Source organism: Carassius auratus, unplaced genomic scaffold (genome assembly GCF_003368295.1).
Source record: "Carassius auratus strain Wakin unplaced genomic scaffold, ASM336829v1 scaf_tig00000295, whole genome shotgun sequence".
Classification (NCBI taxonomy): Eukaryota; Metazoa; Chordata; class Actinopteri; order Cypriniformes; family Cyprinidae; genus Carassius; species Carassius auratus.
The window spans coordinates 1,271-73,359 of record NW_020523291.1 but is presented as its reverse complement, the minus strand read 5'-3'; the positions used below and the strand labels follow the sequence as shown (position 1 = coordinate 73,359).

The following is a 72,089-nucleotide window of genomic DNA, read 5'->3' as shown; positions in this document are numbered from 1 at the left end:
CCAACATACCTCCTAACAGCTCCCGCGGTGAAGGAGCTTCAAGGAGAGCCAGGTCTGCAGTAATCATCGACTTATTCACTTAAATAAATGATGACTTTATTGGTTTCCTGTCAAGGGCCAGAGCCTTTGAGCTGGATTTATCTCTTTCTGAAGTAACCAGCAGATAAGATATCTGTGAAAGCACCATCTCTACATGACTAGTGATGTGTACACATGTCATTATGTTTTTGTGTGTTATGAGAGATTCTGAGCTTTTAATAGCACTTTGTGTCAGTGACAACTGTCCTGAGGTTAATCAACAGCAGGAATTGATCAGAAAGTTTTTAGGAGCACAAGAGACACAAGGAATGGCTCACTTTGACATGTTAACCTCTTGATGGTCAGAAGGGCTTTTCAAGAAAATAATGATACAATAGGTTATATGTTAAAAATGGAGCATGCATTAATAATGTATTCAATATAATATATCAGCTTTTGAAGAACATTTATTTGTACATCTCTCAATCATCATTGCATTTTATAGCATTATATGATTCGCCCCAGCACAATAAAATATTACAGAGCTTAGATAATAAAACTAAGCATGTAAATGTTTTAAGACTTACTATTCAGAATGACAACTGATATTTAAATCCACTTTATGTAAGTAGTCTGCTAAACTGATATTCATGATTTCCATTATCAGATCTCAGAATTTCATCTTACTTTTTGGACATACAAATAACAGCAACTACTTTAAATGGCATATTTCTGCTCAGTTTGGTAATCCGAATAAAACTGAGGTGTTTTTCCTCTTGAATATGAGCTCCACTTTCTCACTATATCATAGTATACAAACCATAATAGCCTGATGTAATAAATATAACACAGAAACACACACACGTATACACACACACACACATGTACTGTATACGGCATGCCAGTATACATGTGTGTATATATATATATATATATATATATATATATATATATATATATATATATATATATATATATATATATATATATATATATATACAGTATGTATATGTATATAGTATACATTATGTCAGGCATTACAGGGTTAAAGCAGCAAATCACTTTTAAAGCATTCTTAAATTTGGAAAGAGACTTAGAAAGTGCCAAATGAACATTTTTTTTTTTTTTTTTTTTTTTTTTTTGCAGCTTATAAACGTATTTTTGGACTAGGGAGGAAATTTTTAGTTACACAATATATTTGATCTCTTATAAATTTTATTTCTCATGATGTGACCACTTTATATCACAATGCATTTTTAGACCATTTTAGCCTTTTAACAAGGACTCTGTGAGGCCTATTGCAAGAGAAATAGGAATTTTAATCCTCTTTGTGCTTCTCTCAGCTATGATTAATCTTTTCAATATTAGGCGCAATCAGAAATAAATAATAAAAATCTTTTTTTGAGGTAGCTGTTGATGAAAGTCATACTTTAAGCTGAAGGGGACAAAGGTTTCGTGGACCTAGTAGAAGCAAATACCTCTTAGCATTTATTTTCATCTGTTTAAGAAAATCCAATAAGTTACTTAAATGAATATCTGGAAATGTTCACTGTCAACACACGGATAAACTGAGTGTCAAATCAATTGAAATGAAATAGCCTCTATTCCTGTAAGTGTTCAAAAAAGCATTGGCAAAATAATGTACTCTAACAAAGAACAAAGTCCGTGTTGATGAGTCCATGCCAGCATTCTGAAAGAGTCTCTATTTCCCGCTCACACAAGGTTATTGGATGGACACCTGTGCTGCCACTGAGCTGTTGAGATCCAAAGCTAAAGTCCCAGACACTTAGTGGATATGCAGTGCTGATGATTGTTCAAAGGCCACAGAGGACTGTGTTCTTAACCTCAGTGTTTCCTGGAATTTGGTTGGGAGCTGAAGGCATGCACGTTTTTTCCATGGCCCTGAAATCTCCCACTGCAACTGGTGAGAGCAGCTGAGCACAGTAAATGCAAACAAACCCATACACACAATTATATGTTTTTAAAGTCAGAACATTGTTACATGAGTACATATTGCAGTCCATCAAAAACAGAACAGCCCATGATGGCATTCATAAGGCTGGTCACCTCTAGCTATCTCAGCCCTCACCTGATTACAGTATACTGACATGAAGGAGGTGGGTAACAGCACACCTCGGGGTCTTGAGAGGCTTTCAGACAATGTGTTGATTGACCGCTTCCAGTTCTGAGGGTGTAAATCCTTCTTGCAATGCATAAGTGTGACGGGGGAATCAGAGGGCTGTAGGTCATCTGAGGAAGTGTCATATGATTCTAAACCAAAAGGGAAGACTTGAGGAGACGGAAAGCAAATTTTCTGGGCCGGGTTTCCCAAAAGCTGCGATCGTACGACTGATCTTAATATTACGGTCTGTTTCCCAAAAGCATCGTAGCTTAAGTAGCACTTGAAAATCATCATGATCTACGAGTGCTCTGGAGTAATTAAGACCTAAGTGCATTGTAAGAAAACTGATTTATTCTGTCACCTGCAGGACAATCGGCAGATTACACCTTTAACTTGATTCAAGCGCACTGTGATTATAATATAAGGATTTGATTGTGCTTTATTGTACACTTTATGACTCGTTTTCTTATTTTTGTTTTATTAATTTATAAATGAAATAATTAAAAAAGGGCAGAAATATAGAAATATGGGTGGTTTTGGTGCAGTGGATCAGACACGTGCGTTTGGTGTGAGAGACCTGGGTTCGAACCCACTGTGAGACACCAATGTGTCCCTGAGCAAGACACTTAACCCCTAGTTGCTCCAGAGGCGTGCGACCTCTGACATATACAGCAATTGTAAGTTGCTTTGGATGACAGCGTCAGCTAAATGTAAATACACATTTAAATTAAATGACTGAAAAAAAAAAGAATAAAATAAATAATGTAGGAAATGTTTCAAAGACTGGGGGAAAAAATATGTCAATTACTTGCTGAAGTGCACGAAAACCAGCTATGTATTTGATCCGAAATAACGTCTCCCTCTCTCTCTCTATACTGTGTATAAACAAATTAATTTAAATAATTTTATGCACTTAGCAGACGCTTTAATCAAAAGCGACTTACAGTGCATTCAGGATAACATTTTTTACCTTACATAATATATAAATATATAAAGTATATTATATATTATTATGTAAAATATAATATTATAGACTATAATATAATATAATATTGTATTGTGTTATAGTTATTATATCCAAGTTGTCTGTCTGGAATGCAGCATTAGGTTAACATCAATAAATGATAGTGTACTACAATTAAAAGCCATTCTATAACGTGACATTTCAGCACTTGTGTGATGAGTGGGGCGGGGCCGAGAGACGTGGGAATGAGGAGGGAGGCCAGGTGTAGTGATTGGAGATGAGCTGCACCTGCGCCCCACCGCCGGTATCGAGTCCCACGTAGGAGATGGAAGGATATAAAACTGGAGCGACGACCGTGAAGGACGAGAGAGAACCAGGCCAGGACCTGGTTAATGCATTAAAGTTTCTTTATAAAAAAAAAAAAAAAAAAAAAAAATAAGAAGAAAAAAAAACAAGCTTTTGAAACTTCTTGCATCAGTGATTTTTTAGTATCACTGTGATTTTATTATCCTGTGAGGTTTTGGCTTGATGATTGTTCTCTCAAGTGAGAGCTGAGCAACTTTTATCTGAGAGTCTAGTATTACACCACAGGATGAAATAAGCTGAAAATAGCTATATATTGTAGTCTACAACAGAGCACACTGCACAGAATACTGGATCCCATAACGCATTCCACTTAACTTGAACTAAAATGTAATATGCTTTTTTTTCTGCTTTTTGTACTTATTTTTGAAATCCATATTCATCCATATCACTTTTGCTTCATTTCAAGTCACTAATTGCATAGCCATAATATCATTGATACCTATTTAAAAGCAAGAAAGAAACCAGGTGGCGTTTTTTCAATGATTTTTTAAAGAAATGTTTAACCATTCATGAAATGTTAAATGTTTCAATTGTTTCAATTGTTAAGAGTTTCAAATGGAAATGTGTGCACTGGTGCAATGCATCAGGATAGTTTGCAGAGAGCATTTTATTTTGGGTTTTTAATGGTTTGCATTCTGCTGGGTAACTGAAATGAACAATATTCACCCAATATTAATTCAGAGAAATATATTTGCATCTTTATATTTCAATGGATCCAATTTTACATTTCCATGGTAACATGTCTATGAAGTCAGCAAATCAACAATAACTCACTATGTGGTGGTTTCAGTGCCTTCAGCTGTCCAGCCCTCCTCTCCCCTCACATCTCTGGGTCCAGCTGGGAAAGTCATTAACTGCCTGCTGTATTGACCAGCATCTTCAGCACTTCAGAAAGGACCACAGTGACACCCCATACAAGAGCCCAAGAGGGTCAAATGCTAATTCACAGCACAGAATGATACACAGAACAAATCCACGGGCAGAGGATCTGTGCTCCTGAGAGATGTATACCGCAAGCCATTGTATTCTACATTTTAGACTATTATGTAAGTGCTAAAAGGTCTGCTGATCTGAATCACTGTGGCTGACCAGTTGTCATATATACCTGTTTTGTTTTTTAGCCAGTCCAAGGTGTAAGCGAGGTAAGTGGCTGCTTAGGGCCTCCGTGGTCACCAGGGGGCCCCAAAGAGTACATGAAATGACAGCTTGATTTTTTAAAAATGTTAATAAGCCAGTCTCTGAAATGGCTTGGGTATGCAGAGCATTCACAACTTATATGGACAGAGCTGCACATTTATAATGTGTGAATAATCAAGCATTGACAAATCAGTCATATTGTTGGCACCGAGGAGCCACCAAATAAAATTCCGGCCCTGTTATAATTTATTGTATTATATTTATCATTTTACAGTGACACTCTATGAACATTTAAGCCACAACAGATAAATTGCATTATTTGCATTGCTGCATTATGCATTGTACAAGTGTAACAAGTCCCTTTTTCATCACAATCTTTTTTTTATATATAAATATCTAATATTTTTTGCTAATTATAATAGAAATATAGTTCAAACCAATGTGATTACAGTATAACTGATCATTAAATTATATATTTTGGTTAATATTATGAATTAGATTTAATTTAGTACTATTTTATATTATCATATTCCATTTATGTACATACATAGTTATTATTATGTTTTACTTTTAATTTATTTAGTTACTATTTTACTTCAACTTAAACTAAACAAAATTAGAAATATTCCCTTGGCAACTAGTTTCATGTTTTGCATCTAATTACAGTGAAATTAAATTTTATCAAAATGTATTTAAAGTCTCCAAATACAGTAATATCTGGGGCCATTAAGTATTAGTTTTCTTATAAATTTTACATTTTATATTTGGACAACGAGTGGAGACTCTGCTTTATTCCTAGTGCGTCTTTAGCATAGCAGACCAGATCATAGTTTCAATGACAAGCATCAGTGTATTCAGACTCACTGGACACGTCCTGCTGCTGCCAGTTTCTCCGTCTGGCTCTGATCTCTGGAGAGCTCACGCTTCTGGTTGTGCGCAGATGGCATGCTGCAGTCAGCCCTGGAGACACACACATGTGCGGTCTAGTGTGAGTGAAGTTAGCCAGAACAGGCAGTGTTTAATCACAGGTGTTTTCACCTCATGTGCTCATGGCTGTTCATTCATTTCAAAGATCAAAATAGCAATGAATAGCCTACATATGGTTATTTAAAAAAAAGAACAATTACTATGAAAAGATGACAAAAAAGAAGCAGGTGGACTGTGGAATCTCCCTTCACGTGACGTAGAATAGGCTGGATTACCAAATGCGTTCATGCCATGTCGTAATTCTACACAGACTCAGATTTATGTGTTTCTATGGCAACACTATCAACGCCAAAGTGTTTGCGTTCTCGCAGACCTCTGAATTTATCATTTGTAAACTGAATGTTCTGAGAGCTATGGCTTGGATTTCACTGCTATAATAATATAGGGAAACGTTTTAGACACTTGTGACTTTAAAGCCCCCAAAGCGGGGCGAGGAAACGCAGACATTTTTCTTTTCATCCACTTTATTGAAAGCCATAAATCATTAGCTTACATATGACCCCCAAAGAGCCAATTCAAACACAGAAACCAGAGCAAGATTTACTGCTGGGTCATTAGAAAGACATGCAACACAAGGAAAAATTTCTCAGTGAAACAAGTGCTTAAAATGAGCTCCAAAAGAACAACTTGCAACCATCAAGAGAAAGATGGATGTTAAGAGTGAATTTGTCATTGGATGTTCATGTATTTGCATGTCGTTTGAGCGGTTTATCTTGTCGAATCATTCGATGCTGACTTTAAACTCATGGTTCAGAAAGAGAGAATTATGGGTACTGTGGACCATGTCCATGTGACTCTTATTGTTTTTATTGCTGGCTTTATTTTAGGGTTATTGATTTAAGAACACTATGAACATATATTATATTTCATATCAGCAATCCCAACACACACAAAATGTTCACTTAATGCTATACGTTTCCCTTTTAGTTATTTTTTGGAGCCAAATAAAAACATTTTAGAAACATTCTTTGTAGCTTTTGTAACCAAAAACTAACCATGCCAGATCAATGGTTGGAGATTGCTGACAATCTAAAGAGAACCTACAGAGCATTCTCTTATGGTTATTTTTTATTATTATTTTGTAAAAACAAACAAACAAAAAAGGAGAGATCTGAGGTCAACATTATAATTCGTTCAAGGCCTAAAGGGAACCTCATTGCCTGGGTCAAGTAAGCAGGACCAAATTGACTTTTTTAAAGGGGTGAGAGTGCAAAGTCCAGGCTTATCAAGGCCATTAACACTGAAGTCTGTGCTTTATAATTGACTTGGGGCTCGTTGGAAAAAATCTAAATCATACTTAGCCTGCCTGCTGCGACAACAAGGTCCAAATCCTATTGCTTTTATGTGGCTTCAGAGGGCTGTTGACTCCATCTAGGGCTTGTAGAACTGTGAGGGCCAAGCACATAGATCAAGCATGTAAGGACAGCACTGAGACGCTTTGCCACCTTACTAGAGTAATTATTTGGCTCATTCAACCTAATACTGGTCTTATCCTCAGAGCAGGGCCAGTGATGATTCAAACAGGGGGTGAAATGTATGGTGGAAGAGAAGGCCGACATATTCACTGCTAAAAAAACACAAAATACCTCACAGAAAGAGCTCTATTGTTGTGGAGGATGGAGAGCATGCAATATATACGTCACATAACGAGACTGCTGACAGCAAAGGCAGAAGAAATCAAAGAGTCCTGAAGGCGTTAAACTCATTGAGCAGTAAAGGGAGAAACAGAACTGAACAGGTGCTGAGCTGACTGTTGCTCTCGCTCTTAAGTGTCCTGAAAACAAACGGAATACAGATATTTTTGTTTGTCACTATATATACAGTATATATATATATATATATATATATATATATATATATATATATATATATATATATATATATTCAATTAAAGGCAAATTTATTTGTATAGTGGTTTTCACAATACACATCAATTCAAAGCAGCTTTGCCGAAAATGCATGTATACATTCCAATTTAGAGTGCTCTGTTATCAGAAATCGATGTGTCCAAGTAATGTTCATTTCACAAATGAACAGTTCAAGATAATAGAATCATACACTTAACTAGCATGAATTAATTTTGGGCAGAAGCTCATTAAAGTGATTATTACAAGTGTGATCATAATGATAACAATACAGAGAAAATTTGACAGTTTTGCATATTGATTCAAGTTGGCATCATCTGAAGTCCTTGCAGGTGACCCCAGATGACGATAGATGAATTAACTGAACTGAACTGAATTGAACTGAATGTACAGTTCATTGAACAATAATAAATTAAGTACCTGAAGCTGACAATGAAGTAAATGTATAATAATTAGCACAGATGATTAATTTAGCGCTGTAAACGCTAGGACCAAACACAGCAGAACGGTAGGAAACTTCACTCGTCTTATTATTTCTCTTTTACTATAGCGATTTATTTTTAGATACGTGATCTGATTCTTTCATAGAGTTGTTTTATAAATGCAACCTGAAAGTTCCTGTCAGTGTTTAAAAACGAATTATGATTTAATAACGTGTTTAATGAATTTGATAAGTAGCCTACGGTATTCAGTGTTTCCTTACATAGAGGTTATTAATATAGGCTGAAATATAGTGTTTTTTATAGTTTAAATGTGATCTTATGGAGCATTGTTCGTTAAAAGTTAGGCTGTTAATATAATATAGAGAAAGACCATTCTTAATTAATTTTACTATATTAAAATGCATTTATTTTTTTACATTCTTTGGTCGAAGTTTTCAAATCGGCACTTCGGAGCCTGTTCGCGACTCCTTTGATTCAGATCGGGACTTCGGAGCCTGTTGGCGACTCCGTTGATTCAGATCGGCACTTCGGAGCCTGTTCGCGACTCGGTTGATTCAGAACGGCACTTCGGAGCCTGTTCGCGACTCGGTTGATTCAGATCGGCACTTCGGAGCCTGTTCGCGACTCCGTTGATTCAGATCGGCACTTCGGAGCCTGTTCGCGACTCGCTTGATTCAGATCGGCACTTCGGAGCCTGTTCGCGACTCGGTTGATTCAGATCGGCACTTCGGAGCCTGTTCGCGACTCGGTTGATTCAGATCGGCACTTCGGAGCCTGTTCGCGACTCGGTTGATTCAGATCGGCACTTCGGAGCCTGTTCGCGACTCGGTTGATTCAGATCGGCACTTCGGAGCCTGTTCGCGACTCGGTTGATTCAGATCGGCACTTCGGAGCCTGTTCGCGACTCCGTTGATTCAGATCGGCACTTCGGAGCCTGTTCGCGACTCGGTTGATTCAGATCAAATGCATATATGCACATTGTACTACATCCCTGTACATCTTAATATTTAAGACTACAGTTTACATTCATGCACATTATTTTGCGTTCTATATTTAAATCTACAATATACATTTTTTATATATTTTATTCTTATATTTTTATTGTTTACTTTTATTTCATTCTTACATAGGCCTAGCTATATTTTTGTATATTTTCATCTGTGTTGTTTTCTTTTATAATTGCACTGTCCTTGGAGTGGACCTGACTCACATTTCACTGCTGGTTATATATGCTATATATACAGTGGCGCCCCCAGAAAATTTTAACAGGGGTGGCCAAATGAGGCCACAGTAAATTTTGGGGTGGCACATTAAAATAGGGTTTGCAATATAGACAAAAAGTTTTATCTCTGTGAGTTCTAGGATTTTATCGATAACGATAATTAGACTATTTTGCTGAGTGTTATTCTGCTGATATCTTATTTTTAATTGTGCTGACACCTGATTTTTTAAATTTTATTTTTACCTTTACACCATTGTTTCTAAAAGTGTGCACCATCTTTTAGGTCAAATACTTGCATTTGGGCTTTTACCAAGCAAATGCAATCATTATCAACAAAATTGATCTTTGCAATGCAGATAAAACAGAAGCTGCATCTGAAGAGCCATTCAGATGTATTTACACACTGTTTAATGCAGCTCTGTGCAACATGGAATACTTTAGCCTGCAGTTACAAATGAATAAAGAATGTTTTGATATTTTAAAGATAAAACATTGAAAACTGATGTTTGAAATTATTTAAAAAATGAAAAGGTTCCATAAAATGTGAAATTAAAACCGCCAATAGGTGGCAGCGAGTCACTGTTAATAAGTGAGTCATTGCGATTGAACCTGAATCATTTAAATGGTTGATTCATTCAGGAACGAAACACTTTAATGTTGCTCAGAGACTCAAAACTGTGGCTGCAGCAGGTGCTGCACTTTTTTTTCACTTCTTAAACTATTGTGAATTTACATTCTGCATTTAAATTAATAGTACCCACTGCAAATCATCCTAGGGGTGGCCACAGGGGTGGCCAGAGTTTATACAGGGGTGGCTGTGGCCCCTTGGCGGCGCCCCTGCATATAATTTTAAATGTGACGAATAAAAATCTTGAATCTTGAATCTTGAATCACATGATCTTCAAAATCATTCTAATATGATGATTTATTATCAGAGTTGTGCTGCTGAAACTGTGATACTTCTTTCAGGATTCTTTGATGAATGAAAAGTTAAAAAGAAGAGCATTTATTTAAAATAGAAGACTTTTCTAACAATAAACACTAGAGTTCAAAAGTTTGTGGTCAGTAAAATGTATTCTTTTTTTCTAAAAAATATAGAACTCTTTTAGGATGTAAAGAAAAATGTTTAAAATATTTGAAACATTATATTTTGAGTTAAAATACAACGTGATTGAAATTGAACAACTAAATAGTAATTTAATAATTAAACAAGCTTAATTCATACACTACTGCTCAAAAATTATTTGGGGTCGATAAGATCATTAGATAAAGTCAGAAACTGTTCACCAAGGCTGCATTTATTAAATCAAAAATACAGTGAAATCAGCAATATATTAAAATTTTAAATAGATGATTTCTATGTGAATATATGTTAAAATCTGATTTATTTATGTGATTTCAGCCTCAGTCTTCAGTGTCACATGATCTTCAGAAATCAGTATAATTTTATGATTTGCTACTCAAGAAACATTTCTGATTATTATCAATATTGAAAACAGCTGAACAATATTTTTGTGGAAACGGTTATATTACATTTTTTTCAGGATTCACAGATAAACAGAAACTTTGAACGACAAAAGAAGCTCAGCGAGTTTCTGTAAAGCTGAGCTCACGTGCGCTTGCGGAGGAATGTAAACACTCACCAGAATGAACGAGTGAAACTCCTGCGGCGAATAGAACGGCTTGCAGTTGACAAACTGCATTTCTAGATCAGGACAGCACATATTCTTTAACACAGTTACATCTGTACCCCACCGTTCACTGATGTAAAAGCATGTCCCACCACCTCGCGATTTCCCCGTTGATTCTGCTTCGCGGTCCGCTCTGAATAGCTGAAAGTCCAGCAGATGGAGCGCGCTGTCCGGTATGGAGTCATTCAGCCAAGTTTCCGTGAAACACAGAGCAGCAGAGTGTGAGAAATCCTTATTTGTTTAGAAGCAGTTCGTCCGCTTTCTTGGGTAGAGAGCGGAGATTTGCCAAAAGGATTCCAGGTAACGGCGTTCGAAAATCCAGCTCTTTTTCCCCGTCTGCGCGTCCTCTTGAAGTGTGTGATCAGCGCAGCCGCTCCACCGACAAGAATGTCAAGCAAAACATCAAAATAGTCGAAAACCGGTGATATATCCGGAGATGTGTGTTGCCGAATGTCCAGCAATTCGTCCCTGGTGAAACTGATTGCAGGAATATAACTAAAGACAGGACAAATTAACAAAAACACAAAAACAACTGCAGAGCACGTCACGGAGGCAGCTATCCTGTATCGGCGCCAATGACGATCGGCACTTCGGAGCCTGTTCGCGACTCGGTTGATTCAGATCGGGACTTCGGAGCCTGTGTCGACAGCAGGTGGCGCTGTTGATCTATAATCCCCTGCAGAGACACTGAAATACAACCTTTTTCTGTTTCAAACAGTTCATTGAACAATAATAAATGAATTAAATGTATAATAATTAGCACAGATTATTGATTTAGTGCTGTATACGCGCGTGTGAGGGGCGAATTCAGTAATTCAGATGTAGAGAGAGAAGCGATAGATGATGTACAAGAATTTGTTGGTGAACAAGATACAGGAGCCTCTGCAGGAGAGTTACCAGAAGGAGATGCAAGAGAAGAAAGCCAGTATGAAACTGCTAATGTAGATCAAGGGAATGTGATGGAGACAGGTGCAGGGGAATTACCTCCAGACGAAACAAGAGAAGAAAACCAATTGCTGCAAATAAAGGGAGGGGGGGGGTGCCCTTTTTCAGATTCAGCACATGCCCCTCAAAAGGTCTGTGCACGGCCCTGGTGTGCAGTACCACCTACTTGACCCGCTATGCATCCAACAAATGCACTGAGCATGGTTGTCATCAGATATCACCATTAACAGATGAAAGAATAGTACGACAAAGATATGTCTATCTTTATCGGACATTCAGACTAATGTTTTATTGAGAATATGAGATTAAGCTCAAAATAAAATTCTGAACTGACAGATGCAATTGTGTAAAATATAAAATCTAAATCACACAACAACAAAAAAAAAAATCTGCAATTTCATTGCAATTTGCATTGCTTTGGGAAACGTATCATTTATGCACTTTAATTTTCACATTTTCAATTAGCATTTAACATGGGCTCATTGTGCTAGGGATAGACATACACTCATTAATAATTAAAAATCTGCCTTTTAATGAAAATTATCCTGCAATATTGATATACAGTCTTGTCATACTTGGGGTCTGATCCAGACTGTAAAGAGTATTTTGTGGACTGTATTCTGATGTTTCCATCTATACTCCATCACTCAAAAACATTGAGGCATATTTGGACTATTAATTATTTATTTATTAATTTTTTCTGTAAGATAGACCATTAATATAGTCCAAAAAAGAGCTGTTGACCCAATCAACCCCAGAGGATTTGCTTCCCCAAACCTTGAATGCAGTTAAAGTCAAAGCCAAACACAGAAGTGTTGAGGCCACGTCACAACATCTATGCCTACATGGGCTTGCTAGCATGAGCAACAATTGATGCAACACTATAAAGAACCCTCATAAATGTCTGCGTCTTTTTCCAACCACAGAATAACACTTTATGATTTGTAAAACAAATCCTTTGCACAACTGGATGAAAAGCCAGGGGCAACAAACTGCATGCTTTTGCCCCCTTTTCATTAATTTGTTGTTTTATAGCCTGATTTTATTGAGAGTGCTTTTTGGGTCATTAGAAATGCTTGAAATGTTCCCAGAATCAATGCAGCAAAGTTTCAGAGACACAAAAATCAGTACTGTAGGTATATGAGGATTTCTAAAATGGAAAAGACGGCAGTCAAACGATGCACTCAAGAGAACCATAAAAGAACTGTAAAAATACACTTTCATTTCACCTTTAACTGTTCCACGGGTCCATTCTGAGGTCTGAACCACTGCTTCCAGATATATCGGCTCATAACTTTATCCTCCAGCAGCCCAGACTCTGATCATGGAAGAACTTGACCTTCAGTCAGGACAGCAGCAATTCTGTCTGAAACATGCAGATGCCTATCAACGAGACAAACTGAAACAAACTATTTGTTCCTAAAACATCCGAATACCAGATATGTTGTTATTTAATAATATTTCTTGGTACAGTAGATTAAATGGACTGGAATAACCAATATTCTCCAAACGACTGTATAGACTGCATTTCTAAAAAGTACTGATTATTGGATGGGATTTGAGTTGGGATATTTGGTAGAGGCCTGTTTCATGAACGGTGGAAATATTTGACTCACTTTAGCAGATCTAAAAAATATGTTTCATTTTAATGACAGAACCCAGTGGAATGCCAGACTGCTGCTCTGCCTCAGGATTTTTGCTCGCTTTTAATCAGGCATGTCAAAGATTAGTTTAATGCAAAGCTCTCTAGCTCCCCCCAGTGATTAGAAAATGTGACTGCTAATTTTGCCATTTGTAGCCATTGAAAAGTATAAAGTATCCATATATAAAAGTATTTAAGCATATATATATATATATATATATATATATATATATATATATATATATTTTTTTTTTTTTTTTTTTTTTTTTTTTTTTTTTTTTTTTTCTGAAACATTATATAGTGACAACTGAATTTTTAATGTATTTTAAGTAGTCTATTATACTGTTATAAAAATCTCACTGATTCACATTACAATCAATCAGAATTTCATCCTACTTTTTGGTTATATAAATATCAGCAAGATTTTGTTAGGTGCTAAAAAAAAAAAAAAATGTCCTTTCAATTTCCTTTTCTTAAACTGCTATTCTTCTCTTTTCCCCCACAAGTCACATACGAGGACAAGAGAGGGAAATGCAGAGATGCGTGAGTCTCAATGGTGTAATTTTACATGTCTTGTGGGGCTGGCCCATTTGAGCTGTTTTAGAGTCCCTCCTGAATAGGCTTGTCATTACACTGCAATAAATAAATAAATAAATAAATACATTAAAACCCCATTGACACTTAATATCAAATTGTATTATTTTATTATCAACATTACTTTAGCTGTATTTTGGTATTGCTGTATCTCTCCACTAGATGGAAGAAGACACCAGTGCTTACTGAGCTGCATTACAGACATCCAACACAGTGCTTTCATAAGTATCTGTCAGTCTCATATGTGCAGCTCAAAGTGCACTTAAAGTCAACACTGGCCTTGTTTACTCTATTAAATATTCCCTGTCTTATTATATACACAGTATGTCATAAAAATAAAATAATAATACAATACAATACAAAAAATAATAATAAAAAAAATGCCTAAATTGTATACAGTTATAAGTGTTTCAGTGCCCAATAAGGGTGGGATTCCAACCTGGGACTCCTTGCAAAGGCCTGAAACACCTATTTAGGGTCAGTAAAGTAGTTACTAGACAATACATGAATTTCAACTGAAAATGTATATTTCACATTAATGGGTGTAACTGGAATAGGATGGGATCACAAGACTTGCATTTGCATTACTGTGAGTTGAAATCGTGTTAATTTTCTCTCCTGTCCACATGTTTATCACTCAGTGTGAGGAAACAGAACTAAATGAATCAATTTTTTCTCTCTCTCTTTAAATGGGACTCGCATTTGATGAGGGCCTGAAGCTTGAATTACATATCAAGCTTCTTCAGTACAAACACAGACACACACATTCGCTCAGCACAGCATCGTATCTCAGAGCTCAGGTAGTTTATATGTAGACAGGTGATTGACAGGTCTCATTCCTCTATCAGGTGTCTGCTGGAGTGGGTCATTCTCCATGTGTGTTGCCAAGAGCTCTAAACCCAAACAGCTGATGGAGATTAATGCATTAGATTTATCACAGCTTTCGGTGACCACACTATGACAGACATTCAGTTTTGGACCAGAGGTGTCAAGAAGTACTAACATAAACCTCTCATATTTCAGTTTTACAGACAGATGAAAGTGTTGGCTGGTAATTGATATGTAATATCATCACCATCCCCTGTACACTCCAATTCAATAGCAGCCTCAGTGAATTTTCAATAGAAATAAGCGCTTAAGAAAATGCACATTTATTTATCATATTTTAGTTTGACAAGCACAGAAATCCACACTAAATAAAATAAAAAAAACAATAACAACTAAAATGACTAATAATGGTTAAAAATGGTGTTATCGTTTGTTATTTATGTTTTGTGTAAAACTGTTTCACTTTGATTATGCTTGTACAGCATTTTGGAAAACAATGGTTGTTTTATAAAAGTGCTCTATAAATAATCTTTGATTTGAGTTGAAAAAAACATACTTGCATGTGCAATTTTCAGTTAATTTTTTATAATATAAAGACTAACATAAAATGTAAATCTAAAAAAGTTATAATTTAATCTATCTAAACATAAACAGCTACAAGCTAAAAAAAAAAAAAAAAAAAAAACAGGCAGCTGCGCCAAACAAGCATCATGACATTAGTAACGTCAAGAGAGTTCATTGGATAAAACTGCTGAAAATGAAAATAGATCTCAGCATGCTGTCAAGTTCAAACACAGTTGATTAAAATAAGTTAATTAAATTATAAGCATTGCATTGCCCAGCATGCCCAGAATAAGTTGTGCAAATGACAAAAAAGCCAACTTTACTGCACTTGATGTTAGGTCAGGATTCGAAGCTCTGGTTAGGTTCAGTGAAGAAGTTAATAGACAATCACTTATTCTGACTGAACATTATTATAAGAATTAAGAAGAATTACTGAGTTATAAATTATTATTATTTTTTTAGTTACATGAAGACTGATACATGGTCTAAACTAATCTATAACAGCTACAGCCAACAAGCAAGAAGTTGCACCACACAAGCACTGAGATGTCAGTGCCACCAAGTGAGTTCATTTGCTAAAACTGCTAAAAATGAAAATAGATCTGTGTAATCGACAGTAGTGCGCTGCAGCCCTGCAGCTATTACACAGAGTCCATTAAGCACACTGGCTCACTGTTTTGTTTTTAGATGCCGAATGGGAGCGGATGAGAACTCCCTCTCTCTATCCTGCAGTCTAATGAGCTGTGCCTGGATGCTTGTCTTGTCAGATCTGAGGAACGTAAGGCGGGATACAAGCAACATGTAACGAGTCCTGTTTGACTTCGGCAGCGAGCCGGCTTTCGGCAGCACCTGCTCTCAGTAGCTGTCATCAGATTTCAGCCACTGTCCAGACAGACTGGCTTCCACCTCTGGCTCTGTCCTGCAGCATAGAGACCCACGGCCTCATCTCTGCTGATTCAGAGACACCAGGAGAGAAAGAGAGAGAGAGAGTAAACGCCAAGGATATTTCAGGGTGCAAACCAACATGCATGTGCACACTTACACTTGTAAAGAAATATAACACTTTAAAGCCAAACTGTATCATAAATATATTTCTCACGCTCAGGCCAACAATATGTAGATCATTTATTATTTTATCTTCAGAACATATTTAGAGAAATTTAGCATTACATTTCTTGCTCACCAATGGATCCTCTGCAGTGAATGGGTGCCATCAGAATGAGTTTCCAGACAGCTGATAAAAACATCACAATGATCCAGAAGTAATCCGCATGACTCCAGTCATTCCAGTCCAATGTCTGTGTCTAATGAAAAAGTCATCTTATTTGAATCAGGAGTGAATTATACAAAGATCAAGCTAACAAAAACAGTTCTAAACAAATATGTCAGTGGATTTTGATGTGAGAAGACAGGGGGTGAACTTCTTCACTGGTAGAGTTATTATTATGGTGAGACCATCCAAGTAAATTTGTTATTACATCATTTGCTCACCAATGGATGCTCTACAGTGAATGGCTGCCAAAAGAGTCCAAACAGCTGATAAAATCACATAGTATCCCATACAACTCCAGTTGATCAAGCATCGTCTTGTAAAGTGGCAAACAATCCATCAAACCAAATACCTGTATCACTACTAATGGCAATGGCATCACATCCATGTTTCAGGGACATTCCAGTTCCATGAAAACATAAAAAACATCTCCTAACTATTCTTTCTTTATCTCTCTTTTAACACTTTAACACTCTTTTAACAAGCCAACAAATAAGTCTTCAAGACCCCTTCCACTTAATTTCTTTCTTTTTACAACTTAATTTCAAGCATAAATCATCTCTGTCAAGATTTATTTTGCAATTATGACCAGGTGACAGTATTTTATATAGACTTTAAATACCACAGCTTATATGACTGACAACTTAGGACTTTTAATATAATATATACTCTCATAAAAACACATATTGTGTCTAGTCTTATGGCAGTTTGACATTATAATAAAAAGAGTCTGAGAGAGAGAGAATGTGCACAGTTCAACGTGAAATGTAACAAAACGAATAGCATCTGCTTGTGCCAGAATGTGGTCCTACATATGACACTTGAAACAAATGAACAGCGGCAATCACCGATTACCAGGCGCTCAGATGAACTGGCTCCCTCTGTCTTCTTTGCGTGTGCATTGGGATGGGATGGAAGTGTCTGGATGCTCCACAAAAGCAGCTGTCATATCTGCTGAGACACTATAATAGGACATTCATTTCTAATATTCAATGCAGTCTTTTGTGTCTAGGAAAAAAAACCGGCAATTCCACGAACAGATTTGTGTGATTAAACAGTGCTGTCTCAATATGGATTTAATAAACTGTGAAGACAGAAACACATTTAGGCCTCTATAATATGCTTCATTTAGAGGCAGACACACTTCTGATTTAGAGTCTGAAAGAGGGAAATACCTGTTTATTGGCATATACAAGATTATAATAGCTATACAGTATATAAATAACTGTGGGAATAGAATAGAATAGAATAGAATAGAATAGAATAGAACAGAACAGAACAGAACAGAACAGAACAGAATAGAATAGAATAGAATAGAATAGAATAGAATAGAATAGAATAGTTTTCAGGTGGCAGGGTGAGTTCAGGAAAGGGCATCTGGTAAAATGGGAGATGCCATAACAAGTGTTTCTGTGGAACATTTTTAAATATTAATCAAAATTTTGTAAGTAATGTGAGTGTGACATATAATGTGAATATGCTAATTGGGACTAAAAATTGTATTACTATGGTTTTACGCATCTGTATTCCTTGGAGCACCATGTACTGTAAATACAAAGGTTCACGAATACAAGTACCATGCGATGCATCTGGTATACCAAATGCTGCCATCACTGTACCATGATGGTACCGTCACGCAACAACAAACACCTCAAAAGTAACTCGTTACAGTCACTTCACAAGAAGGACAACCAGAATATCGCAAACCAGCTGTGAGAATGACACGAATAACGCGCGCGCGTCTAATCCATATCTCTGCTAGTAGTATCTCTGGGTTACTGACGTGTGTGCACGCGCTCTTATATCTGTGCGCTCTCGCTTTACGCGCAGTTTGATGGCGTTGCCGCGCACTCCTCTTTGTGTTCTTCGATAATCGCTTATCATCTGACGGTTTATGGACGGCGTGGACCAGATATTATGATAGCACGTTGTCAGGGTTGGTTCTACAACATCTAAGCCAAAGTGTTCTGTGGAAACTGTCACTGCGTGAGCTCCGAACCGAGCCGTGAGAGATAAGAGAAGAAGTTTGCCAGATACAGGTGCGATCTCTCTCTAACTCCAGCTAATGATCACAGACACGGATCTGGACGGCCGGATTCCAGTAGATCATATCAGATCTAGCGCAAGGTGAGCTCAGATACACACTAATATAATGAGCATGTTGGTGAGTTTTCTCAGTGAAGGACAACCCTGACAGCAACAGTGATGCTCTTTAGAGAAATAGAAGGCACTGGGAATAGTTACACTTTTTACTCAAGTAAATATTTCTCAGGATTTCGGAAGCACATTTTAAGTGTTGAACAACCAAAAGATGTCGAACAATTATTGCACAGGAAAAAACGCTCGTTGAAGCAGGTTCGCAGCGGGGCACGGTGTCACATTTACAGTAGATGCCACGATGGGAACATTCTGTTTATTGACACCGAATTAAGATGAATGCATCTTCTGAAATATGACATAATATTTCTATTAAAGAAGATATGGTATCTTCCCCAACATACTTAGTAGAAAAAATTTAAACAGCAAAACAATTATGTGACACAAAATTGACGAGAAACTAATTATTTGGCCAACAAACAGTTAAAATTTTCAGTTAAAATCTACCTTTGTTGAATTTAGTTTGTACAATGCACTGAAATATCCTTATTTACAACAGTTTTGAATTTGGTGTTTGAAACCAACATACAGTACTAAACCACTGTTAGAGAGAAAAAAAACAAAAACAGACTCTGTCCTAACTTGTAGCAAAAAGTTGTTGAGAAACCTGAGATTGTTAAAATGTAAGTTTCATTGATCTTTATCCATTAATACTCTTATAAGCACCTCCGCAGATTAGAGCTGCTTGTCAGTGTCATGTTACCACAAGAGTGCTGACAACATGTTCATTTAAACAAGATGCAAAACATATGTCGTAACTGTGAACATCAGCCGTCGATTGGTAAGAGCAGTGAGTGAACTTTACCATTTATCACAGGACACTGAATATTCAGGCAGATAGATACTGTTAGAGTGCTGTAAGGTCTGTTTTATGAGCATTTGAAATTAATTGAAAGAATAGAAGCGTGCTGACATCTTCAACCTCTGCCACGTTGATTCATAGTGTTTAGAGTGCACTCTCCTGCCAACATTACACGCACAAGTGTTATTTACAACACACTACATGCTCTCACTCTAACATCTCTGCTTTTAAATTAAATTTATTAGAAGCATGTCCAGTGTGGGTGTTTTGTTGAGTTCGGGTCAGAATTCTGTTACAGTCCTGTAGGACCTGCTGTCTGCTGCTTATACCTTCTGTGATCTATTTTCATCAACTTTCACACTGTCTTATGTGGTATTCAAAGATCAGAGGAGCTTTACAGCCAGGGGTGAACTGAGTTATATATGAATTTCATAGATGCTTAGATAGAATCCAACTGTACACTAACTGTATCATCTGCGAAAACACAAAAATGCACATCACAACACAAAATTCTGAGCGGTTCAGCCATGTTCAAAGCCCTTGGAGAGTACTGATAAACCCAAACCTATCAACACACATTCTATGTTAATATACTACTCTACCAATTTGGTATGTTGCTTTTAATCTGTATACAGGCATTCAGGAATGGTATGATTTATCATGTTTTGCTACTGTTTTATAAAAGTAGTATATTATGGAATGTGAACATCATCCAAAAGTGCAAGCAAGGTCAGTTTTTTTAATTATTATTATTATTACTTTTAGTATATTTTAAGCTGATAATAGACAGGGATATTAGCTGAAAATATTTCTGTCAAGGGCAGAAATGTTCAGTCCCTGGATTTGTATCACATTTAAAGGAATGCTCTGGGTCATATATAACTGAAGATGTATTGACTGCATGTGTGGAATGCTGTTGATTACCACAAAGTATTTAAGACTCGTCCCTGAGCAACCGTGTGAAAGATAAAACACTTACAATTGAACATTCTTTGTGTTCTCTTTAATCCAGTTGCTTCATAATTATGTAGGCTACTCCCTCTCTCGTTTCATTTTCCTGGGTCAGGGTTTCAGCTTTTCCTGAGACAAAAAAAAAAAAAAAAAAAAAAAAAAAACAGCAACCATAAAACAATAAGTCATATATACAGTGCAAGAAAATTCACACAAAAAAATTATTTCTGTCATTATTTACTCATCCACAATTTGTTCTAAACCTCTTTGCCATTTATTATTATTATTATTATTATTATTATTATTATTATTATTAAAACCACACAAAAAGAGAACTGGAGTACTTTTGAAGAAGTTTTACATGGCTCATCCAAAAATTAAAATTTGCTGAAAATATATATTTAGCCTCAGGTGAGTAAGACAATATGTAGATGAGTTTTTTTATTTGTCAGAACACATTTGGAGAAATTTAGCTTTGCATCACATGCTCACCAATGGGTCCTCTGAAGTGAATGGGTGCCGTCAGAATGAGAGACCAAACAGCTGACAAAAACATCAGTTATTCAGAAGAAATTCACATGACTCCAGTCCATCAATTAACATCTTGGGAAGTGAAAAGCTGTGTTTGTAATAAATCCCTCAAGACGTTTTTAACTTCAAATCATTGCTTTCAGGCTGAGTCATCTATCCATAATATTGCTTTTTCAGCTGTTTAGACTCTCATTCTGATGGCACCCATTAACTGCAGAAGATCCACTGGTGAGCAAGTTATGCACTGCTAAATTTCTCCAAATCTGTTCAGAACTGCCAATTTCTCTTTAAGAAAAAAAGATTAGAATATTTTGTTTTCCCAAAAAAATCTTAATTGTTATATTTAAAGCTGCAGTAGGTAACTTTTGTAAAAATATATTTTTTACATATTTGTTAAACCTGTCATTATGTCCTGACAGTAGAATATGACACAGATAATCTGTGAAAAAATCAAGCTCCTCTGGCTCCTCCCAGTGGTCCTATTGCCATTTGCAGAAAGTCATCCGCTCCCGGTAAAAAACAACCAATCAGAGCTGCGGTCCGTAACTTTGTTTGTGTTCAAAATGTAGAAAAATGTATATAATAAGTGAGTTCACCATGAATCCATTTTCCAAACCGTGTTTTTAGCTTGTCCTGAATCATTAGGGTACATCTATAATAAGTGTTTATATTCGGACTATTTTAGATTGCTTCGGGGGTACCACGGCGGAGTAACCCAGTACCTTTGTGATTCTTCATAGACATAAACAGAGAGAAGTAGTTCCGGCTACAATGTTCTTCCGCAAGACGCAAGCAGTTCTGTTTATTAACCGCTAGAGCATCAAAAGTTACCTACCGCAGCTTTAATCATTACAACAATAGCTACATATAATACATAGGAGGACTAGAGATGTGCACATGTTTTCTGAAGGGACAGCGATGACTGTTAATGTAAACAATGATCGCTCATCATTAGCCTATGTGTGACTCTGCTTTTGTTGACTTCAACACTCATTATCAACTCTAAAAGGAGTCAGAAGGGGAGCTTTAATTGAACGCTGTTCATTTTAGCTTATAAATACATAATCTTTGGCAGTATTCAGCACATATGAATGTGGTGGACGCATTTGCTGTAGAAGCGCGGACTCACATACCGTAAGCGTTAACACGGATGAGAGCGCAAAAACACGGCACAAAAATGAATGAAACATATCGCTGCAGCTTCAAACAGGCTACTTTAAAAGTAACTGTTCAAAAACAGGCCGCATTAAAAACGTGAAGCTGAATCTATGGTGCATTCTTATTATGATTATTAGGGTAATCTACCGGAAGCGCAAAAAGAATAGTGCGAGTTTAGCAGTGCGTCATGTATTCATTCAGATAACAGCTGTTATTTTCTTCTTAAGGATATATTTGAGAACTTATTAAGAATTTTTCAAGAATTGCACTTAACAACATTTTTACGAACTTCGTGGAATTTATCTTAAGAAATTTATATCTTAAGAAGATTTTTGTGAATCTGGTCCCTAATCTCTATGTTGTATGGAATGTACAGGTTCATCATATGCTCTGTTCAACAGTCCAGTCTTCTATAATCTGCTTAGTTTTTTTTTTTTTCTGGGTTCAGCTGTATTGTTTAATACTTTACACCTCAGGTGCATGGGGTTTTCTTTAAAGAAGATATATTTGTCCTGTGCTCGCTGTGCTTTATCTCTGGTGAGCAGGGATTCTCTTATAGCTGTGACACCCGTCAGCGCTGAATGATAGATTTGGTACTGGTGCACAGGGGAAGTTTATGGAGCAGATGATTTTGCTGAAATATCCAATACACGAGCCATTGACTCTCCTGTGTAGAGACTCAATAAAAAAAAAAAAAAAAAACAGACCTTTAATATGTGTGTGTGCATGTGTGCATGCAGAACCGCAACTTGTTAGTATGTGCAAAACAACATATTTTATTTATATCAACTAGAGGGTTAAAGGATAATTAGGTTAGATAGTTAGATTAGTTGGTTGTTTCACCACTTGTAAACTAGATCATCGTAACCCATCCCCGTGTGTGCTTAAATGAAGTTCAGATAGCAGCAAATGATTTTCCTTGTTTTTTGTTAATATAATAAGTGGAGTCAAAACCCATGTGGCCTCCTTTAAATATTATATTTTTGCCTAATCAACATAATTGCTCCGTCTCAGAGGGAATGATAATGATGTGCCTCTTCCTTTCTTTTCTTGTCTAAGACAGGCTGATCTTCTGACCATGCACTCTAGTTGTGTTTTTTTCTCAACACTGCTCCATGGCAACAGGCATGATGATCCATCAAGAAAAAAAAAAAAAACATGCATCTTTGATATATCTCCAGAACTGCATTAATTGCTTTTCACACTTTAAACATTTGCAACCCCCCACATTATCGTTATGAGATATGTTGTTGTAGATGTAGATGAAAAGCCTGTGTAAATGATAGATCTGATCTTTTCTCATTGAGTCTGCAATCCAAGCTTGCACATTAAACAACATCTATTTTAAAACTAATTCTCTCCTATCATGCTGAAAATCTATTCTGTGGCTTCTGACAGTGTGTTGGTGTGTAAAAAGGCTTTGGAGATGCTGTTAACCAGAGACATATAAGTGTTTGTCTCTGCTTCAGATGTAAGTTCCTTTAGTAACTAAGATGAACATACTGTTAGAGTACATTTGTGTGTGTGTGTGTGTGTGTGTGTGTGTGTGTGTGTGTGTGTGAGAGAGAGAGAGAGAGAGAGAGAGAGAGAGAGAGAGAGAGAGAGAGAGAGAGAGAGAGAGAGAATAGGTATTGTTAGGGAATTCTAGTTGGTTTCAAGGATGTTTTTGGGGGTTTAGTCGTTTTGGGGGGGTTAGTCGTTTTTTGTCTTTATTGTCTCTAATGTCCTTGCTTGTAGGCTAAATGAGATTTTTTGTTACCAATTTGGGCAGAATAATCTATTACAGTACAAGTGATTTTAGAAATATAACTATATATAATAATAATAATAATATATATAATAATTAGTAATGCAATAGTGAAGAATGTAGCTTTTTTTATCCACTAGGGGGAGTGTAACCAAAAGCTATTACATTGATTTTAGAACTTAATATATATATATATATATATATATATATATATATATATATATATATATATATATATATATATATATATATATATTATATATATATATATATATATATATATATATATATATATATATATATATATATATATATATATATATATATATATAATACAAATTATTAAGTTAATGTGACACTGAAGACAATTCAGCTTTGCCATCACAGGGATAAATAACATTTAAGCATATTCAAACAGGAAATAGCTATTTTAATTTGAAATTATATTTCATAATATTGCTGTTTTATTGTATTTTTGATCAAATATATGCAGTCCTGGTGATCATAAGAGACTTCTTTCAAAAACATGAAAGTGATCCCATAGTTTATTTTCCAACCCCATATTTTTTTATACATTACATTACCATGCATTAATGTCTATTAATCATAATCTAGTGACTTAGATGTTTGAATGAAAGAGACATGATCTTATATAATTGATCGTATATACCTCATTATAACTTAATGAATGCAAACCAAATAAAAAGATTATTCATATCAGATGAATAATAAGTTGGTAAATTAAAATTATTTCACTTTGAGACACATTTGAAGCCACTGTAAAATAGTCTGACCTTACACCAGTTGAATTTTATATCAGTTCATGTTATGTTAGCATGTTAGTGTTAATGAGATGTTGCTATGCAACCATAAACATCCTACAATCACAATGTACAGTTACAACGTAAAAACGAATTTCTCCTAATCAATGAAGCCATCTGTACTGTAAAAGACCTGTCATGTGTATGCCATATAAATTAAATTACACTATGATATAAATGATACAGAAGAATTTATCTTCAACATGTCACACAATAATATTCATTCATTATCTCCATTATGAAATGGTTCAGATTGAGTTTCACACTTAGTGGCATTAAACAAACCCCAAGTACAAGCAATATTGCAAGCTACTAAATTGCACACGTACGGACTATTCAGCTTCTCTGAATTTCATTTAGTTTCAGCAGCGCTTCAAACGTGTCTTTGTGTATTTGAGTTTGAGTCTACAGATACTTGTGCAGCAGTGATATCCACTGGGTTGACGGGTCTGTCTGCTATCTGACTTCTGTCACTTGCGTTTCAAATGTCCAATGAGAGCCAGAGCTCATAAGGCTGTGAGTCATAGAGCACATGCTCTGGTGTGAACCAACCAACAGGATAAAATGAATGTGGGTCTGCCTTTGTTACAGGATTTTGTTTGTTCTCTCTCCATCTCGCTCTCTCTCTAATGTTTTGTTTACGCTTTTAATGATATCACTTCAAGGTATGCCATACCATAGCTGCTGGCGTAAAAGGACATCTCTTTGTTCTTGTAGAAATGTGAGCAGCGAATGCTAAAAAGGTATAAAGGAATAAATGAATTGAAAGATTGTTAATTTTTACTCACCCTTATGTTGTTTCAGACTTGTATGGTGTTTTTCTCTGTAAAACTGTACAAATGTTACAGAATGTAATAGCAATGAACATCAAAAGTGCCATAAAAATATAATAAATTCAAACCATATACACACCAAAGAAAGGTTTCTTATTGGCATTTATGGTTCCATGAAGAACTTTTAACATCCGTTGAATATTCATTGCACCAAATATACTTTATAGTGGGAAAAGGTACTTCAGATTATTGAAATATTCTTCATATTAAGAAAAAAAAAGGTTCTTCTTTTGCGTCACTAGTAAAACCCTCTTCTGGAACATTTGCTTATAAGGGTATAAAAAAAATAATAAAAAAAAATTATATATATATATATATATATATATATATATATATATATATATATATATATATATATATATATATATATATATATATTAAAAATTTACTTACTCTTGAGCCATCCAAGTTGTAGATGAGTTTGTTTCTTAATTTGAATAGAAATTGAGAAATTTAGCCATATATCACTTGCTCACCATTAGAACCTATGCAGTGAATGGGTGCCATCAGAATGAGAATCCAAACAGCTGATAAAAAGATCACAATACTTCACAAGTAATCCACATGACTCCAGTCCATCTATTAACATATTGTGAAGTGAAACGCTGCAAGTTTGTAAGAAACAAATTAATCATTAAAACATTTTTAATTTCAAACTGTTGTTTGTGGCTAAAATACAAGTCCTCTAATAATTTATGGATATAGTGAAAAGGTCATCTCAATCGGAGTCAGAATCAGGAGAAAAGTTCACAGATCACGCACCCCTTTTCGAAAACAGTTGAAAACAGTTCTAAACAGATATGATGGTAGATGTAAGGACAACAGGCTGATGGACATTTTACCTCTAGAAAGTGTGATTACGGACTCTGTATTTTGGCCAGAAATACCTTGATACCTTGCTTTGATGGATTTTCTTTTTTCTTTTCTTTTTTCAAACACACTGCTTTTCACTTCACAAGACTGATGGACTGAAGTCGTGTAGATTATTATTATTATTGTGATGTTTTCATCAGCTGTTTGGTCTCTCATTCTGACGGCACCCATTCACTGCAGAGGATCCACTGGTGATGTCATCCTGAATTTCTCCAAATCTGTTACCATTAAGAAACAAACTCATCTACATCTTGGGTGGCCTAAGGGTTAATGTCTTTTCAGCAAATTGTCATTTTTTGGGTGAACTGTTGCTTTAAGAGTTTCTAACTTGTATTTTAGGAAAGAAAGTGATTTCTATGGGTTTGGAATGACATGAGGGTGAGTTAATGATAACAGAATAGTTATTTGTCTTTAACCCAGGTACAAGTAAGGGTAACCATGTAAGTGCTAAAACCAATGACATGAAGCTTCAGGTCCTCCCATAATTCTAGCACATGAGGAGCCCGATGCGCCAGTGCCCCAGCAGGAGACACAGTCTTTCTGCTCTCGCTACATCATGGAATGTGTCCTCATATGCTGGTATCCTGTAGGCATAGCTTGTTCATTCCCAAATGCCTTTCCAAGAATTACATAAAAGGGAAATGCAAATTCACAAAATGCCCCGCAGGAAGTGACGCACATGACTGTGGTTTTGCATTACAGGCATCTGGCAGTCATATATTTGGCTTTAAAGCATGAAATGAGGAGGGGAAAATGAAGAACTGTGATTGACAGGTTTGCAAACAAGGACAGGGTGCTTCAATGAAGAACAGAAAATGAAATTTTTACTGAAATGCATCTCTGCAGTTATTACTTCTCAGCTATTTTTGGTCTCATTGCATGCTGACTGATGCCATATTCTCATGATATTGAGTATTATAGCACGTTCAATAAAGACGTGTATAAGGTCATTAAAAAAAACAGACTGATGTAAAAGGACAGTACACAAGGAACAGTATGTGTGAAAATGAGTTTTGCTGTAATTTTTCTTTAATGATGGCTATAAAAAATAAAGCATGCTCTTGCTTTAATCCTAATTAGGATAAATCCCTAACAATAAATGACCATTCAAATAAAAGCCTGTACTAGGCAGATAATACAAAAAGTGACTAGTTTGCATTTCCTGAATGAAATACCAGTTCTTGCAAGGCAGCAAAAGTATAGTCTTAAAGGTTTTAGGCTTTGGTTCATAGATTAAATGCCACATCAGAGCTGCTTTGCTGCTGTCATGACAATCAGTGTGCATCTTGTTTTCTATCAGCTATGCATGTAAATCTATGCATGAAGCAGTTGCTGAGATGGTTAAATAGCTGTAAAATAACTGGCAAAGACCAAATTACAGCATGCAGTGTAAAGAAATGCAGTTTCTTAAAAAGTAAGGATAAAATATGTGAATTCGGTCAGTGTGTGGTACAGGTTTGAGATGCATAAAATTACACAACCACAAAGGCAAAGTTACTTCCTATACTGCATATCTCACTGAAACTATTATTGTTAATATATATACTGTATATGTGTGTGTATATATATATATATATATATTAAAAATAATTTAAAAGTATAAACTTGTTTGAAAGGACATCTCAGATTTAATACCTGTAAAAGCATGATTTAACCCAGTGACCAGAAAAAAACATTTAGCTGTCATTGTATATAAACTAAACCAAGCACTAGGAGGTATCACAGAATATGAACCGTATAATAACAGAGAAGGTTTTGAGGGGTGTAAACCGTGCTCCTGGAGTCTCATAGGGATAGGAGATTGCATATTCATAACGCATTTTATAACGATAAGAAGCATATTTAGTCAAGTATGCTGTGGTTTTCTTCTAGAATATCATGCAAAATGTGCAGAAATAGTTGTCTTCAGATATCTCACCTGCCTCTGACATCCCTCATCAGAAAAGAGACTGCAGGATGCGGTTGTTTAGCCAAACGGTCTCTATATATATCAGTCATTTTGTGCATTTAGTTTTGCTGACCTGTTCACAGAATGGAAATTTAAGGGAATGTGCTCTAATACAGTGGCCAAGTCAGTGGAAGTTAGCAAAATGGCTTACATCGACTTGCTCATATTTGAAGGTTCTATCTCAAGAGACGTGTGGTAGAGAAAGAGCGTGGCATTTTAGAGCGTCCGACTCTTGGTGAACAGAAGTCAGTGTTGATGTGAAAATCAATATTTGTATAATCTAGAGGTTTGAGATTTCATGACCCTCTCAGAAGCACCTGCCTCAGTTTTTCTCAGCTTGTTTCTCTGTCATTATTATACTATTATTATATAAGACTCTAATGAACATACCCTTCAGCTAAAGTGCAAGTAAATGTTTCCTTTTGGGAAATACATGAGTAAACAGGATTTCAGCATTATTGATTGAGAGCATGTATCTAATAAACAGCGGATGTGTGTGTCCCATCATTCCTAGAGAGGGTTTAGCAAGCAGGGCTAATCCTCTGTCATCTTGAAAGTGGGGTAAATAGGCATTTATTCAAAGGCTTTTCTTGGAAGATCCGATATCAGCTGCAGCCCACATTTAGCCCCAGACTGTATCCAGAGCCAGAGCATTGTGAAATGAAGCAGAAAACCCTGGAGAGCAGAGGTGCACAAACTGAATAATGGATCCACACACTAGTATCTGTGCTACACACTAACAGTCTGCACAAAACATTAAGTCGCAAGTTTAACAAAGCGGCATTAGCTCTTTTGGTGTCTCTTGCTGTTTGAAAGAGGGTTTCTCATGGCTCTGATTTCTATTTGGACTGACATGCTCCAGCTTTGCTGTTGGGGGTTGTTCATCCAGCTTGGAGGCTTTTGTTGCTGTGCCATCCTCATCTCTCATCTCTGCTAGAAATGGCCAATCTCACAGAGGGCTTCCACTGTGGGCTTAGATTTGGCAGGTATAAGGACAGTGGGATTCTCTTAAAGGTCAAAGACTGTTGACTGTCTGTAACAGTGATACGTGGGAGACTGGAAGAGAAATGAAGAGGCAAAGTCCCTCTCTGGGTTTGGGCTTTATTTCAGTCCAGTATGAACTCATGTTCCTGCTCCATTTGAAATGAGTGCATTTTTACAACAAAGTTGCTTTTTGTAGTTAACATTAGCCCTACTTCAGTCAATATGAACTAACAATGAGCAAAATGTTATTCTCAGCATTTACTAATACATTTTCAAGATTATTATTATTTATTTATTTTTTACTATGGAATACTATTTCCACCATGGGATAAAAAAAAAAAGGTAAAGAATTTTTTTTTTAAATACAATAATTTTTAAGTGTAAATTGTAAATTCGGGTCAGGGGGCAAGATTTACTGGGTCAGTACACTGCATCATTAAAACATATATGATTATTTTTTCTGTACATTTGTATTTTTGAGGTAATGAATGCAGATTATGTGTTTTGAGGACTTGATGATGTTTTTGTCCATCTGAGGCATTCTTCTGGGGCTGTCTGTAGTCTGTAAATGAGCTTGTGATGCTAATGTTCTGGTCCATTACCCTCTGAAATGGAAGCATACAGTAGATTACTGCTTGCTGGAGTCCTCAGTTAATACAGCACTGTATCTGACTATGCAAATAGTGAGATGGAATAATCTATATTAGCTCACTGGCTAGGTGGCATTTTCAAACATCTTAATGAGCAGGTGGGTCAGTGCATTGTATTTGTGGCTCTGCAAATGTCACTGCTTTTTGATAGAGTTAGCTGATTTCAATAAGAAAAAAAAATTGCATTTTATATTAACCTAGTGTCTCCTTGATAAGTTACACTAAAATTAAAGCATGCACAAGACTCTAAAAAAAATAATAAACTATAAATATGACAAAGAACATAATTTTACACATACTGCTCCAGGTTTATGAATGTCCCATGACGTATGTCTCATTTCACTGAAAAATATACAAACATTTTAAAACACAAATTAGACAGATTATATAAATTCTGAATTTGTGATAATAATATGACATCATGTTATCAATAAAAAGGAACTATTTAAAAATGTAATATAATCTAATTACAAGTAATAATTTTTTTTTAATTCAGTAAATGCTGTATGAAAATACAAAGAAAATGGAAATGTTTAATTTGACAATTTTATGCAATTAAAAATACATTATTAACATATAAATAAGGTATTTTTCTCTATAATTTCTTTGCCCTTAAAGGATTAGTATACGTAATGTGTTAATTTGTGGATGTGTATCACAGAGCTAGTTCAAGATGCAAATTTTTATTCTGGAAGTGAACTAATAATTTAAAAAGTCTCAGCCAATGACATTAATTTAGAGATCAAGCTGTATATGAACACTACCTGTGTTTCTGTCTCTCCTTGTTTATTCTGATGCGGCAGATAAAAACCTCAAATACCTGGACATGGCATTTTAGGGGAGCTGTTATTTTACCACACAGGAGTGATGGAAACAGGCCCACAGTGTTTGTAGCAATATGGGGGAAGATATCACAAAGGGAGAACCGAGGCCAAGATCTCTTTAAGTCTTTTAGCTGATGTATTTTTAATGCTTCCCTCGTGCTGGCGGATGGGTGAAAAAAAAAAAAGAATTGTTCATCAACTTTTTACGGTCACTTCGAAGAGACGTGGCTGTGGGATTCATTACCATTTGTGGGGGCCTGAGGATTTCAAGCCTGCCAAAATTAATATAATTTACATATACATTTATCTACCTTTACATAAGAGTATTTTCCATGTAGAGACTGATGTTCTGCTGGGTGGATATGGGAGACTTCGAAACCAATGATCTTTGATACTGTATGCCCAGTCCATAAAGTTGGAGCACTAAAACATGTAATAGTGCTGATTACCATATTACAAGGAAAGCGGTCAGAATGACTGTCAATGTGTATCTCTTCACTGCAGTTAAAAGCACATTTATTTAAAGAGGCCTATTGATATCAGGTGGTGGAAAACTCATTTACTGTGCCAGCAGATGTTTGCCGCCATTCTCTCATTTAGCTCTAAAGGTCAGTCATGAAGGCTAAGTAGATACAATCATATATCCTGACACTTTTTCCATACCTCAGATCCTTGTATTGGCATTTTTATATTAATTCATATGATTTTCTACAGTTCAGTTAATGAAAAAAGTCAAAGCTGCCTGATACACAGAACTGGACAGACACAAACAGTGCCAGACAAACTGAAACAACAGATTGACTCTGTCTTCACAGTTTTGTTTAATACAGTGATCAAATCATGATATTATTATGCATAACAATATGTGACCTTGGACCACAAAACCAGTCTTAAGTCACTGGGGTATATTTTTATCAATAGCCAAAAAACATTTTATGGCTCAAAATTAGTGATTTTTCTTTTATGCTAAGTAGAGATCATGCTCCATTAAGATATTTGTAAATTTCCTACTGTAAATATATCAGAAGTTAATTAGTAATATGCATTGCTAAGAATTCATTTGGACAACTTTAAAGACAATTTTCTCAGTATTTAGATTTTATTTTGCACTCTCCAGATTTTTAAATGAAAAAATTCAAAAGCTTTCAAATGATGTATACATTTCAATTTTGAGAAATTGACACTTAAGGCTGGTTTTATGGTCCAGGGTCACATACTGTATAGTGAACTTGCATGTGCTTCATAAGCTCGAGTTTTCTGGTCTCTTAGTTTTTTTGTTTGTTTTTGCTATAACAACACACAAAGTATATATTTAATTATACTATAGTATATAATAGTGAGCCTTTAAAACAATTTTCTAAAACTAAAACTCAGAAATAAATTAAAGCTAAATAGGGTTATCAGTAAAAATAGACAAGTAAACAATAGCAACAAAGGCACATAACAAAACCAGAAAAAAGAATCTTGTAGCACGATATGAGTAATTTTATTTCACAGTAATGATAATATATCACAATATAACAATTTTTTGCTTTAAATAAGAAAATACCGTATAAATTTCATAATTCTTGTCACTATCACAAAAAAAAAAAAAAAAAACGAATACTAGCTTTAAAAAAATCTCTTTTTGTGTTGTTTGATTATCATTAATGACTGGGGACAGAATTAGACTGCTGTCCCTTTAAAGCTTTCATATGTGTTTTCTTTCTCAACTGTTTGCTTTTACTTTAGACCTAAATGTTTTTATGAGGATTCTTGCAAAGATGGGCAGGTAACATTGCAGTTTAATAAATGACAGGGCCCCAGACTGTGACCACTTTTTTCAGCCAGTGTGACCAAATTTTGTGAGCAGTCTTGCTGGTGCAACCACCGCTTTGTCCAACTCATAAGAGCTGCCATATATATTTTATTTATTTGCATTTGAGAAAAAACAAATGGCAAAAAACTAGGCTACTCGTTTGAGCTCTGCAGTTCATCAGCTCCGACCTACAGCCTACTTGAGTGCAGCGAAAGCGAACTGGTCCAAGCTCAGAAATGAGTTACTGACACTGTCGCTGCACAGTGAGAAGCGTTTGAATACTGCACAGATCAAACTTATTGGCTTTATTAGTCATTCATCTCTTCTTTTTGCTTTATATTTTGACATTTCAAAATCACTATTCTAAAATATCAAAACATCAAGAAAACAAATCTTGCACAAATCTTTAATTTTAGGTGGGCTCAGCCCCCAGTGAGGGTATAATAATAATAATAATAATAATAATAATAATAATAATAATACTAATAGCCTAATAATAAAAAAGTATATATCTAAATAGTTTGATTAATAGGGGTTGTATACTGCAGTATTCCACTGTATTGCATAGATAGGTATAGTATTTGAGTACTGAATACGATTCAAGTTGTCACAATCTCTCATACAGTACACAACCTGTTTACTGTACAAACAAAATGTTATTGTTTACAATAAAATATCTTGGTTGGTAGACTTAGGCTTTCAACATAACATGTTATCTACTACCATGTACTGTATGCTCATATAAAGTTTTATAAAGTGTAAACCAGTATATCACCCACCCCCACACACACACATACACACACACTATATAACTGTTTATAAATAATACTAAAATAACTGAAACACTGACTTGTAATATTTGGTTCATCAACAAAACATTTCATAGACCACATTTTATGGTGTTTAAAAAAATATATATACTCAACTTAACAATAATAAAATGGACTAATTAGGAATCCAAATTGAAACAAATCCAAAGTTATATTTTAAAACCTGACCTTAAAAAAAATGTGAGCAGGTGTGACCATGTTGTTAAAAAGCTACTGAAGCCCACCTGCAGTGAAGATAAATGAAATGTTTCTTACTTTGTTGGACCTACATGTTCTTCTGAAGAGCAAATGCTCTCTGATTAAAGCGATGCATGAACTTTTGCATCTACAAAGGAAGGTGGCCCATTTTCCTCCCATTATTCATCACTGCCTTTTCCTCTGTAGAAAACCACACTTTATCAAGAAAACAAGTGTGGTTGTCCTCTGTCTGACAGTTGCATGAGGTGAGATGTAAGGAGCGAGAGAGAGAGCTGTAGTGGAGGAATATTAAGCTGTTGGTGGTTTCACCACGTGACAGAAACAGGGCAACATCAGCAGAGGTGTCAAGTAACGAAGTACAAATACTTCGTTACTGTACTTAAGTAGAATTTTGGGGGTATCTATACTTTACTTGAGTGATTATTTTTCAGCCGACTTTTTACTTCTACTCCTTACATTTTCAGGCAAGTATCTGTACTTTCTACTCCTTACATTTTAAAAATAGCTTCGTTACTGCTATTTCATTTCGGCTCGTTTTCATTCCGGCTTGTCATCATTCGAAAAAAAAACATATCCAGATAAATCGCGCCATCCGTATGGAGTGAATTTGATTGTGGTTGGATGAGAAGTATAAACATATACCATTCAGACACCCTATTGGTCTGTACGCGATCCATCGCACCTGCACGTGACACAAATCACATCACAGTCCAGCCAGGACATAGACAGTTTTGGGTTCGTTTATCAAAAAATACATTTCTTAAAAGTAGGGTTGGGTATGGAACCGGTATCCGATCGCCTCAGAGTCAGTCCGCTTAAATTTCACATGAAACCAGCGTCAGACCGGTCCCCTCCCGTCTTTCAGCGCGCTCTTCAATCCACAGAGGCGAAGACCGCGAACGAAGCAGCGCATGCGCACTTAAACAAACAGAGGACACAAGGTATGTGTTTATCGATAGATTGTTAGAATATCCATATATGTGCAGTTCTTTGTCATAAATACAGTTTACAAAAGGTCACGAGGTAGCAGTCGGTTTCTCATCTGTAAAGTTTTCGCTCATCACCTCACAGCCGTTTCCTCCAGCGAAAATCTAGCCCTTAACACATATGAACGAACACATACTTTAATTACACTTACTTAAATATACTTAATTTAATCATACGTACTTTATACATACACTACTGTGCAAAAGTCTTAGACACGTTAGTATTTTCACTTAGAAGAATGGTGTTCGGACAGTTATTTATATATTTTGCTGTAGTGTGTCAGTATAAAATATCAGTTTACATTTCCAAACATTCATTTTGCCGTTGTCAAACTGCTTGTGCATTCAAAATCGCACTAGATTATTATTAAAATTAATGGCAAACTGATATTTCCTACTGACACACTACAGCAAAAGATATAAATAACTGGCTTAAAACCCTTTTTGGGGAGAAAATACTAATTTTTCCATAAGACTTTTGCACAATACTGTATTTTAAAAATGACATTGTTGCTACTTTATAAAGAATGACCATACAGTAATTCACAGAACTGATTTAAGACAGTGACAGACAGCACTCATCTTAACTAAATATCAGAGTGAGTGACAGAGATACAGTAGAAACATTATGTGTGGTTTTGTAATGACCCAGATTGTGAAATACATTTATTAGCCTTAGATTAAGGGAAGCACAACTTGCACAACAAGCTATGGATTTATTTTAAATATTTGTAATGTTCTTTAAAGTTATCCATAGTTTTTTTGTGGTTTTGTGTATTGAAAAGGCACTGGACCCTACTTAAAAGTTATTATTTCTCACTGGCTCATTTACCAAATGAGTGCTTTCTCTTCGTCCTCCACAAATTAAGCTACTGTAGGTAGTTCGGTAGCGAGACGTTTTAATAAATTAGCGTTTTCGATTGACGATGCGATTGACAATGTTGTGATAAGTAGGCTATATCAACTTTGTAACTCGTTATCCCCGAACACTGGACATAGCAGAGGTATGTACCAAATACAAGAAGCTATCAATCAAGAAGGTATCAGGATTATGATTTCTTTTCCAGTTTTAGTTTTTGATTAATCACTTGGATTAATCATTCATTTTGACAGCACTATAATGTTTACTGTAAATAGACAACCATACAAGTGTAATTGTTACTAAGCCTGCACCAATGTTCTTGTCCATTGCCCTCGCAGGTTCCTGCAGCTAATCTTGGATGTACATAAACATTCCATTAAAAGTTATTGATGACAAGCCTCTGAAGTTTGACTTTTTGCACCATAACAATACTTACTGGCAACTAGTCATCATATCTCTAGTACTTTAATGTATTTGCATTGTACTAAAATGCATTCATTTTAAATGGGCATATATGTGGCTGAGGAAGACCTGAAGGTCGAAACGTTGCTTGATTAAATTCCTCTGAAGCAGTAGTTTTCAGTGTTCAGACTTCACTTCTTTATTTGTCTATATCATTTAGTTGTCTTGCACCTGCGTCCAAATTGGATGTTTGGGATGTGCACACCATTTTTGTATTTTCATATATGCGGCTGAAACAGGAAGCCTAGTGCATCCCAAATTTTTCAACATGAACATTTCAATATAACATTATGGTCATTATGGCCTATGGCCTTTAGAAAAATGTTTTTTGAGGCGGTGGGGTAGTACACAATAGGCCCCTGTGGCGCGGCCTAAGCTTTTGTTCTTAATGGGATTTTTTCCCCCTTACATTACTTTTACTTTTATACTTTAAGTAGTTTTTTAAACCAGTACTTTTACACTTTTACTTGAGTAAAATGCTTGAGTTGATACTTCAACTTCTACGAAAGTATTTTTAAACCCTAGTATCTATACTTCTACTTGAGTAATGAATGCCAGTACTTTTGACATCACTGAACATCAGCATGTACTGTATTGTATGTCATGATAGCATGACCTCCACACAGTCACATACAGCTGTCAGGAGAGCAGGAGGCAGATGGAAGAGGGAGGTAGAATGAAGAGGAGGACTCTGAGTGAGATGAGTGAACTGCTCTAGACACATGCGTCACGTCCCACAGACGGGAATCAGCACGAAACGAAATCAAGCATCTCTGATGTGTGGTACCTTTACACTTATGCAAGCAAATGTGGACACAGTCTGGAAAGAAACATCTTGTGGGCTGTTTTGTGAGAGTATTGTATTTGTGCCCATGTAATCATGAAATTGTGAGATGATTTACTAACTACAGCTATACGAGTGCTTCTATCTATCTGTCTATCTATCTGTAACATTATTCTACTACACTTTTAAACTTAAGTACTTTGCTTTTCCAGTTAAAAATGACAGAATGCGTCAGCCTGTTGGCTACCTAATTATATTTTGTTAATAAAGCTTTCAAAATAATACATAATCCTGCTCAGGACATCCTAGCATTGTGGTGGTAAGGTTTTGCTTTTTGCAAATGGTGTGCTTCAGTCAGATCCCTATCTTGCTGCAGGAAATGTTTAGTAGATCAAAGAACTTTCTAGAGCTTGAATTCATGTTCACAGTATAGGCTATCAATTTAGTAAGTAGTGGAATGTGACAGTGCTGTAGATTCCTCTCTCATGTGAACAAACTGGTTCAGACTCACATCAGTGATAGCATTATTAAGCAAAGGAATATTGCACCTCTGTAAAGCAACAGCTTAACATGTGCACAGTTAGACATTTTCTATAATAGCTTTCAGTCGTATCCCACACCTAAAAGATGTGTAGACTTCATTCCTTACGTGGTCATTTCCTTGAGAGAAAGGCACAGATAAATGCATAAAAAAACTAAAAAAAAAAAAAAAAAAAAAAAAAAACCTTTATAGGGCTCTGTGTCATTCTAAGAAAATAAAAATGTAAGCATATTAAATTAGACTGCCACCTAGGCGCTGTGAGAGATCACTGAAGTGTCACAATACAATTATAATCACAGAAAATTAAATTGTGTGAAACAGGTTTTGTGTCTGAATGCACACGGAGGGCTTGTTTTTGGTGCTCAGATAGAAAGAAGTCTTTAACAAGACCGCAGAGTGAATCAGAAAGGAACTTTATTATGCCACAGGATCATTTTCCTTCCCGATTATTTTAATCAAGATTCTAACAATCAGCATCTCAGTAGAGAAAAACTTCCACGAAGCAAAAGCGAATGTTCAGTCATTAGTCTCCCATAGCCAAGCGTTTGACTACTGGCCAAATCCAGTAGATTTTGCAGTTTGAACCATTAATATAGAAAGAGCCCACGTGACTGACATCTAAAGTGACCAAACACAGTATGTTATTTAAGGACACCTGAATCAGAAACTAAAAGTTAAATACAGTATATGTGTGTGCTAAATCTGATCTCATATAGTTGCTGCTAAGTGACTCAAACAGCACTCTTGAGGGAGCAATTCGATAAGAATGTATTGTGCTTGCTGATAAATGTTGTTTATTTGCACACATTGTCTGCATTATTTTACAACCAGATAAACTCAAGGATTTATAAAAAACAAGTAAAAATTTGGTGCTGAACACAGTTTGCAAATGATGTTATAGCTCACAGGTTGATTCCTAATGCTGCTGTAGGTTGTGAAGGATGAAACAGACACCTCAATCACCACATACTGTATGCACTGTCAAAACTGTACTTGACTAAACTGTGTCTGGATTATATATACTGTACATTATAATATAATTATTTTTCCAAATAGCTTTTTATTTTAATATTTTGACGTAGATGTTTATATTTTCAGTGTTCGTTTTAATATTTTTGTAAAGTAATTTTATGAGCTTTTGTCATTTTTATTATTTTTTCATCTTTATAAATATTAGTGTTTGTGATACATTTTACATTTCCATTGTAGTTTTTGTTTAGCAGTTATTTTAGTGCTTCTACTTAAACTTCTTCCAGTCATATTTTATATTAAGTTTAATTAAGTTTTTCATCTAAAATGTATTATTTAATTTCAGCGTTATTTTAATTAACAAAATGTTTAAATAGTTTTGGTTTTAGTTAACAATAATAAATGTGTTCTGGAATTTTAATCTTAGGTAAATATCAATTTGAATATCCATTTTTCATTCATACATTATAATGCTGTAATGTAATACTAATGATTTGTTATCATTTTAAATTGTAAAGTCCTATTATTTAGAAAAAAATACTATAGAATATAATATAGGCTATTTCATGAAAAAAGTTCAAATGTTATCAAATTACATTTGCATTAAAACGACAAAAGTAATAGCCTGATGTAATAAGCATAGTCAAATAAATTCAACAGTATACAGAAGCTCCACTATATACTCAGCTGTCATAATAAAGACAATCTGATATCTGATTGTGTGCTCCGTGTTCCTTCGGTGCCTGGTTATTTTGGCCTATATCTGAGATTCTCGGGCACTCTGAGTCATTGGTGTGACACATGCTGTCAGGCTGATGTGTACCCATCAGTCCTTGTGCACTAACTGTACCTGAACTCCTCAGCTCTTCAAGAATCAAGATTAGACCATAGTTGAATTTCACAAGTGCAACACTATGAATTATTTATTCTGCACATCAGAATCGCCCTCACTCACAGATGGCAAAAGAGCGATGCTGAATTCTCACGACTCTTCACTTTTCAATTATATAGCAAGGATTTGGTTTGATGGGTGGTTTCTTTGAATATCATATTCATTCTTGAGGAATATTGAGCCTAGTTCAGTCAACATCTGTTGTTCTCTTTAATAACTGGGAGAGTGAAATAATCCCATGTTTCCATACTGTTGGTCAAATTCTGAATGTATGAGTGACCTTGAGAAAAGCAGGTAATTTTACAAGTTACATAGCTCTTTGCAAACAGTAGCTTGTGCCAAGAAATGACAAGCATGCACACCTTTTCTCTGCATAAAGTGAAAAATAGCTTCACTACCTGAAATAGTATAAAACTGCAAATTTCAACATAGTGAGCTGCATCGACAACATTTTAAAGTGTCATGTGTTCCTGATGCAATATTTTCCTAAAGTTTTGCAGCATATATTAGAAAGCACTTTAGCTGATTCTAAGACATCACATGTATTGTTCATTTATAAAGCAATTTCATAATAAATTGCAATTAGATCAGTGAAAAAAGTCCAAAGGAATGTTATAGGTTTGCCGTATCTGAGGATACGTGGTTGCCCGCGGTTACGAGTAATCTAAAAAATGTTTTAATGATATTCGGGTCGTGGTCGGTCGGGTCATTTGAAATAAAGATGCCAATTAAACCTTTGCAATTAATATAGTACTAGACACAATTTTGAAATACATAGGACTACACTTTATTGGCTGAATAACTGGCGTGAAGATGATGCACGAGCTCATTCTGCACGTAGAGATGGAGGCAGCAAGAGAAAAGGTGAAGACGCTATTTTTGGTAAAACATGATTTTGATGACTTCATTAATCTTTGTTTTATAGAAAACTCTTTTTAAAAGATTTTCGTTTTGTCTAAATTGTATCTGAATTTTGATCAATGTTTTTTCAATCACTTGCTCTAACACAATTAGCTTGTTTTTGTGTTTTGCTTTGGTACCGAAAACCATGGATTTTCACTGGTATTGGTACCTAATACTGAAATTTTGGTACCGTGACAACACTAAATTAAACAGTAAAAAAAAGCACAGTGGAGTATATATATATATATAACAGTGGAGTATATATATATATATATATATATATATATATATATATATATATATATATATATATATATATAAATCAGAAGTTCAGCGCTAACTGCTACTAATGTATGTAAAAGGAATACTGCTGTAAAAAATACCTTATTTGCTAAACAAGTGTTTGCTAACAAAATGTTATTGCACTTTTTTTCATATACAAGTTCTTTTCAATGAGAGAAGTGCACTAAACATTACTTTTGAATTCATAGTTTCAAGTAAAAGTACACAACATAGTTTATAGTTGTGGCATGAACTCTGCTATTCTTTTAAATAATGCTTTATATAACAATAATATTAAATGTCTACTTTAAAAAATGGTTCTTTCAAAGAATACTTAACAATCAGTATTGTTATAGTTGTCATCCTTAGTGTGAACAAAGTGACTGTTGCACATTTGAACTTTGTGTCAGGACATCATAAATAGAACGAGGCATCAGTTTACTGTCTGGGATTTGTCGTGTTGTGCCGCGCTGCTGGTCAGTCAACTATTCTAATAGACTGACCAACTAACCAGTGGCCAAAACCCCCTTAAAAAACCAACAAATCAGATTTGTCTGACTAGGTAAGAGCAACAGGATTTTAATCAATTTTTATTTCAGCACTGATAGCTCTTTAATATCTTTGTTTCCATCTGTATACACATTATTTATTGCCTTATTTATGGAATTTGTCACATGCTGTTGCAATGACAGAAAAATCACAAACAAACTACGTTGTCTTGACTTGAACTCAAAATAAATGTTTTTTTTTAGGAGTTTTGTGAGTCTCATTATACTTTCTTTCTGTGTGTGTGTGTGCGTGTGTGTGTGTTTGACCAGATGAAGTCTGCCGGAGCTGGTGATGAAGGACTCTTTACGGAGAGCTACTGTAACATCTGCAATGCTCAGCTGATCTCCGAGTCCCAGCGTGTGGCACACTATGAGGTGAGTGTGTAGACTCACACACACACACACACACACACACAAAAACATAGAGAGAGAGAGCAGTGACAAACATTACTTTAAAAGCAGGACTCATCAATTGATCATCAGGGATGTAATAATCATTTGTAACCTAAATGCTTCTCTCATGTATCTTTCAGTCACTGCTTTTAAAGTTGTAATGCAGTGCACCTTTCCTCAGACCCACAACCCCTTCATAAGTAACCCAATGATTGACCATTAAATAATCATCCTCCTGCATTATTTACATCTCTCACGTACGGTTCCTGAGACCATGGAGTACACATTGACTAGATTAATGAGCACGCTAATGAGGACAAACTCCCGTGCACAAAATCAGTGTAGATGAGGGAAGATGTCTGTTCAACAGGATCGTTTGGCCAGATTGGTTTACAAAGAGAAGCCAGTGAGCTATATTCAGTGCTGCAGTAACACTTTAGCTCTTCTGTCATTGATCCCTGCGATCTCTCGTCTTGAGAAAACACTCTCAGATGTCACAGCGTTAGGCTGATGTCCTGAATTACGCTTAAACGAGGCTGAATTTACTTGTATTTATTTAAATATAATTATATACTGTCCCTCAGATGGCTTAAAATAGTTATTTTTTGCCAGTTAGAGGAACTGTCTTTTCAACCAGCTGTTGCCAAGCAGATTGAAAATGACTAATCGAAGTAAATTGACATTAAAATTTATTTCAAAATAACCAAGTCATGTTTTACACAACACTTTACATTAAATTAAGGAAAAAAAAAGTGCTAATATAACAGAACAACAACAACAACAACAAAAAAACTATACTGTATTAATCTACACACTTTTTAATAAGACATTTTAATGTGAAAAAAAATAGACAAAATGTAAATATTCATGAACAAGTATTATTATTATTACTACTAATATTAAAAACAAGACACTCAAAACAATGTTTAATAAAAATGTTTTTTACATTTATCAAAAAAAATTTATTTTGCTTTCTAAAAATATAATATTTCTACATTATTAATATTTATATTAATAATATTGTATTATAATAATTAATACCACTACTAGTACTACTACTAATAATATTAGAAATATATGAGAAACTTAGGGAATATATGCCGCAGAGGGAATTTTTTGAAGGTTCTGTTTAACTGAACTGAATCATTCAATGAAATGGACAACTCGAAAATCTCTTATGATCTCAGCAGAGATGTGAATCATAATACATTTTCTGATTCACAAAAAAAAAAAAAAAAAAAAAAAATTCTGATTCAGAAATAGCTTTATTGCAAACAAATTTGTTCTGGTGACAGAAGCTTACAGTTCACAGAGACAACAACAACACACAGATGATAAGAAATAAACATACCGGTATGTGAAATACACACACACACACACACACACACATAGATGTGTGTGTGTTTCCTTTATATATATGTATATATAAACTGAAGTAGACAAAATGTGTATTTACACCTGTGGTATATAGATTAGATAAAATTAAATAGAATATAAATTACAATGAAATGAAAAAAGTTTTAGGATTATATTAAGTAAATAAACAGAGTATTGCACATCTTTTATTGAACAGCAGGGGAGAACATTTGCAAGGCAAAGAAAGTTTTCTTGTGTCATTTAAAGTTAAAAAAGGAGATGGCTTGGATGTGAGGAATCCAGAGCTATTTTCTGAGCCATTTCCTCACTCTGGATATATACAGTTATTGAAGGGTGGGCAGGCGAACACCAATAATCCTTTCAGCAGTCCGAACAGTCCTCCAGGAACACAGAGCTGGGTTAGTCTGGTCTGGAGGAGTGCTGGGATGATTGTATTGAAAGCCGAACTGAAGTCCACAGACAGGATCCTCACATAAGTCCCTGGTTTATCTAGATGTGGTAGGATATCCACAGACCTGTTTGCTCAATAAGCAAACTTCAGGGGGTCCTTTAAGGGTCCAGTGATGTCCTTTAGGTAGTCCAACACCAGTCTCTCTCAAAAAAAAAAAGGATTCATTTAGGAATAATTTCAACAGTGTGAAACTGGCCTATTGGGATGCTTTTAATGACACTTAAAGACAAGATTTTAAATTAAAATAATCACAATATTCACATTGTTGAATGTTTTTTTTTTTTTTTTTTTTTTTTTTGTGGAAATGCTATTAATAAAAAAAAAAATCTGATCCATCATCCCTATAAACTATACACCTGATATGAGAAACAATGGAACAAATATTTCCCCAGTTTCCAAAAAAGACTGCTGTGTACTCTAAGAAAAAGTTCATTTCAGGACCTGGATCAACTGGCCATTTCCCTGGAGAGTTGAATAGAAGGAAAGGGAGAGAATTAGAGAAAAACAGAGAGAAAGATAGAGACATTCTGTGTGATAGCATGAGTCTGTCGCAGCACAGTACGCATTTGAGCCCTTCCCGGGACTGAACCACACCAAACTCTCTCCCCCTGTCAGAGCAACTTTAATGGACTTTCGGATATCTAGGAGCTTTTTCCTCTTTCAATTTCTCATGCTACGTGTGAGCATGTGCACGCATGGCTGATAATCTGATGGATAGCTAATGGACATATACTAAAAGCTCAGGTTTAATGTCTCATCTCAGTCTAGAGAAAAACCTTATTACCTGTCAGCTGCCCTGCACCGTCCGGATTGGACACTTCTGTCTTTTCCATATCACTCTGTATTGTCTGTCCTGTCAATTTCTCCATTCTGCTTTCACTTGTTTATTTCAGTTTCCCTGCTTGTCTTAATTTTTTGTTCATATCGACAAAAATATAGATAATTAATAAACAATAGAGAAGATATTCAGATATTCATAATGATATATATTAACATTAAAACCTTTAATACTCAAGACCACACTGCCAAAAGCACCACAAGTTGGTTAAATGACCATGGTTTTGGTGTGCTTGACTGGCCAGCGAACTCAACACACCTGAACACCAGAGAGAATCAAGAGGAAGATGAGAAAGAAGAGCCCAGACAATGCAGATGAGCTGAAGGCCACTCGTCCCCCTTGGAATTATAAGGTTCTATCTGACATTTTTGTCAAAATTGAGTTATTCACATATTCTTATTCTGTGACAATTTATTTACATTATGTGATGTTTTATTTTAAGTTGTGTACATTTTGGGATTTCTTATTGAAAAAACAAAAAGGTTCTATCTACAGAAGTCTATGGAACACAAAAACTTTAAAGCTCAATATCTCAAAACTTCTTATAATTCCAAGGGGACGCGACTGTTAAAGGAACTTGGGCTTCCATACCACCTCAGCAGTGCCACAAACTGACCCCCTCCATGCCACGCCGAAATTGAAGCAGTAATTAAAGCAAAAGGAGCCCTTACCAAGTATTGAGTACATGTACAGTAAATGAACATACTTTTCCGAAAATGTGTGTTTTTTTATTTTTTATTGGTTTATTTTTTTATTGGTTTATTATTATTTATTGGTCTTATGAAGTATTCTAATTTGTTAAAATAGTGAATTGGTGGGTTTTTGGTAAATGTGAACCAAAATCATCACAATTAAAAGAACCAAAGACTTAAACTACTTCCGTCTGTGTGCATTGAATTTATTTAATACACAAGTTTCACAATTTGAGTTGAAATACTGAAATAAATGAGCCTTTCCACAACATTCTAACAACATTGAGATGCACCTGTATAGATCTAACATTACTTATAGTGGCTAAGAAAGATTATATGCTTTCAATTTAAACAAGGTAAATATTATTCAGTTAATATTTTAATATATTTGCTTTGGCATCAGTGCAATGGCAGTATAAAAGCCAATTAGTTGTAATATAGTGTGTATTTATTTTCTCTTTATACATAAAAATTATATGTCTGATATTGTATTGCAAGGGGATCCTCATAGTTAGATTTGCATCAAAAAGTTTGCTGTTATGAATGGTATAGCACAACCTCAACCACTTTCAGACACTTTCTGTTGCCAAATGTACATACTGTACAGTCATACTGCTCTGCACTAATGGCACTGCAAAATTCCAAATCATTCAAATACCCCAAAACGCAGTATTTTTAATAGTGCTGTATCATTTGCTTTGTGTCCTCTTAAACTCTCAAATCAAATCTCTCCCAGACCAAGTGTTGCCCCTCTCTCCCCCTCACTGTCTGGTTTTTAGCTCATTCTGAGTGTATCAGTAGGGCCTTTTGCACTGTTTAGTTCCAGAACTAAATGTACAGTAGGGCTGGGCGATATAAAAAAAAAAAAAAAAAATATATATATATATATATATATATATATATATATATATATATATATATATATATATATATATATATATATATATATATATATATATTATATATATATATATATATATATATATATATATATATATATATCCATATTGTCCATTTTTTTATGATATTCGATATATATCTTGATATGTTTGCATTTGCATTAAAAAAAATAAAACTGGGGGAAATAGCTACACTGGGATAAGTATAAGTTTTTAGCTAAAAACACAATTTACTGAAGCACATAGGTATCGTAATCCGGTCGACAGCGATGTCATTTGTGCGAGTCGTTCAGCAACGTTAACAAAGAAGAACATCGTTAACAACTGGAGGATGGAGGAGCTGTGTTTTTGTTCTCGCGGGTTTTACAGAAATGGACATGGAATGTCGACATATAAGTAAAGCGATTGAAAGAACAGAAAGGCGACCAGTTGCGCTGGTTAGACCCTGCTCTGGAATAGGAGCTAATCTGGTTCTCGAAAAAGTGTGTAGTTCCGCAATTAGTTCTGCTATATGAAAAGGTTCCCACTGTGTGAAAGGCCCTAATAGCATCTTTCATCCGCTCTCAGCACTGAGCTCTTCACTGGACCAATGTAATCCAGTCTGACTGCTTCACAGACAACATCTCACTGAACTCACCCTGAGCCCAGCTGTGCCTTCACTGTCCTCCAAGTCAGACAGAGTCTTTAACTCACTCACACAGTACAGTATATAGCTACTGTGGGACAGTAAAAATGTGTCCACCAGTAGAAATCATGCTACAGTATGCGATTTATACCATGGCAGATATATTTGGGATATCTGTGGAAAGAGCTGCTTAGCGTTATTTATATATGAGAGTGATCTAAAATATATAGCTTATATATTTAAATTGTGGTGCTTAATCTCTTTGAGAGGGATTTAATGTCCTGAGTCTGACTGACTGATAAAAACTACCTGAGAGTATCATCTTTAAATTCCCTTTACTGTTAAGCATCACTACTTGTTTGATGAAATCAACAACTAATTTCAAACAATCACCAACGGTGTATTAGAATGTTTCGTTTGGGAGAGCTGAGAGTTTAATGGGTATTTACTTCTTTTTAAATAACATAAAAAAAATCTATTGTGTACAATCGCAAGCCTGATAACTTTCTGATGCTTTTAATAACCAACGGCCCATTGCAGTTCATCTGATGGAAGATTTTCTAAAACCAGATACAAACTATGTAAAACCAGTCTTCCCAGTGTTGTCATTGTCAATTAAAACTACTAAACTACTAAAACAGTTTTTGTAAATTAAAATAAAGCTGAAACTTAAAATTAAATATTCTAAATATTATATATATCAATCATCCAAGCCTTTCCCTGAACCAGCAGAAATCATCTGCAATCTGATCTAAGTCTAAACTTATATCAATCACTTGCTGAATACCTGCAGATGCTCCCATTCCAGTTTTTAAAATCAAACATACTGCATATTAAATTACAAATTCAAGGTACTCATCTCAAACCCACGGTGATATCAGAGCATTAACAATCTGTCCTGGTTTGATTACTTATCTATGCAAATGTGGCTGTACTCCAAAATCTAGTGAGCTGGCTTGCTGCATACTGCCTGCATAGACATCTACCTGAAACAGAACCTTGTGAGTGATCATTCTATAAATGCAGCAACACCACAGAAATAGATCTTTTCACTAAAAACAAACAGGAGGTTTGACTCACAACTGATTCCAATAGAGTTTGCCGTTAGCATGTGTTACTAACCTGAATGTACAAAACTTAAATGAGCATTATATGAATACAAGATAAATGGTCAGTTTTTAATGTAGAGGGCTTATGATGCTAGACCAAACCGCTAACAACTAATTAGCGGCATTTTTGAGTGTCCTGAGTATGAAATTTGAACAAAAAAAAAAAAGTGATGTGATGAGTTAAAAATAATCCAGCTTTTAAAAATCACTCTTCTCTATTCTGTTGTGCAATGTTATAATGTCTTATTTTAATTGACTACTCGAAATATGAAAACAGAAACTTTTTAAGTTTAAAATAATTTATTATAATTTTTCAGTGTTAAATTACTGTTTATTACTAAACAGTTTTTACACACTACCATTCAAGGTTTGTGGGGTCAGTAAGATTTCTGAATAATAGTTTTATACAGCAAGGACACATTCAATTGATCAGCAGTAACAGTTAAGAGATTTTAAATAAATACTGTTCTTCTGAACTCAAAGAATCCTGTATTTTTCTTTTTTCTTTTTTAAAAGCAGCGCATCTCGATAATAATAGTAAATCAGCATATTTGCATATTATTCAATTAGCATATCAAGTAACATTGAATACTGTAGTAATGGCTGCTACAAATTCAACTTTGCATCACAGAACTAAAAAATTAAAATAAAATAAAAACAGTTAAAATGTATAGTAATATTTCACAGTATTACTGTTTTTACTGTATTTTTGCTTAAACAACAGTGAGGGATACAATACAAAATTGCCTCTCATTTTGGTCAAAATTAGATATCTAATAAGGCAGCATAATGTTGCTGCTTACAGTTTGGAAAAGTCAACTTCACTAGGTTTTGGAATAAAACCATGCTTTAGTTTACATGTTCTGCTAATACAAACACTTCTGCTTGTAGGATTACATCACTGTAATTGACTGAATAAATATATTCTGTGATTTTATTGAAACAGAACTGAAATGTAGTAACTGCAAGCCTTTCATTTTTCCATTACATTTTAAAAGCAGTGTTTTGAAAGATATCCTCCTTCAGTGAGCTCAGGAAACGGCTCTGCATAAACACTGTGTGAAGTGGAGCGTTTTGACGCAGCCCAACTTGAAAATGCAGAGCAGCTTTAAGTTTTATATGCAGCTTTAAGTTTTATATTAAATGGGGGATATGAAAAAAAATGTTAGACTGCCAACAGGACACATTTTATATCTCAAATTCTCTCATATATTGCCTGATCTCATACATGTAATACAGTGTCAGATCAGGGCAGGTTGAAAACTGTTTCCCGAGAGGCCTGCAGTACAAGTGGAGAAAAAAAGTCACCATAGAGTGAAACATTCAAAGCCTGGACAGTACTGAATCTTGAAGCGGGTATGTTAGCTTTCACTGGGTCACTGGGGCTTTGCTCTCCCGACTCACCTCGATTATTTGATATGTACCTGGCTGTAAATGTTTTGAAAGCTAAGTAGTCGCATGCATTTTTCAAAATTCAAGTGACTGCCAAACTATCCTTAGATTCCTATGAAATAATCAAAGTGTTTGGGTGGAGAAACAAAAGACAGCAGATAATATTCAATGTAGATGACATGAATAAGAAAAGATATACATATACATATCTATACTGTATATATATATATATATATATATATATATATATATATATGTATGTGTATATATGGTGGAAGATGAGACTCTGATTGGTTTATTGCACATTACATCCAAAAAACATCCATTACTCATTAAGAGAATAGGGACAACCCGTTTAGACCATGCGCCTGGGCGCGCCAACCGCTTTTCCGCAGTTAAAATAGCAAAAGTGGATTTGGACACGCCCTGAGTGCACCTGCGCCGTGTGCTTTACACTTTGCATTTAGATCGTTAAAATAGGGCCCAAAGTTTGTTTTTAAAACTTTCAGCTATTTCAACACAACAGGATCCAAAAGCATGGATCAAAATGATGTATGTCCTGTTTTTAATTCATAATCTATTTATTGTATAGTCAAATAACCCTTTCGATTGCAGACTGGATTGTTGGTAATGTGTGCATTATGTTAAGTATTGCAGAACTGGATATTTACTGGGTGGCATATGTTACATTCATTTCAAATCAAATGAGAACACTTCAGATTTCAGTTATGTGCTGTCTTTCTGTCTGTCTCTTTTTCACACACAACAGAGCAAGAAACACGCCAACAAAGTACGTCTGTTCTACATGCTCCACCCAGAAGATGGAGGTCCACCATCCAAAAGACTGAGACCAGACAATCCGGTATTTTCTAAAGCTTGTATAATAAAATTCCACTTTAGATTATAGTTGTCCTCTCTCTTATGCTCATTATTAATAATACAGTATATTGTTGGACATCTGCAGACACATAATGTAATTTCATTGAAATACCAAGCCAAGTCGCATCTGCGAATGATCTATTGTTTTATATTATAAAGCCTAAAAAAACATGTATTTTTGTGCAGTGTTTTACTTGAAAAGTGCCCATGTGCTATGTTTTTAACTAAATGACAAGTGGTTTAATATTTTGTCTAATGCAATGACAAGTCATATATTTGAATTACATGCATGTTTAATTTCAGTTCCCAAACAGTGTTTAGGACTGCTGTACTTACAGTAAATGATAAGTTATATTCCTTCAGAGAGGAACTAATCACTAATAATGTCTCATGTCAATCGTTTTTCCTTGATAGCAATGAGATTAAATAGAAAGCAAGTTGAGACTTAAGTTGCTTGGCTCTCAGATATTTCTCTGGGAAAAATATTCAACCTCATCTCAAAATTGTCTCGATGTGTGCTCTGCAATCAAAAATCTGAGCTATTACATAAACCTTAATTTTGTATTCTTACTATATATTACAAAATTGTTTTAGCATAGTGTAAATGAAAACATATATGAAAAAAAAAACTTAGCAATATTTTTTCTTTGTGATAATTGTTGATTAACCTAAAGAGAGACATTTTTGTCTTCGGTGAAATGCTAAATGAGGGCAGTGGAGATCACAGGGACTGAGCTTTTGATTTTTCTTTGAATGTTTTTTTTTATTTTTATTTTTTACTAGAGACAGAATGTTAATGTTCCATTTCCCCAAAAGGCAAATGACGGGCACAGCAGTCATCTAATGTCTTCATGGACTCTGAATTAAGCCATGATTAACCCAAGCCGGTTAGGATTTAGATAGACAACTTGAAGAGGCGATGAAGAGTTTCAAGGCTTTTTATTCTTTTCTGGCAGTTCTGGCAGTTCTAAATATACCATAAAATCTTAATGATCCCAGTGTGTATCGATGATTTGAAACAGAGACTCATACAGGTTGTTTTGACTGGTTATAAAGTGCCTGCTCATTTGTAAATGCTTTCAGAAGGGTGTCTGAGGTTAGGAGAAGTTAGATTATCACTGGCATTCAGTAAAACCGTCCAGTTATCATTGTGTTTGATCTGTAGTCTGTGCTCTTATACAGAACTCATTAGTTGAACAGTTTATGAATAATTCTTCTTGGTACAAGGCAGTTTTCGGCGATGACTGTGCTGTCACTTTCAAACATCATTTTGGGAAAACTGAGGCAGACAGGTCACAAATCAAAACCAAACACAAAACGAGGAAAATACAAGATTCTAGACTAAAGGAACCAGTGCTGGTCAATCTTTCACTGACTGAAATTTTGAGTCTGTCACTTCACAACATTTTTGTCCACTCCACACATCCACACAAGTCAATAAGGACTTCTCTGTCAAGAATAGAGGGATTGAAGCAGATCTTTCTCACATTTGCTCAGTTATCGGTCTGGAATCAGTCAGAGATATCATGTGCCCTGTCAATGATGTCTCCCAAAGGACAGAAAATCACACAAGATCTCCTTTCACATCACTCTTTCTCTATAAGACAGCCATGTACTGAGAAACAGACCCTCATAGACATGTTATACCATATAGTTTCAAAGAGATCTCAGCGTCTCAAACAGTGGGAAGATTTGCTAAGAAACCAAAGTCTACAGTAAAAAGTCAGATAATCAGTCTGTAAGTCAATATGAAATCAAACGTGTTTTTGTTTTTTAATCATTTAGGTATTTTAGTGGAAAACATCTGAGACAAAGTGGATAGTTATGTGAAACATTACTGAGAACTCCATTAAGTTTCATAAACTAAGAAAGAGCAATGAGCAATTACATTTTTCTCTGGCTTCAGTTTCTCATTATGTTCACACTGCACCCAATTCCAAACTTTAGGACTCGTTTGGACTGTCAATCTGTAAATGAAATCAGATCCATGTTACAGTGTAGAAATATCTTCTTGGTTGCCATAGTAATGAATTAGGTGCCACACAAATGCCAAAAAACTGACTATAGCTGTCATTTCATGGTGTTACAGTCATGTCACATCATGAATGACCTAAAAACCCCAAACTTGAAATCTCATGAGACTGAAAGAGATAAAAAAAAAACATTAATTATATTACTAGATTTTAATTATATTTGCTAAAGTCTTATTCATGTGGGCTACAAAAATGACTAAGCCAAATAATAATAAATAAATAAATATCAATTAAATGTACTATTCAGTATCATTAATAAACTGTTATAGTTTGTCAGTATTTTAAATACGATTTAATTTATATATTTTTTATTTTATAAAAAAATGTAGTAAGTTATTTTATTTAGTTAATTTAGTGTTTGTTAGTTTGGTTTATATACATTATCTTAAAAAAAAATGAGAAAATGTTGCATTGGAAACTAGCTGAAAAAAAGTTTGTATTATAATATTTTATTTCTGTTCAATTTTATTTTAAGTAATAAACATGTTTTATTTAATGGTTTACATTTTTAGTTAGTTAATGATAATAACACTAATTAAATAATAAAATTTATGTTGCATGTCCAAACATGTCCACCTGTGACCAAAAATAATGGCAATTGTGACTTTTTATATCTTACAACTGCAAATTTGCATCTCTAAAAGTGGCTTTGTACCATGCAATGTGACATTATTTCTAATTCTACATTTTACTTCATGATTACCATTTTACTTTTTTTTTTTTTACATTCAGGTGAAAACAGGCTTCTTATAATGGAGACATTCCAGTTACCTCTTAAGTGAAGTGTGAAGTGAAGTGACATTCAGCCAAGTATGGTGACCCATACTCAGAATTTGTGCTCTGCATTTAACCCATCCGAAATGCACACACACAGAGCAGTGAACACACACACACACACACTGTGAGCACACACCCGGAGCAGTGGGCAGCCATTTATGCTGCGGCGCCCGGGGAGCAGTTGGGGGTTCGATGCCTTGCTCAAGGGCACCTAAGTCGTGGTATTGAAGGTGGAGAGAGAACTGTTCATGCACTACCCCCACCCACAATTCCATCCGGCCCAAGACTAGAACTCACAACCCTTCGATTGGGAGTCCAACCCTCTAACCATTAGGCCACGACATCCCCGACGCCTTGTTTTCCTAACTCGTCCACTTCATAAGAAAGGAAGTGAGTTACACTGAAGCTGTGGAAAGCATGTTTGAGTTTCTTTTTCAAAAATGTCAAGCAGAAGTACACAGACTCGCAGGAGAACAAAAGAGGAAAGTAGGTTGGAAAGGTGCTTGGTGATATTATATTTGATATATTATTTATATATATAGAATATATCTTTCTTTGCTTTATGGCTCTCCATCAGGTAGAATGAAAGTTGAAGAATATTACATTTTTTTTTTTCTCCTTCTCTATTCTCCTTCATTTTTTAAATCTATTTTTTGTATGCCGCTTTTAACCGCCACAATTATTATTTCTGTGACTTTCTTCCTTTGGGCTCTTATTTTTAGCTTGTTTTTGCACCCTTCCCAACATTCCAACAGAGGAATGAGAGAGTGGAGGAGAGAGATAAACAGACTCCTAATTAAATGCTCTGTTAACAACAGAATGGGACCAGACACTGCCAGAGCATCACACACACACATGCTTACACATATTCATAACTTCACACACCAGCACCTTCACTCAAACATACTCACTTTGCTTTAATTACCAAACCTAAAATAGGTCATATGTAAATGCACTCAGACAAATGTGTAGGTGACAAGCCATTGGCAAGGAAGAAAATGGCAAGTTTGAATGAAAAAAGTGAGAGGAGATGTAAAATTAACTTCATTCTCATATATATATATATATATATATATATATATATATATATATATATATATATATATATATATATATATATATATATATAACATTGCACATTCTATTGAGGAGGAATTACGTTTTATTTTGTGTCTGGTGGTTTTCTCACTTATGTTTGGTGGTTTATTTTAGGTTTTGTTGACTGCTTCAGTTTTCACAGTGTGAGAAAAATGTTTGCCCTTGTTCTGGAATCATAATCATCAAAGTAATCTGTATGCACAGGCCCCGTGGACCTGAAAACCATTGAGAGGATGCCAGGACTCGAATACACATGCCTGAAAAGCAAATAATCAACAAAAATCATGAAGAAACAAGCTTTTACCAGCAAAATTCTCTGATTCAAATGGTTTCAGTCCTCGCTGGGGACCACAGCAGCCCTGATGGGTTCTGTTTTTTATTCTGTTAATGATGCTTTCTTCGGGATTCTTTGATAAACAGAAAGTAGAAAAGAACAGCATTTATTTAAATAATTTTTTTTTTCTTTACTGTCAACTTGATTAATTTAATGAATCCTTGCTGAATAGAAGTATTAAATTTTTAATTAATAGAAGAAAAAAACATCAATAACTGATAGTGATGAAGAAAGGAAAACTGTATTTATGCTCAAATAATCAATTAGTTCCTTACTTATTGTGAAATACATAATATATATTATATAGCTCACTGTCATACTTTATGCAGTGTGCACAGTGACTGCACTTCCAAAACAACTGAAATGAGTTGCATGCACTGCACAGAGATCATGAAGAACTAAAACACACATCACATGTACACACTCACATACAGTGATGAGCACAGCCTAAGCTGTGACAGTGAGCAGCCCATTTTACATGAGCGGAGCAGCGCTGGGATGGGAAAACACGTCTGTGAGCTCAGAGCGCTACACCCTTACCTCTCCTACAAACAGCAGTCAGAACACACATTCACTGGCCGGCTCACTGGAATCAGGTCACACAGGCACAGTGAAACAGAACTAGGCCATGAAGTTTGAACTTGTTTGTGTGTTTTCTTTCAGCAGGGAGGTGATGGCAGACACTCTGGTCCCAAACACACACACAGAGCTACAGCTCTGACACAATCACTCTGGCCCAGATGTGTAAAAGAGAGTCTGCTCCTGTGTGACAACGAGTGCAATGAGAACAGGTTCACGTTTCACTCAAATGTGCCACTATGTACCATTTCTTGTATAACATGAATGCACGTTATGTGCCTTGTGCCTTCGATAGCTCAGCTGGTAGAGCAGAGGACTGTAGGTTGGAATGTCTGGGAAGTTGTGGCATAGTGGTTAGAGAGTTTGACTCCCCCTAAGGTTGTGGGTTCGAGTCTGGCTGGCAATACCATGAATGAGGTGCCTGTGAGCAAGGCACTGAACCCCCCACTGCTCCCTGGGTGCCGCAGCAAAAATGACTGCTCACTGCTCCGGGTGTGTGTTCACTGCTGTGTGTGTACTTGGCTGTATGTCACGTCACTTTCACATTCGGCAATGGTACAATTCTTGAGAACTGTGCGGAAATGTATATGGCTACATGGCCCTTTAAAAGTTTGGGATCAATATGATTTGTATTTGTATTGCTTTTTCTCTCTCTTTGTCTCCGTCTTATGCTTATCAAGGCTGCAGTTATTAAATAAACATTTGAATGACAGTGTATATAATCAGCATAGACAGCGCTCATTAAGATAATAAATTATAATTGCTTAAATTCTGATTCTTGCAAAATATGAGTGCTGGTACTACTAGATCTCAGTGCTGCGTTTGACACTGTAGATCATAACATACTACTAGAAAGACTGGAAAACTGGGTCAGGCTTTCTGGGATTGTACTCAAATGTTTCAGGTCATACTTAGAAGGGAGAGGTTATTATGTGAGTAAAGAAGAGCATAAGTCTAAGTGGACGTCCATGACATGCGGAGTCCAACAAGGCTCAATTATTGCACCGCTCTTGTTTAGCTTGAACTATATATGCTCCCACTAAGTCAGATAATGAGAAAGAACCAAATTGCCTATCACAGCTATGTTGATTATACCCAGATTTACCTAGCCTTATCACCAAATAACTACAGCCCCATTAAATCACTTTGCCAGTGTATTGATGAAATTAACAGTTGGATGTGCCAAAAAAAAAAAAAACCCTCAAGCAAGGAGAAACCAGGGTGATTGCATACCTTGACTCTAGGGGTCAAAAAACTAAAAATCAAGTCAGAAATGTTTCGGGTGTGATTATGGAGACAGACCTTAGTTTCAGAAGTCATGTCAAATCTGTAAATAAATCAGCATAGTATCATCTCAAAAACAAGAATTAGACATTTTGTTTCCAGTCAAGACTTGGATAAACTTGTTCATGCCTTTATTACCAGCAGGGTAGACTATTGTAATAAAAGTGAAAGTCATGACATTTGCCAAGTATGGTAACCCATACTCAGAATTGGTGCTCTGCATTTAACCCATCCAAGTGCACAAACAACGCAGTGAGAAGTGAACACTGTGAACACACACCCGGAGCAGTGGGCAGCTATACATCCAGTGCCTGGGGAGCAACTGAGGGTTCAGTGCCTTGCTCAAGGGCACTTCAGCCATGGGTATTGAGGGTGGAAGAGAGCACTGTTCATTAACTAATAAGTCTATATTTCTTATAAAGAAATATAAAAAGGTTATAAAGGTTTTTATTATTATTATTTTATTTTTTTATTTACTTATTTACTTTGCAAGCAGCTCATTTATATGACTGGCCTCACCTTGAAATGCTGATTTTAATCTGATGAATGTGAAAGCAGAGCACAGCTGAGCTCGTGTTTGTCATTGCAAGGTCTGATACATCAACTTTAATCACACTAAAAGATTAAAAGTATCGTTTTATGGAGCTGAGGGGTTTGGGTTTATATAATGATATTGTAGGACAGGACTCAGAGGAGCATTGAATTGCTCAGTGGTTGTTCTTTCAGGGCTCAGAGGACCAGAGCTTTCACTTGTTTCTTTTTAATTGTCTACAATCTCAGATGCTAAAAAAAACAGAGAGAGAAACTGATACATTTGTTGTCGTGAAATCAATACAGAGTTTTAAGTACTTTAATTAAACAGACATGTATATTAAATAAGTTTTTTTTTTATGTATGAACATATTCCAGAGAAACAATCTTGTGCATGATAAAAGTAAAGACTTTCACTGTCTTTTGAACATCAAAGAATCCTGTAAATATGCATTACATTTTTTCACAAAAAAAATTAAGCAGCACAACTGTTTTCAAAACTGATGATAAAAATGTTGAGAATGATGAATGGTGAGAAAATACTGTTACTCAGGAAAGAGGCAAATGTCTCCATTTGCCCCACATCTTCGCTCTATTCGTTTTAGGGGAAACAATTGTGAGGTTATAGAGTTGTGGCAGAGCAGCTGTGGTGGTCAGGCATCTGCTGCTTCAACATGCTGTCTCACTGAACAAGGTGAGGAGGAACAGAGCTGTCAATGACAATTAAGATTTTATCATGGGCACCGAAAGTCAACGAGACGGCTGCCCCAAGGGAGCATGACAGAGAGAGCTGTCTGGATATTCATTTGACAGAATATCTACAAAGACACAGACCCAAGATGCTGTGAGAAGTGAGAGAGAGAAAGAAAGAGGGATACAGTACGAGAAACAGACCATCACACCTTCCAGTGGAAGTGCATCTCAGATTATCCATGACTGCTGATATACTGACATTTTGCTGATAAAGCGTCCCTCCTGAGTGTTGCTTTGCACTTTTTTTTTTTAAGTGCAGAAATGTCAGCAGCGATGGTTGAGCAGAATGCAGATGCAAACCTGGCCTAATACTGGGGAAAATGTCTGAGAAAACATGCTTAAGCCAAACTTTTTCTCTACTCTGGAATGAAAATATGGCAGATTTATTTTTAAATGTCTGATTCAGATCGAGCAGATGCTATTTGCAGTGTCAACAACAGTAGTTCACCCAGAATCTGTCATAATTTACTCACACTTATGTTGTACCAAACTGGATTATTAATATTATTATTGTTTTATTTCTTTTTTTCAGTGCTGAAGGTGCATTCAGTGATTTTCTTCATCATTAAAAAACCTTACACACACAAATGCATAGTAGGTGAGTTGAGGTTAATTGGGACATTTCTACCCAGTCATCTTAATGGCAAAATGTGTCGCAGTTTACCTGATTTCACCCCTGCTTTAACATTTTGATGTCTTCCTCGCACAGAACTATTGGATAGCTTGAAATATAGCTCACAAGACAACTTTTTGGTGCTTTTTCTCCTTTTTTTCCATGTGGCTTCCTTTATGCTCTCAGGTTTCCCACTCCTCATCTCATCTCCTCTGTTTTCAGTCTGGAAAGATCTCACACATAGACTTCACCATATTCAGTTTTACAACAGGAATCAGTCAGTCATTTCTTAAAGTTCTGCGCTCTTCACTAAGATTGTGATTCTAATTGCACTTAGCAGCTACTGATTTTATCTTGCTGGACTATATAGAAACATGAAAAGAAAAATGTATTACATATATGGTAATAACAACAACATTCATTATTACAATTCATAATATTCATTTATTTACAATATTTATTTGTATCACTAAACAGATCTAATATTTTTATTTTAAAGATTTTCCTTATTTGTAGGTATTTCCAAAATCTTTCCAAGTTCCCCACACAACCTGTTTAAACATCCCTTAAGCTCCACATACCTCTGTCTGGGCTCCACTGATCTAAGACTGCTCTAAAGGAGTGTTTGGTGTGTTCACTGACTGATTTTGTTGTGTGTATAAGAGATGATAAGCTGGACTGTTGCTTTGATCAGGACAGTTCTTGGCTTGTCTTTGTCTCTTTCCTGCTGGATTGGATCAGGACCTGACTGAGAGCGGGGGGCCTGGGAAAATGCCAAGGGCCCCGTCTGTGCTAGAACTGATAGTGGCCCTGTAATCCACAGTCCAGTCTCCAGACACGTGAAGGACAGTTCAAGTCACTCGCAGCACACAAAATGTGTCCATAATCATTCTATTGTCTGTGTGCATTTTTACTGGCATATGAAAATTCAAAATATCTTCTGGCTGTTAGATTCTGGAATCTGAAGCACATCTTATCAGTTTTTGATGATCAGAGAACCCTGGCTGAATAGTTTATCGGTTTGATTTCTTACTGTCCATCTGAAATAAATATGATGACTACCACAATTTTGGAAAATATTTAAAATGTTTGCACTTTTCACATTACTGACTCAGAATCACAATCACTGTACTTTTTATTTTTGAAAAATAATCAATCTAGCATATGAGAAATAACTGGAGCAATAAGTCTGCCACAAATATATATATATATATATATATATATATATATATATATATATATATATATATATATATATATATATATATATATAAAAATATATATATATATATATATATATATATATATATATATATATATATATATATATATATATATATATATATATTCCTAGAGACTATGGCTAGGTAATACATTAGATCTAAAATATTAAATAATGTTCTATACTTTTTCACAATGAACATGGGAAATAAAAATACAATAATACTTATTTACAAGCAATGACTAATAATAAAAAAAATTTGTTCATACCTTAACTTTTAATAACCAAAACTTTTCAATGTGACAATGTGTGTCGTATATATTATGGACATCCATTATACAGTATGTGATTCATATGCTATACGTCCTGTATTTCTATCTTTTTTTAGGACAGCGCAGAGAATGAGGTGGACAGAAACAAATGCTGTACGCTCTGCAACATGTTCTTCACATCTGCCATCGTGGCTCAGTCGCACTACCAGGGCAAAACGCACGCTAAAAGAGTTCGCTTGGTGCTGGGGGAAACGCCAAGTCTGCCAGCCTCCACAGGTAAAAAAAACATTCAGCTAAATGCATTCTAGTATTGTTTAGTTTCTTTAGATATTACTTCAAAAAATATGCTAAAAATAATCTTGTTTTTTGGTCCTTTTCCACTTTTACTAAGAGTAGAGACACTATACAGTAGTGGATTAGACCCAGAGGTGTGTCATGAATCAGAGCTGTAGGAACATAGAGACTGGTTCATGCATGAAGCCCAGAGCGCTAAACTCAACCTAAAGTTCAGTTCTGTCAGACAGGCTTTGTTTATGCCCACCGGCCCAGCTGTTTGTGCAGTGGTTATGAACACAAGCTACAGCGAGCGTCCTAAAACACTACAGGGATACACAGACACAAGACATCAAGAAACACTGTAAGTGGTTGTCTGTTAAATGTGCAAAATTGTGGAAAGGAAGCCTTTATACAATGAGCAGACAATCACATGTGCGCAGAATATGAGATAAGAATGATCTAGAATATCTCATGTGTCACTGCTAAATCTAATGCTTCATCTGAAGTAAGTGATACAGTGTAAAGTTGTGGTCAAAGTTTTACATACATGTTCAAGTATCTGCAAAATGTTAATTATTTTACCAAAATTTCATACAAAATGCATGTTATTTTTTTATTTAATACTGACCTGAATAGACATTTATAGTCCACAAGAGAAAATTATAGTTGAAATTCTGCATCGACCCCAATTTATTATTATTATCTTTTATTTTTTATTTTTTTGTTTTTATTTTCATTTTTGAAAGAAGTCTCAACCTAGGCTGAAATTAACAGATTAAAAAAATACAGATAATACAGTAAAATTCTAAAATATTACTGTAATGTAAAATAACTTTTTGATTATCATGTAATTTATTCCTGTAAGACAAAGCTGAGTTTTAATATGCTGCTCAAGAAATTTTTCTTATAATACCAGTAATCAATGATGAAAACTGCAGGTTTCTTATTTTTTTATTTTAATATAAAGTTGAAAAGAAATACTTTAATTATTATGAATGTATTTCCTGTAACTTTTGATCAATTTAATCTATCTTTGAAGAATAAAAGTATTAAGTTATTTTAAAAAATAAAAATCTTACCCCAACTTTTGAACAGCAGTGAATATATCTCACTTAGTCTTTTGATGATATCACTATTTCAGTATCTTGATCATTTTGTATTTTGCCTAATCAACATTAAGTTATTAAAGTGCTTTCAAACTTAGTCAAAAAATTAAGGCCCGCACAAGTAGTGTAAAAATCTAGTCAGTCTAGAACTTACATTTAAATTAAATGTAGAAACTTATTGGACAACTAAATAAATGCAATAAACTTCACCACATTACCATTACCACATTGCAATCACGTAATCACATAAAAATGCATAAGGCTGAAATAGTCAAGAAAACAACATTTGAATGGATTTCATCTGAATTGAATTGCATGAATTTAATACACTGGGTTTGGAGTTACGAACAGAGCATTAAGCAAAATGCCTGAGGAATATGAATACAGTGCAGCCTTGAAAACGCAGTAATAAACTCATGACACCAAAAAATTATATTTATGTCTCTGATGATATTCACAATCATAACAAATAGTTTTATCTATGCTCAGAGTCAATGAATAATTCAGAACTGTATTTGTTTACAGACCAATGGAAATAAGATCTGGATCTGAGAAACAACATCATGTTGTTAGATTTATTTAAGTTCTTGGAAAAAGTAGAGATAATACAGTGTTTGAAGGGATGAAGAGGACAGACTGCATCTGAGGTATCAGAGATGAAGCATGATCAATGATGAACAATATTCAATCCGTTTTCTAGTTTGAAGCACAAAACTTCCTGAGATTAAGGTTGTGCAGACACTGCCTGAAGCAGTGCGAATTTGTATGACCCAGGGTCAATGTCATGTATAAACTCACTGTAATTATATTGAGCTTATAAATTAATAATGGTTAATAAAAGGAAAAGCAAGCCATTGCTCCCATCCGTCCATATTGATCCATTCATCCATGAACCTACCTACCTAACCATCCACCCACCCAACCACCTACCCAGTGTAAACAAGGCATAACAGTAGGTTGCTTATGGTTGCCAAGCAATGCCACAACATTCAAATAAAGTGAACTTTATATCAGCAAAATGTTTTTATAATTTAGATATTTACCATATCAGATCATAATTTACTTTTACTAATTTACTTTTATATATATATATATATATATATATATATATATATATATATATATATATATATATATATATATATATATATATATATATATATATATATATATATATATATATATATATATAAACACAATTTTACATAATTTTACAAACAACATAATTACATAATTTCATTAACAATAAACAGAATTTTCCTGTGACATGCTATGTTTTAATGACAGCGAGGAGTGCTATAGTTGCACAATTATTAACGTACGCACAATCTTCCCCTGACTGTCATTTATAAAGATATTTTTGCGCAGGCTCTGGCGTACGCATGGTTTTATAAATCTGAAAACTTTTGGGCATACGCAAAATCTAGCTTTTGTGCCTACATAAAATGTTATAATGAAATCTACAGAGAGTTTTATAAATGAGACCCCTGATATTACAGATGTTACCAACTTTTAACTTATTAGAGACATTGAATTGACCAGCAGTGTTGGGCAAGTTACTTTTAAAAAGTAATTAGTTACAGTTACTAGTTACTTCTTCCAAAAAGTAACTAAATTAGTAACTCAGTTACAAATTTTTAAAGTAACTAGTTACTTAAGAAAGTAACTATTGCGTTACTTTCATATAAAATTAAATTTTAAATGCTCAAACGTGACCCCACCTCTACCCCTCTTTAAAGGAACTTAAAATACATGTGCATGTTCAATTATTTATGATAAATCTGAATATTATAATGAAATGGACACTTAATACAATACATTATTAACAGAAACATGAAACATTGTACACACATCTAAAAAAAAAAAGTTGCTGTGGGACAAAGTGAGACTAGCCTCCAATCAAATGGCATGTATGTAGATATTATGTTTATATAGTGGATCAATGCAAATAACACGATAGATTTTTGGGAACTTTTGATATTTCCTTTTATTGTTTCTTTAATTTCTTGAAGGAAAAAGTAATGTATATACTTCTATTTAGAGAAGGCTACTTTTGGATTATTTGGGCTCGTCGCCATACCTGTCTCTCGTTGACTGACTGGCTTGTGTTGTTCGTTGTGTGTCCTGTCCTGTCCGATGATGGGTCGTTCGCGAATGAGCGTTAGTGATGATGGATCGACTCGTTCGCGAATGAGCTTTTGATGAGTCGTTCGCGATTCGCGAATGAGCCGACTCTAAGAGCCGGCTTTTTTAGTTGAACTTCGGGAGCTGGCTCGCATATCTGAAGAGCCAACTCTATTTTTTCAAATTTAGCCTATAGAAATTAAATAATTATGTAATAAAAATTGAAATATTATAGTCAAAGTCATTTAAAGAGCCGTTTGTGAGCCAAAGAGCCGGCTCTTTTCAGTGAGCTGAGTCAAAAGAGCCGAATTCCCATCACTACTATGCGTGCTTTCGAAAACCCGCCCAACTCTACCTCTGATTGGCTTACAATGAAATTTTACTCTACCTCAGCCAATCGTCAGCATTTATGCGCTTGTCTCGTGCTCTGCCCACTAACCAAGGAAGAACAGTAAAAAAAAGTATTTGCCTCTCGCTCAGAGATCTAGTTGGTCTGATGAAAAAAAAAAAACAGCTTCATCATCAGTTATAGTAACGCGCCGCATTTTTTGGCAGTAACGGTAACGGCGTTATTAAGATGAGAAGAGTAATCAATTAGATTACTCGTTACTGGAAAAAGTAATGCCGTTAGTAACGCCGTTATTTATAACGCCGTTATTCCCATCACTGTTGACCAGTAGCACACATTTCCATCAGCGTATTGACCTGAACAAATCACCTCTCAATTGGATTTTGCACTGTGAAACTAAATTGATTTGTGATGGACACTTTCAATCACCTGAGCTTTGTTCACTGAATGTGTGCCAGTGTGGAAAGTCATCAGTGTGGGTGGTAATAAATACTAAATTTGGATTCAAATTGCTGCTGTATTCAGTGTCAAGACAAATTTGTCTAACACGTTTCAGTCTTTCTGTACATATTTGATTACGCTTCACTTTAAAATGATCTTAACCACATTACAGATGTCTACTGCAGGCATCAGGACAAACAAGAGGCATGTGTTTCTATCTTTAGCCTGTCAATGACTATTGAATTTCATTTCCTGTCATAAGGGAAATGATTTCAATCAAGCAGGCTGGTTTTTCTTACAGCCCTCCAGACTAATTTCACTAATGTTCCTGGTTCTCCATGTCCAGTAGGATATTATAACAAGCGCTTGATGGTGAGCGTGAGCATGCAATCATCATGGTTCACACTCAGCTTTATTTGTCTTGTTTTTTTTTTTTGTCTTTCATGACACACAGATGAGATGAGATCACATAGTAGACGGCTTTAGCAAAGCAATATGAAAGGACTTTTTCACAAATTTTAAGAAAAAGTGGAACGGGCGTTTCAGGAGAGATTAGAGTCAAAAGTAACCTTCGTGAAAATCCAGAGTGCTGTTCCCTCAGGAAAACTCATCAGATGAGGATCGGTGTTGGCAGTCAAAGCGGATGTGATGGAGTTGCCCTTGAGATCTTTACCTGCCCATCCCCCGTCTATTCCTGCTCATCGTGTTACTCCAGTTCTAAAACCATCTTTTTGCTTAAGGGTTTATCTGCAACATCTGTCTCTGCACATCATGCACATCAGTAATACATACAGATGTGTGTTAGTAATGTTCAAAATGGTTTTAAAACTAAAGGATGTTCACATAGCATTGACTTTTGCTTTTAAAATGAGCTCAATTTGTTACAAAAGCAGTTCTTTGATGGGTGTAGCAGTAGTGCTTAAAGAGCATGAATTTAGAGATGCAACTTATCAGAGAGGATTTTAGTGTGCTGGCTGTTCAGCAGTAGCACACTGTCAGCATGCTAAAAATCCATTTTGAGAAGCTCTCTCTTTTTTTTAAACTAAGGATAAAAAGATGCACTAATCAACAATTTGGAGCCCTTCCTAATGTGTGTATGCTGGTTTTGTCAAACCACGGAAAGTTGCACAGTGATTTGAATCATCTTTGCTCATGTTAGTGAGATGTGGGTGGTGAGAACAGAGAGGTGTAGTTACTGTAAGTGTTCTTGGTTGCTACACCATGACAAATCAACTTAGCAATCAGTGTCAAATTTAAGATTACACCCAACCATCAAAGACCACACACACACACACACACATATATATATATATAAATATATATATATATATACTCTAGAAGAATAAGGATATTGCTAAATCTTGATCAAAACAGATGGCAGAGGTGTCATGTTGTTGTGTCGTGCTGGTAGATTCAATGTATTTTCCCGCCAAACTTTACGTTTTAGAATTCAAGCTGCTATTATAACCCAAAGCTTTTTAAAAAAGTGTTACTCTACTGATTTGAATAGAGTATTAGTTTTACTACAGTGGATCTTTGAGAGTTAAAGGGATATTTCACCCAAAAATGAAAAATCTGTAATTTACTCACCCTCAAGTCTTTCCAAACTTTTATGACTTTCTTCTGTGGAACATAAAAGAAGATATTTTGAGAAACATCTCTGTTTCCATACAATGTAAGCCAATGGTCAGCAAAACTGTTTGGTTACCAATGTTCTTAAAAAAAAAAAAACATCTTCTATAGTGTTCTGAAGAATTTAGAAGAATTTAGAATTTAGAACTACATTACAAACTAACAATAAGCAGCAAATCAGAAGTTTATGGAGTCAAAATTTGTAGTTAATAGTTAATTAATAGTGAGAATTGGTTTCTGAACTAAAATGTGATTGAATATACTTTTTTTGATGATTTGTAGTTTTAAAAGGAAGCAACCATTCTGTAAATGCTCAGTTACAACATTTAGGAGAAAGACTGGGATTCTGTTGCATTTTCTATTTAATAACAATTGACTTTTTATACATTTTAAGCGTTAGTTTCCCTAAGAAATTATAATAATTCTGTCCCCATTTACTCAACCTTGTGTAGTTCCAAACCCCTTTTTATTCTCATTTCCTCCATTGGAACACAAAAATTAGATGTTTAGCAAAATGTCCATGATTCTCTGGTCAATACAATGAACTAAATGAAGTATATTCCATTCCATTCCATAAATTACAAAAAAAAAAATCTCATCTTTTTTTCAGCATCTATTGGTTTTAAAAGTCCAGTAAACAATAACAGTGTGTTTAGCTCATTCTGACCTGCGGCACTGTTGCCTTTGGGGTTGGTAACTATGGAAACAAGTCCCATGGTGTCTTCGAGAGTGTCACCTGGACGATCAATTCATTTGTTTGCTTTTTCCTCATAAGATGGAGGAGGGTAACCTAACTCGGGGGTGAATTTTCATCTCCACATGCGCTGACCCTCTCTTGACCTGCATAGCTGTTCAGTAGATTAGGCTTTGAGCCGTCAGTGTGTGCCAGCAGAACAGTTTCAGCTGCACTCAAACGAATATTTTATTGAATAGGCTCTTGAAGGTATATTGATTGATATATAAAGATAATTAATGTATATTCTGTTCTTTGCAGATTCAGCCCCGCCCACTCCTCTGACCACAGACCCGCCCCCTCCCTCGTGGCAGCCGCTGGCCAATCATGGTGAGGCAGGCAAGTACTGCTGCTTGTGTGGCGCCTGGTTCAACAACCCACTGATGGCACAGCAACACTACGAAGGCAAGAAGCATAAGAGAAATGCGGCACGGGCGCGATTACTGGAGCAGCTGGCTGGCAGTCTGGATGCGAATGAAAGCACAGGTGAGTCTTCAACTGCCTGAGTCAGAGATGTCATGTGACTAATCACATTTGGAGTCACACGAAACTGTCATGACAACACTGACAACACTGTCTGATGGTGCCTCAATAATACACACAGTTCCAAACCTATAGTTCACTAGCAACTATACAGAGCAGTAACGTTAATGCAGACAAATAAATAAAACAAAGTAAGTTATACTCACTAAGAGCCATCCAACAAAAATAATTCACTTGGAGAATAATTGACAGTTATGTGTTTTTTAAAATAAAAATAAAGAAGATAGTAGAAAGAAAGTACCAATTTAATAGTTTGGGGTTGGTAAGATTTTTTCAAATGTTTTTGAAACAAGCTTTTTATCGTCACAATGGCTGCACTGATCAAAAAAGTAAAAGTAATTCTGAAATATTAAAATTTATTTTCTATTTATATATTAAAGTGTAATTTATTCCTGTGTTGACAAAGCTGAATTTTCATTACTCCAGTCTTTGTAATGGAGTATCAATAAAGAAAGACAACTAATTTAACCATACTAACTTGGACCTCAATGACTGTTGTTCCAGTTCATTAAAAACTTTTTTCCCTTAGTGAACAACTAAACTAAACTAACTTTTTTTTTTGATCTTCCCTACTTCTGGTCCCCATAGTTGAATTTTGTCAGTGACTTTCAGGGGTGTGAAGTAACAAATAACAGATACTCTGATAGTGTAATGTAAGTAGCTTATCAGAAATTGTACTTTGAGTAGTTTAAAAATTGTGTACTTTTAATTGTGTGAGGTATCTCAAAGTCCCTTTAAGGCAAATCATTTCACCTGGCGGCCATCTTTGAAACACTTCTCGGGCATGCAAGTGCAGCTCCTATCTTTTTGAATGGGGAAACATCAAATTCTCCAAAATTGTTAACCAAGTTTAAGATTAAATTTCATATTTTAAAGCACCAATGAAACCTGACAAGAACATAAGTGTTGTTTCCTTTGTTCAAAAAGCCTATTTTTCAGCCTAAATCAGCCAGCGCAGTCCTAAGCGCAAAAAAACCTATTTCAAAAAGTTCAAAAGACTGTTTCTATGGCAACTGGGACTTCTAACGGCTGCTGCAGTGACGCGCTGACTTTACAGATTAGCGATTGGCTCTTTTACTCAGAAGGAGGGGCTTCGTTCGATAGAGCCAGCTGTTGAGCATAGCATTTTTCCTCCATTCAAAGCTATACAAGTGTCATGTTTTGTGTATTCTATAGTCCTTGTGTATCTATAGTTTTACTCTGGTACTTTCCCTCCATTTGTGGTCATTACATTTTAATTCATTTTTATCCATCAACGTGCTTGGATAGGGAGAGAGTAATTGGTCTCTTAACTCTCTTCAAATCAAACAGTGTTAGAAAACAGTGCTGCCAAGTCCATGGTTTTGCCCCACAGAATTGGGCTAATTTAACACTGTTGCCGACAGTTTTTCATGTCCACGGGTCGAAACAACCCCAGTAACATGATATTTAGTGCCTGTAATCCAAATTTTACCAGGGGAACCCTGCCAAAAAAGGGTTTACCACACGGTTTTTATTAGGGGTCTATCTAACAAACAACATATTATGTGAATTAGAGTATATACATTGTTTTTTAAATGTTGTATAGATTTTATTATAAAGGGATAGAATCTGCAGCTCAGTGCTCACTACTCTTATAAGCTGCTCTTTTGCTCAAATAGTTTTTTGGACAAGTACTCTTTCCAGCCCTGGAGACTTTGTGCTCTTTAAATACATATTTCACACTGATTTAATCACTAGACATGATATTCATACAGTGTGTGATCCAGAAATCCTGACAGATCCATAAGCCAGTTCAAATAAACCGTCACATTGCAGTAGTTGCTCAGGGGTTTGAACAAGGTCAAGTCAAGTATTTCCTACAGATACATTTCAAAAAGTAGATCTGTAATCCTTGAGAGTTACTTTCCCGAAGGTAAACTTGCAAAAAGCTTGTCACTTGTCCTTAGGAACTAAGGCTCAAAGCACTTTGCTTTTGATTTGCCTGCTACTGAATTGAACAAGTCAGTCTGATTCCGGCTTATTTTGTTCAGTAGCAATATTTACTACATAATCATTCGTATTAGTTAAAAAAAAAACTGAAAAAAAAATAAATATATTTTGATGAACTATGTCTTTTGTCTACAGAAGACAGCGTCCTATTTTAATTCCAAAGAAAACACAATAAGTGATCTTAAAAGGATAGTTCAATCAAAAATGTCATTACTCAACCTCATGTTGTTCAAAACTTGTATTTCTTTTTTTCAGTGGAATGCAAAAGAAAAAATGTCCATGAAATTATATCATGAAGCAGTGATTGGCTGATCAAGATGATTGCCATTCTTTTTTTGTTACATGTTTGTCATTAATCAGATTATGTATTATGTGATTGTTCACCAGTTATCTTCAGTGTTGCACTGCTTCTTTTTAAATGTTGCCATAGAATCAAGTGACTTGCAAAAACAGTGTTTCTGTCATCAGGCCTGAACTAATGTGTTTAAAAGTGCCATTTTAAAACTGAATGCAAGCCTGAATAAGGCCTAAGAGCTCCAGCTATTGTATACGCATCAGAAGGCATTGAATATATTGAATGAGTCACATTGACTTCTATAATGGCACTCTTGAGTGAACTTTTTCTTTAAGGGAAACAGATTGGACATCATGTGCAAAAAGAAACTCTGTAGCCAACAATGCCAAAGGTATTAAGGAAACATAGATACAAAATGTGTGAGGGTAGAAAGACTGGCTTAATGTTCTCTTAAATAACAGCAAACTGATCAGTCCAAAGGTAATCTGAGCTTCGGACTCTGCCTGTAGTCATGCATTTAAAAGATCTTGGGGAACAAATTTGTTGTGTGTTACATATCTGGTGTAGAGGAGCACAGTTCCTTTCAAGTCAAATCCCGTAGAATACAGTTGTTCTGGTCTGTCAAGACTAGAGACAACAAAAATGTCATGACATGACATTCTCATAAGAGGTAATTATTTTCCCCAGCCATGACACAGCAGGGTGCCCTTGTCAGGATCTTTTCTCTGTAAATGTGTCTTATTGAAATATCAGCAGAAATGCTGCTGATCACAAAAGCCTCTCATCAAGGTGTTCCTCACTCACAAACATCACATCTCTGTATACTGTAGGTGTCGTTAGTTCAGCCTTAAGGTGCACTAAGTGATTTTTGAAAAATGCTTTTGACCACTGTGTCGGACCGAGCCCCAAAACAAACTCACAGCCAATCAGCAGTAAAGGGCATGTCTAGTAATGATTGGGATTGTCTAGCACTCACTGAGTTTACAGGATGGATATTAGCAGATTGACTATAGATAGCGAGAGATAGCTGTTAAAAAAAGGGAAAACTTCAGAGGAGCAAAACATAAAAAATAAGGGTTATGATCAGGCAAGAGGTAGGATCCGTGTAAATATTGGAGCAGCTTTCCAGCGGTGGAGAGAATTTAAGGAGTGGGAAGGCCTGATTGAATCCTGAGGTTGCTTTGTTTCTTGCTGATAGGTGAGTTACATTGAGTTTGCATTTTCACACAACTAATCTCTTTTGGCTCTTTCTTGAATATGCTGCGGCCAGCAGGTATAGCAGATTCCACCAGGGTTGTGCACATACTTGTGAGGCAGAGTTATCAAAATAGGGGTTTGGTCCTGATGCGATGTGGACGTGTTTGTTTTGGTGCTTTCAAATATAAACATTGTTTTGCAAAAAATAGCACCTTTATTCTGCATTCATGCCAAATCCCTACAAAACCATACCCCCTTGGACCGCAAGGGATAGCTGTTTTGACTGCTGGATAATGTGAGTTGAATCATCTTCCTGTAGCTTATGTAAATACAGTAACTATTTTGCCTAGATGGAATATGACAACATTTTCCTTCATTTTCTGCTTTGGAAAAAATGAATTGTATCGAACTGTAGCCCCTTTCACACTGCGATTCCAGCAAACACACAAATAATGTGTCCTGGCAATTGTTTCCGGGGTCGCTAGATTTTTGAACTTTCACACTGCCAGGGATTACCCGGAATATGTGCGTGCTTTAACACACAACCTATAAAGGTCCCGTAATGGCACATGACATCAGGGCGTGACGTGTAGTGTCGAAAAAGAGTCGAAAACTTTAGGCACTACGACGGCATTAGATCTGGCTTTTGTTCACACAGCGCCCGTTCCGGGACTGAACCCAGCAATGTTACTAAGTCCCCGACCCGGGATCAGTCCCAGGACGTGTTTGCTTTCACACAGAAGGCGACCCGGCAATGTTCCTGGCAATTTGCCGGGTCCGACATGCAGTGTGAAAGGGGCTTGTGTGTTTTCTGTTAATCACATAAAGTGATTGCATCTCTTCACAAGACTTTTACAGATATTTTACATTTTAGTTACCTGGACTTTCAGTGGAGGGACAGAAACCTAGCAGAATATGTATTTATTTATTTTTATTATTTTTTTTACAGTACATAACCACTGATGAAATTACAATGAGTGAATGAATAAAGTTGTGGGAACAAAATCTGACTAAAACCTATGCAACAATTTAATTAAACAAGGGATCAAATTCTTAAGTTTTGGCCATGATAAATATATTTTGTCTGCATGTCATAAGTATGCGTATTTTGGTTGCCTAATGTTGATTTCTGGTGCATTTTGAAGTTTGACAGATTAGGTCACAATGAACTGTCATGGAAAGGTTTCCACTAGAAAGTATAGCAGCATCGAGACAAGTAAATAAGGACAGACCCGCTTGGGGGTCCAACATGGGTTTTAGCAAGATAACATATTTAAAACACTGCCTTGCTTCAAATCCAGTCCTGAGTGTCTCGATCTCCTGAGCTCTGCCTGTGGTTTGGTCATCCTTCAGGGAGCTGTCAAGACTTCTTTTGGCCTGCCCTATCTCATTCATCATCCTCATTAGCAGCCTGCAAACGAACACAGGGTCAATTGTAACATATAGAAAAACACACATGTTCCTTTTTTAAAAGGAAAGGACTGAGAAAATTGGGGGGAATGCAAAATAATGGCTTTCACATGGATGTAGCTATTCATTACTATTGAGCTTCTCATCAGGTTTAGGAAAGCCATTGGTAGGGCTCATCTGAGAGGTGACCGCTAGCGCATCCCGGCCCAGACTCTTGGCTATTTTTGTAGAGAACACTTCAGTGTAATTGCCTTCCAACTCAGTCTATATTTTGTTGCTGAGAAAATTGGAGCACAGCAAGCCCTCTCCTGCTGCAACCAGGTTTTCATTTCCCCCTAAACAAAAAAGCATGGAGAGTGACAAGCTTTCGGATGTAAATACCAGCTCAGCGCTGAAGAGCCTCCTGCCATTTCGTGAAGGGGGAATATTGAAAGTGCAGCGATTTGCCCTGTTTAAAATTGCAAGAGCAGTTTATGTGCTTCATCAGAATCTGTAAAAAGTCAAGAACAAGCCAGCACCTCCTTCCTTCTCCGTTCATATGCACCTTGAACAGGCAGGTACTAAAATTGACATTCATGACTGTATTATTATTGCCATAGACTGTGAAACATATTAAAAGTAATGATAGAGTTGAGTGCAGTTATTCATTATCATAACCCCAGAGGATATGGTCTCGATTGTGAAATGTAGGATTGATGAACATAGCAGATATGAATCCTCCATAAAATGTGTGTTAATTGCTGAAAGAATCATCTTGGGAATTATCATTATGTATGAATTTGGGAGTGACATAATTAGATGATCATTAGATTTGCTACGACAAAACTCAAAATCTCGTTATACTACCATGAGGTTATCATGATTGAGAA

At 35.5% G+C, this 72,089-nt stretch overlaps 1 protein-coding gene across 1 annotated transcript; it reads left to right on the top strand.

Annotated features, from left to right (window-relative positions):
* The first annotated feature begins 18,517 nt into the window (after positions 1-18,517).
* On the top strand, positions 18,518-66,310 carry LOC113068973 (zinc finger matrin-type protein 4-like). Its single transcript, XM_026241936.1, has 5 exons — positions 18,518-18,785; positions 41,263-41,367; positions 49,538-49,630; positions 59,260-59,419; positions 66,066-66,310. The coding sequence occupies exons 2-5, from the start codon at positions 41,263-41,265 to the stop codon at positions 66,308-66,310; spliced, it is 603 nt and encodes a 200-aa protein (XP_026097721.1). The 5' UTR covers positions 18,518-18,785.
* Positions 66,311-72,089: the final 5,779 nt, after the last annotated feature.

Excerpts from the sequence above, each read along its gene's own strand:
- LOC113068973 (XM_026241936.1), top strand. The coding sequence starts at position 41,263 with ATGAAGTCTGCCGGAGCTGGTGATGAAGGACTCTTTACGGAGAGCTAC. Across the intron at positions 41,368-49,537 it reads AGCGTGTGGCACACTATGAG|AGCAAGAAACACGCCAACAA; the intron begins GTGAGTGTGTAG and ends CACACACAACAG. Across the intron at positions 49,631-59,259 it reads GACTGAGACCAGACAATCCG|GACAGCGCAGAGAATGAGGT; the intron begins GTATTTTCTAAA and ends ATCTTTTTTTAG.